General features: G+C 45.4%; 2 protein-coding genes and 1 long non-coding RNA gene across 3 annotated transcripts; 2 read left to right on the forward strand and 1 right to left on the reverse strand.

Annotated features, from left to right (window-relative positions):
* Positions 1-33,877: 33,877 nt before the first annotated feature.
* LOC136504045 (uncharacterized) lies at positions 33,878-45,328 on the reverse strand. Its single transcript, XM_066498930.1, has 5 exons — positions 45,055-45,328; positions 35,157-35,624; positions 34,605-34,669; positions 34,397-34,502; positions 33,878-34,026 (listed from the first exon to the last, which is right to left on the reverse strand). The coding sequence occupies exons 1-5, from the start codon at positions 45,326-45,328 to the stop codon at positions 33,878-33,880; spliced, it is 1,062 nt and encodes a 353-aa protein (XP_066355027.1).
* On the forward strand, positions 45,259-47,597 carry LOC136505172 (9-cis-epoxycarotenoid dioxygenase NCED5, chloroplastic-like). The gene has a single exon (XM_066500284.1). The coding sequence runs from the start codon at positions 45,356-45,358 to the stop codon at positions 47,174-47,176; it is 1,821 nt and encodes a 606-aa protein (XP_066356381.1). The 5' UTR covers positions 45,259-45,355; the 3' UTR covers positions 47,177-47,597.
* An 11,802-nt stretch (positions 47,598-59,399) lies between these two features.
* Positions 59,400-61,213, forward strand: LOC136506129 (uncharacterized). Its single transcript, XR_010771406.1, has 3 exons — positions 59,400-60,814; positions 60,954-61,026; positions 61,141-61,213. It is a non-coding gene; the product is annotated as an uncharacterized lncRNA (long non-coding RNA).
* The last annotated feature ends 10,876 nt before the right edge of the window (positions 61,214-72,089 follow it).

Consider the following 72,089-nt stretch of genomic DNA (forward strand, 5'->3'; position numbering starts at 1 on the left):
ATGCTCCTATAATACCACGCTTGAAACATCTGTTCAGAAACAAAGAACATGCAAAATTGTTACGATGGTACAAAGAAGACCGTAAGGTAGACAATATGTTGAGACACCCTGCTGATGGGTCCCAGTGGAGAGCAATCGATAGAGAATTCCCGGAGTTTGCAAATGACGTAAGAAACTTAAGGTTTGCTTTAAGTACAGATGGTATCAATCCTTTTGGAGAGCAGAACAGTAGTCATAGCACTTGGCCTGTTACTCTAAGTATCTACAACATTCCTCCTTGGTTATGCATGAAGCGGAAGTTCATTATGATGCCTGTGCTCATCCAAGGCCCGAAGCAACCTGGCAATGACATCGATGTGTACCTGAGACCACTTATTGACGAACTTCTCATTTTGTGGAATAAAGAAGGTGTACGTGTGTAGGATGAGTACAAACAGGAACACTTTGATCTGCGAGCATTGTTGTTCGTAACAATCAATGATTGGCCTGCTCTAAGTAATCTTTCAGAACAGTCAAACAAGGGATATAATGCATGCACACACTGCTTCAGTGATATTAGAGGTGCATTCTTGAAAAAATGTCAAAAGGTCGTGTACCTTGGCCATCGTCGATTTCTTCCTGCAAATCACCCCGTAAGAAAGAAAGGCAAGCATTTTAAAGGGAAGGCAGACCACCTGACCAAGCCTCGCAACCGAACCGGTGAGGATGTACTCGATATGGTCAATGATGTGAAAGTCATCTTTGGAAAAGGACATGGAAGCCAACCTATTCCGAAAGACGCTAACGGTCACGCACCCATGTGGAAGAAGAAGTCCATATTTTGGGACCTACCCTATTGGCAAGTCTTGGAGGTCCGTAGCTCGATCGACATGATGCACCTGACGAAGAATCTTTGTGTGAACCTGCTAGGATTTATGGGTATGTATGAAAAGCCTAAGGACACATTTGAAGCACAACAGGACCTGCGTTGTTTGAGAGAAAGAGACAACTTGCATCCAGAGAAGATAGATGATGGATGCCATTACTTACGTCCTGCTAGCTACACTCTAAGCAAAGAGGAGAAGGAAATCATGTTTGAATGCTTAAACAACATCAAGGTACCATCTGGATTCTCCTCAAATATAAAGGGTATTATAAATGTGCCAGAGAAGAAATTCTATAACTTAAAGTCCCATGACTGTCACGTTCTCATGATGCAATTACTTCCAGTTGCATTAAGAGGAATTCTACCTCCAAATGTATGTCTAGCCACCGTGAAGCTATGTGCATTCCTCAATGCAATTTCTCAGAAGGCAATTGATCCAACTGATCTAGCTAAACTACAGAATGATGTGGTTCAATGTCTCGTCAGCTTTGAGTTGGTGTTCCCTCCTTCCTTCTTTGATATTATGACACACCTCCTAGTTCACCTAGTCAAGGAGATTTTCACTCTCGGTCCTGTGTTCCTACACAACATGTTCCCCTTAGAGAGATTCATGGGAGTCCTGAAGAAATATGTTCACAACCGTGCTCGCCCAGAAGGAAGCATCGCCAAGGGCTACGGAACAGAAGAGGTCATTAAGTTCTGTGTTGACTTTATTCCCGACCTTGACTCGATTGGTGTTCTTGAATCGAGACATGAGGGGAGACTAAGCGGAAAGGGGACACTAGGGAGGAAAACATATATTGGTACGGATGATGATTATTTCAATAAAGCGCACTACACAGTTCTACAGAACTCCTCTTTGGTAGATCCGTATATTAAGACACATAAGGATCTCTTATGATCCGAGTTTCCAGGGAAGACTGAAGCTTGGATTACGCATAAGCACATGGAAACTTTCGGCGGTTGGTTGCGAAAAAAATGTCAAGGTGATGAGAGCATCCATGAGCAACTGTATTTATTGGCTATGCAACCATCATGGCATATCGTCACATACAAAGGGTACGAGATAAATGAGAACATATTCTACACAGTAGCCCAAGATAAAAGGAGTACCAACCAAAACAGTGGTGTCCGCATAGATGCCACAGACCCGAATGGGAATAAGCAGACATATTATGGACGCATAGATGAAATATGGGAACTAGAATATGCACCTACTTTGAAGATCCCATTGTTCAAGTGCCAATGGGTCAAGGTGACCGGAGGTGGGGTAACAGTAGACAACGAGTATGGAATGACAACAGTAGACCTTAGTAATATTGGGTACAAAGACGAACCATTCGTCCTTGCCAAGGATGTGAATCAGGTGTTCTATGTCAATGATATGTCTACCAAACCAAAAAGAGGGAAAAACGATAATGACTCAACCAAAGAGCCAAAGCGCCACATAGTTCTTTCAGGGAAAAGAGTCATCGTGGGAATTGAGGACAAGTCAGACATGTCAGAAGAATATGAAAAGGATGACCGAATTCCACCCTTCAAAGTGAACAAAGACCCTAGCATCTTGGTAAATGATGAGGACACTCCATGGTTACGAAGCGATCATAACCAAGGGACATACGTAAAAAAGAAGTTCACTGCTGTGCCCACTTGATGATATAGTGATTTAATATAGTGTGTGTTTGAGATATTATATAATAATTGTGAATTCAGATGCTTATTATGTCATGTTTCAAATTAAATCAATGTTTGATTTGGTGGGATTTCTCTCTCAAAAAGGTAAATTAGGATACTGAGTGATGAAAAATTAAAATATTAATGTTAAAATGATGTGAAAACAAATTTCCTGTCCAAAACCAATAGCTTTAATAATTTTAATTAAACACTACATTTTTGCATTAACGAAATAATAAATATTAGTTACATTATGTTTTATAATTCTAACAAAAAATAAAAAAGTTAGGTTATAGATTTTTCCTATGTGCAATAAACAAAAAGAAAATTCATATTTTTAACAAAATAATTTTATGCCTTTTATTTAATTTATTATGTATTTAACAAAAACTATTGTATTTCTATTGTATTTAACAAGACTATTGCTTAAAACAGGCGGGAAACGAAACTGTAGGCCACCTTTACTCCCGGGTGGGAAGCCCACCCGGGAGTAAAGGTGGGCTACAGTTTCGTGGCCCACCAAATAAATCCTTTACTCCCGGTGCGTGTTACCAACCGGGAGTAAAGGTATACCTTTACTCCCGGTTGGTAACACGCACCGGGAGTAAAGGTACCTTTACTCCCGGTTGGTAATACGCACCGGGAGTAAAGGGTTTTTACTTCCTGTTGGTGGCTGGCACCGGGAGTAATTCTCTCTGATATATAACCTCCAGCGCCTGGCGCAGATCAATCCGCTCGTCTTCTTCCTCGTCGAACACCGCCGCCCTCTTCTTCCTCGCGCCGCTTCCGTTCGCCTTCCGTGACACCAGCGCCGCCCTCTTCTTCCTCGTGCGGCCTCCACCGCGCGCGCCCGTGCCCCTCCTCCGCGTGCGCCCGTGGCCCTCCACCGCATCCTCCTCTGCGCCCAAGGCCCTCCACCGCGCGTAGTTGCCCCACCGCGCCCGAGGCCCTCCACTGCCGAGCTCGAGGTGATATGTTCGTCGATCTCTTTGTACATTCGCCCGAGCCCTCCACTGCCGAGTTATAGATCACGTCGAAAACTACAACTTTGGTGTAAGCCATGTCAACGCTCGAGGTCGATTGAAAATTCCAAATTTTGAATCACAAAATCTAGGAACTGAAAATGAATATTTAGAACTCTAAATGATTTTAAATAAAAAACATATCTTAATGCAAGTTTTGAATATTTGGATATTATATGGATAAATTAGCAAGTTTAATTAGAGTGTCAAAAACTGCATTTTATGGTACTAAAATACATTTTAAGATCACTGGGACCTGAACTCATGACAAGTTTAATTAAGGACCACCAATGAAATTACTTTAGAAATTAATTAGATCGATATAAATCCATGGCTTGTATAATAAACACGCTATATATTATTTGGAAACAACGCTACGAACCATCCGCTAATGAACTTTCGTACAAACTCCTCAGGATGGCAACCATTGTCGTTGTCACTAAAGCTGAAAATGATCCAGCCCATCAACCGCCATATATTCATCACTATATGATATGCCATTATTCCAAGATGCAGTTTCAATAGAAGAATTTTTTCTATCTTCATAGATCAATGTTTGTTAACAAAATTTTATCCAAATATATTCATGTAGGGTCTTTTTTTTGAAGGATTTGTTGTAGGATATATAATGGTCAAATAGGAACTCAATTTTGATACCCAGTTTGTAAACTAAGCGTTTTTAGTTTATAAAAAATATCACATGTGATGATGTAAGCAGTTTTGGTTGGACTTGCATGCATGGCTACAGACAAATGAAGGAAAACTTCAACGTTTCTTTATTTGTGAACTTTGAATATACAGATATAATATATTAATGTTGCTAAAGTAATATGAGCATTACATATTTTTTCCGGGAAGACTATCTTCAAACTTTATATCATAGCATCAGAGATCGCCTGAAGAAGAAGAAAATAAATTCTTATCATTTCGGAAATAGTAATGGTTATATTAGCAATAAGACACATATACTTACATTTCATAATGACTTATACTTACATTATTAACATAGAATTTTCTCATATGATGAATGACTACATGGTTCACATGGTACATAGGATCACAACATCACGCACCGACACCGCCCCGGCCCGCCTCACATCGTCGTCGTCGTCGTCAGCACACCGGCCCGCCTCACGTCGTCGTCGTCAGCACACCGGCCACCGTGCCAACACGTATATATACGTCATTTGTATTCATATGCATGTATATATACGTCGCGGAGCACCGCCGCCCTCGTTCGTCCATGCGTTTCTATGTATACGGCGGAGCACCGCCGCCCTCGTTCACCCATGTGTACAGACATATATACGGCGGAGTGGAGCACCACCACTCTTGTCACACCGCCCTTTCTCGTGGCCTAGTTGATCAACATTCATATTATCGTTATCGTTAATGCTAAACAATCACACCAGGGCGAACCACGCTGTTGATGTCACCGACGTGGTTCGCCCTAGTCACCGACGCAATTTGCCCTCGGCCGTTTATGTATAGCCCTAATTCGCCCTAGTACCGATGTAGTTTGTCCTAGTGTGGTGAATTGCGTCCGTGACCGAGGGGCAAGATTTAATAATGCATATTGTTCGTAGATTTTACGCATGTAAGCAAAGATTTGACGTACTATATATTGGTTTTGTTTTTTGAAGCTAGATGGCCGACCCGAGAAACATGGATGAGGAGGAGTTGATGATGAATTTGATCAACACTAGCACTCAAGTTGCCGACGATGATGGTGCTAAAAATAACGTGCAAGAGGATGCAGATGACGGGAGTCAGTACTTAGCTCTTGAACAAAATGAGCAACAACATATTGGCCAAGTATATATTTTTTATTATTAGCTATATATATTATCATATGTCTTATGTGTGCTCATGACATTAAAAATAATGTTTATGTTTTGTAGCCCTCTGGATCGACATCAACAACTACAACGAAGAGTAAAAATGTTCGAGGTCCCAAAAAGCCATTGGAGGGCCGCTTCATCATCTCAGAGTTAAATGTGGATACAGGAGAACCAGGGGGGCCGAATAAAATGAAATTTGTGCACCACTGTGGTTACCTTGTACGAGACCGGCTCCCGATTAGTACCCGTGAATGGAAGAAGAAGACCAATGCTCCTCATATCAGTTTTGTCTCCGATCGTGACAAGGCGTTAATTTGGAATGATGTCTTGGTACATTTCACGCTCCAAACAGATGGTTATGATGATATAATAGATGGTGATGAATTGAAGGAGCGAGTTAGGGATTGGGCAATGAAGAAGATGGCCACCCAGTTTCAGACTTGGAAGAAACACCTATACACGACGTATGTCAAGAAGAACATAGCACCAAATTTTACTGTCCCAGGCCCGATCTCAAAGCAGAGGCCCTATTGGGATGAGTTTGTACAGTCCAAGACTTCGAAAGAGGGTGTGAGTCGGGTGATAAAGAACCAACGTAATGCCCAACAGAAGACATACCACCATACCTTGGGATCAGGTGGCTACCCGACTGCCATTAAGAAGTGGAACAAAATGGAAGCAGACCTTCTTGCCAAGGGTATCAGACCAGAATCACTCGAGTGGGGAGAACGTGCAAAGAATTGGTTTTTCGATCATGGGGGAACACTAGACCAGGAGACAGGGAAGTGCGTTTATGGCGCAAGACTGCAAGAAGCAGCAGAAAGATTGTTTTATGCTCAGAGAGCTACTGCTAGTGGTGCGTTCAGGCCCAATAGAGAGAAGGATGAGCTGACATACGCCATCGGGACTATTGAACATGGTGGCCGAACTAGAGGCAAAGGAAGTGTCTCGTGGGAGCATGGATTCCCTCAGGACAGACCTTCCTACAGAAGTTGCCAGAGAAAGAAGGAAGAAGAGGCACAGTGGCTCCAGAGGTTGGAGGAAGCGGTGCGTGAAGCACAGGAGCGGGAAAAAAACCTTGAAGCGAGAATGTAGGAGAAAATCAGAAGGCAAGTGCAAATAGCAGTGAGTGCAAGCAAGCAGGCATCAGAGCCAGGAATCAATATTAGCCAATCTGTTCAGTTGAAAAGCAGCTGCGCTTCCACGGAGATACCAAATCAAGGGGACACAGGACTGCGCTTCCCTATGGATGATGTCACTGAACCTTGTACAACGTGTGAGCTACACATTCCGAAGGAGAATTCCACAATCAAGGTGGCTATCGGTCTTGTTAATCCTATCGACCGAACCAAGACACCAAGGATTCATGGGAATATAATCCAAGAAGGATATGCTACCATCTCGGTAGATAAAGCTGAAAAAGGTTTTAGTGATTTGCCTCTTGACAATCCTGGAGGTGATGGCAAGAAGACTCTAGGAGAAGCGGAGAAGACATTCATTCTATGGTGCAAGCGCTACATCATCATTCCAGGGATGTCGGCTCCACCTCCTCCTGAACTACCTCACCATAGGTACGTGCGTATGAAAACACTACATCATTAATTTGTATTGGCTTAAATAATTAACAATCTGCTCATAATAATATGTCATTCCTTTTTTTGTAGCAGATCCTCCCCCAACCTAAATCCAATTGTTCAATCGCCAGATCATCATAGTGCTCTGTACGATGACATTGTGTTGGAAGACGAGGCTGCATCCACACCATCTCCAAGGAGGTCTCCAACGCCGCAGCCGCCACCTCCAAGGAGGTCTCCAACGCCGCTGCCAACACCTCCAAGGAGGTCTCCAACGCCTCCCCCGCCCCCGCCTACCAAGAAGCCTAGCAAGAGGCCAGCCCCTCAAACGAAGAACCAGTCCCCGCCTGCAAAGAAAGCCACCGTGAAACCAAGGGCTATTCCCAAAATAATATCTGAAGAGAAGGAAGAAGGAACTGATGCATATAAAAAAGACATGTCTAGATTCTATGACAAACTTAAAATGAATCAAGAAGCAAGGAGAAACCTGGAGAAACCATACTTCTTCATAGCTCCAGATATTCTAAGAAAAAAGGTGACTTCTTACCAGCAACAACAGCGGGAATCTCGTAAGCCGTCCAAATCAATGTTATCAGACTATGACCGCACTCTCACCAAGTCAATTTAGGCGGCACAGAAAAAGAAGCGGGCAGGGAAAGGAGTTGCCCAACTCGGACAACAAGCGCACCAATCAATCCCCCTGCTAGTTGTTGGTAATGAATATGGTTTGAATTTAGGATTAATGCATCAGGCAAACATACCTCCGGATGTCGATTTGGATCACCTTGGTGAATTTCTTGATGAGACTGGTCTCGACCTTTACCAGATGTTTGGTGATGGAAACATTGAGAGTGCGGCGGAGGTTGATATTTGGAAGAAAAAATTTGTACTAGGCCAGAGTCTATACAACCCTCAAGCCTTATCTGATCTGGGGACGCAAATGTACCTGCTAAACAAGTGGTACATGTAGGCGTCTACCAGTGGAGACTTCTGCGTTGGTGTCAGAATTAGAGACGAACATTGGTTCCGTGGCGATGATGTTATGTATGTTGACTTTGCAGAATTTCATCAATTATGCCACCTGACCTCTCTGGACAAAGTTATCATTAGCTGCTATTGCCTGTAAGTAATAATTCTTTCGATCTATTATTAAACTCATTATATGTGTGTATATGCATATAAATTATCCTAACAAGTACTATATATATGCAGATTTACAATGACAGAGCTCAGAAAGGAAGGCTGCAATGAAATTGGTTTTGTTGATCCCCATATAGTATTCAAAGACCCAATTACTCCAAAGACTAATTGGAAGTCTAAGTCAGAGAGTAACCTCATGAACTTCTTAGTGAACCAACGCCACAAGAAGGATATACTCTTTCCCTATAACTTCAAGTGAGTGTTAATCATGTCGATCATATCCTTAATGGCTTATATGTTGATTCTAGTTAATTAATGAGTGTTATGCGTTATATCCTATAAACACATGCAGCAATCACTGGATATTGATGGACATCGATCTGGTGAAAAGTCACTTGATAATCTATGACTCGATGAGAAAACTACAATAAGACTACCAAGATATGATAGATATTATCTAGAGGTAATTTTGGGATCTCTAGCAACTATATATACACACAAACATGATGATTAACTATATCTGATGACGTGGCAAATTTTTTATTGGGCAGTGTTTGGAAAACCTTTATTGAGAAGCAACACATGGAAAAATGCAAAGCGCCACTGAATATAATCCCTTTGAAAGTAAGTCCCCTGAATCGCATCATCTTTATTAATTAAACATATAGCTTTCACCGGATCACCAGATTGGATGACAAATCTTTTTCTCGTAAAGTGGTGTCTGAGGCAGGAACAAGGGAACAACTACTGTGGTTACTATGTTTGCAAGTTTATCAAGGTGCTCTCCCAAAGAACTCCTACAGAGAGACTCAAAGTACGTTAAAAATACACTATATATTCATTTAATTATTATTATTGATTGTGTTACTATGTCTTTATATATATATATGCACATATATTAATTTATTTTCCTTTAATTCAAACCTGTAGAGTCGATGGTTGGAGGAAAAGGTCATACGGCAAGACCAAATCAAAGCAATTCAAGAGTCTATAGCCGGATTTTTTAATGAGCAGGTCATCGATTCCAAGGGCGAGTTCTACTTCGACCCAACACTGCCATTGAAGCCAAGCTAGAGGATGAGAGGAAACTTGTTATGTCACAACAACTATAATGCAATCTTTTGTAATATATGCACATGAAATAATATAATATAAAATACACATATGCATGCATGCATGTAAATATATATATGATGCATGCATATATATATATATATATATTTCTATGCTTGAATTGTGTGATTTAATACGTTCATTGTGCTTGAACCGAAACATACTATATGCGCGTATAAATGTATAATTAGCAACGTACAATACGACTTCGAAAACCTATTTTGAAAAGAAAATAAAAAAAGAAAAAGAAAAGAAAAAAGAAAGAAACCTTTAGTCCCGGTTCGTATTACCAACCGGGACTAAAGGTGCCGGCCATCGTGGCATGTCAGGAGGCACCTTTAGCCCCGGTTGGTGTTACCCACCGGGACTAAAGGTCCTCCTTTAGTCCCGGTTCCTGACCCGGGACTAAAGGACCCCCCCCTTTAGTCCCGGATGCTTGCTCCCGGGTGGGGAACCGGGACTAGAGGGGGTTCCCCACCGGGAGTAAAGCTCGGTTCTCTACCAGTGATGCCTATGTTTGCATTTACATTCTTAATCTTCTCTCATGCATTCAATAGGTATATCATATGGTAGGCTTGCTCGGTTTCATTATCAACCCTTGGAGCAAACCTACATGGTTTAAAATTGTTTAGGAGCACGGCACATAGCTTGTTTTACAATTATTTATCTAATATGTGCCAAAGTCCAAATTGTAGATAATCTCTCCCAAATATCATCTTTCAAGTGGTATTTTGATACTTAAATCAATGTGCACAAATTTTACAAGTATTCAACACTTGTGTACACAAATTTAGGGGGAGCTTAATCTACAAGTTGGATGCTTTGAGACTAACACTTTTTCAAGATTATCTTGTGTGTAGTAGTCTCATTGCAAGGAAAATAGAGTCCCCGGAGGAAAGCATTATACTTCAATTGGTAGAAATCAAATTGATTTTCACATGTGGTATTTCTAAACCGATATCACCATGTTGATCTCACTCTGATATTTATTTGCTTTCTCCATGCATTATATAGATTAACCTCTCTTGTGCAATAAATTACTAATTTTGCATATGCTTTGCTTTTTATCACATGTATGCATATATTTAGGGGGAGCTTAGTCTATATAATGTGAGAGTCAAATCTTGTGATCCATTTCACTCTATATACAAAGGATCATGAAATTTGACCCTCCCTTGTGCTACTAATGTCTTCCTTTTCGGTGTTTGATGCCAAAGGGGGAGAATTTGAAGGACCAAAGGCAAGCATCAAGTTGATGTCTACAAGTGGCAATGGTCCGAGAAAGGGAGGAAAGTGAATTATGGATTAGTCTAAGTAATGGGAGAATTTTTTTTAGAAACCTAGGCTTTAATCCATAATATCACATGGGGACATTTGCAAGGGCAAGACAAGCTTTTAAGTAAAGTTTCAATTGGTATCTATCAATTAGTATCATATAACCTTGCCCTTTGCATTGCATCCTAGCAAGTAGGTAGTTTTTATCTTCCAAATTCTTATTATTTGCTTGCTTTGGTCGTGTTGGCATCAATCACCAAAAAGGGGGAGATTGTAAGGAAAATGGACCCTTGGCCCATTTACTTTGGATTTTGGTGTTTGATGACCAACACAACCAAATTGGACTAATGAATTTGCAAGTGTTTGTTTTGTAGTTCAATAAGGTGCAAGACGTAACTTGGACGAAGGCGACATGATGATCCGATAATCAACACCTCAAGCAAGACCTTAGGAGCAGAAGAGAAGTCACATAAGATCAAGCAAAAGTCCAAGCATGAAGATTGGAACCAAGTCGTACGCAAGATAGCGAAGAAATGAGCTCACTGTGGTGACCGGATGCTGGATAAGCGACTGGACGCTGCAACCGGATGCTGGGCAAGTGGCTCGGTAGATAGACGATCGAACGCTGGCGGCAACCGACCGGACGCAGGACAGCACCGTCCGATCGAGTACAGTAAGGTTCCAGAACGGCAAATCTGTGACCGGACGCGTCCGGTGGCAGGCGACCGGACGCTGGCCAGCGTCCGATCAGTATATTGCCGGCTCAACGGTCGGGACGACCGGACACGTCCGGTTAGGACGATTCAGCGTCCGGTCAGTAGCAGTTTCGCGGGAATTCGACCCCAACGGCTACTTTCTCAGTGGGGCTTATATATACAACCCCCAACCGGCCATTTGAGAAGTGTGGAGCTGAGGAAACATACTAAGGGTGTTGATACACCATTTTAGTGATCTCCACATACATAGTGCTTAGTGTTTCATTAGGTGATTAGCATAAGTGCTTTGTGAAGTGCTTAGGTTGATTAGACCACCGCTTATGCGCCTGCTCTAGGTTTATGCCTAGTGTTTAGTGAGGTTTGCATACCTCTTGCCACCCTGTGCTTACGAGCACAAGTGTTGTACATCGGAGGGGCTTAAAGTCTTACGAGATCACACCAACCGCGTTAGTGGTGTGGCCGCCACCGTGTACCAGAGGGAACAAGGCCCGCGGCGTTTCGGTCGGAAGCTTGATAGTGAAGACGGCGGGGAGCATCCGGGAGAGGCTTGCCGAGAGGCACATCGGAGACCCACTTGCGCGTGGGGAAGGCCCGAGGCTATACACGGAGGTACCCGATCGGGAGCTTGGTCTTTGTGAGGGATTCCTTGCGAGGGGCTCCAACGAGGACTAGGGGGAAGCTTGCGCGCTTCTCGATACCTCGGTAAAAATACCGGAGTCGTCGACGGGAGTTTGCATATCTCTACCTTGCTCTTTAGCTTCCGCATTTACCTTAATTGTATTACTCCTTTTTGCGGTAGAGATAGAACCACACTAGCAAAACCGTAGTTGCACATCTAGATAGTTTATCTATTGCATAGGTTTTGCTAGGGTTAGAAAAAAGGCCATAGTTTAGAGTTAGAATTTTAAGTTGCCTAATTCACCCTCTCCCACTTAGGCGTCACGATCCCTTCACACATGCACATGAAACAATTCATAAAACTAACTAATTGTTCACTAAAATCAAGAAACATGGACCAAATAAGGGTATGATCTTGTTCACCTCCCTAATTTAGCCTAGTACATTTAAAACTTGGGTCTAATTTGCTTTATAAGTAGCTCAAGCACCATAGAAGAGAGAGAAAAACAAAACTCTAATTACTCACTAACCAACCATTAAAACTTTAAAAAAAATATGGAATAGCATTTTCTTACCTTCTACAACCTCTCCACCAAAGGATTTGAGACCAAAACCTTCCCCCCTTAGTAGAGCAATTTTTGGGAGGTGCCCAAGGTCTCCCCACCTTTCTTTCACGGGTTGGAGTGAGTGACCCGAGGAGGAAGAAGGTGCTGCATCTGTTTTATATGGGGGGCATTTGTAGGAGCGGCTGGTGATTGAGCCGCCCCTACAAATCGGAGCTATAAATATGGGGTCATTTATAGGGGCGGCTCAATCACCAGCCGAGCCGCCCCTACAAATAGAATTTCCAGGGGCGGCTGGTGATTGAGCCGCCCCTACAAATCAGACCCCATTTGTAGAAGCGGCTCGTAACACCAGCCGCCCCTGTTGTTCTATTTGTAGGGACGGCTGGTGTCTGGGCACCCGAGCACGCCACTGTAAGGGTGGCTCCATCACCTGCCGCCCCTAAAAAAATCGATCCGTTGCTAAAAATCGTTTTTTATGTAGTGGTAGACCGGTCTTGTAGGCTGCCTACGGCGCGCTGGGCTAGGCTGGCCACGGTCGCGTTTCGCAAGGCCGCGGGCTAGCCGCTGGGCAGCTATTGCGTGGCCGTCGTGAGCGCGTGGCCGGTCATGACGAGCGCGAGCCAGGTTGATGCCGTGGCGGCTGCCGTGTGGTCGACGTGGCACCCATCTTGCAGCTCAATCCAACTACCATGTCGCGACCTAGCATGCCCTTCTGTTCGTCGTATATGAGTCGATGACCCCGGTCGCTGTGGTGGGGGTGATGCCCCTCTGCCTCGCCTGTCCCCGCTAGCCAGCACCGACGAGACCGCTCCAGGTTGGCGGCTCTAACTCAATTGCGTCGCGCCAAGCACTCCACCGCCTCGTCACTTGGGTGCACAGGTTTGCACTGCCATGGACAACCGGAGCCACTGGCCTTTATCCGATCGTGTCCGCTCGCCATGTGATGTGGCACACACTGGCACGCAGTAACTAGCATCAGGGCCGGCCGGCAGCGCTAGCTTAGCCTGCGCCCTGCAGGTGTGCCAATCATCAGCTCAATTTAGGACGACGACGACCTGGCGCGAGTGCATATGTGCTGTACGATGCACGCAGGACCATTATTCTATCTATCCAATATGCATGCATGCATGCCCCATGTTTTACAAACTGCCTGCTATTATTAGTAGCTAGGTGCACCTGCTGAATGCTGCAGGACGGGTCAAGATTAGAGCAGTAGTGCTCTAATCATGCATGGCCATCACGCGTACGATGCATGCAGTAGTGCTCAGCATGTCACGCTAACACAGCGAGGTGTGAGATCCAATATAATAACCGATAAATCTAGCCTATGACGTGTTGAGGACGTATACACCTTGCTAGATAGGATGACTAGGACGTACGATACGACAAACCTAATTGGCAACAGTGGCAGCCTTGCATGCCAGTCAATGATCGGTGTAGTACACACAAGTAGCATGCTGCATGCATGTACGTCAAGCTAGGCTGAGCAGCATGCATCCACATAGTACTCTATATTTCGTAAAACTATCTACTCCTAGAACCTAGATAGATATAGAGATACATGGCCATCACGCGTAACCAGAACTTCGCAATTTGTAATAGGTAATCAGAACTTATATTCTCTTCTTAATTGAAGGGCAGCGCTCCTGCCAATAAGTTCAAAAAATATATATATAGAGATACATAGATCTCTCCAAAATGAAACAACTAACTCTTCTCCTTGATTGCCCAGGCCGGCCGGCACCTTTGCAATCCCATGGCTAGCTTAGCCTGCGCCGGGCCCATTCTTTAGCAAAACTATCTAGTCGTCGTCGTCTAAGGTGACAGCTCACGCGTAATTAGTGTCAGTAAAAGTCACGCGCGTGCATGGTGATTTATCAGCTAACCATCTTATTTGTAGTTACGGAGTATACTACCCAATTGCTTTCAGTCACAAAATGACTATCACACTGGAGTGAGTACGTGCTCATGTGACGCTAGCTTTAATGTGACTATGTATGAGGCCCCAGCCAATAGATCGACCGATCACTTTCAGACAGCCTTCGTGTATCCTTTCTTTTGTTCATGCCATATTGAAAATTTTTGCCCGTACGTTTTTCAACCGGACAAAACGTACATACGCCTCTTTTGAAACAAGGTGGTACGGCCATTTGATGGCTACTTTGCACTTACTTGTTGCATGGTTGGTTAATTCTTCATTAACTTTTGCCCATTTGATACCTGCTACGTCCAAAGTCGTTTTTACCAAACCCTAGCTAGTTACATTATACTCCTAGTACGATACACGGTTTGTTCAGTGCATGACTTGCTCATGATAAACACACATTGTTCTTGCCAGTGGCGGAGCTTGAAGATAATTCAAGAGGGAGCCAATAGTATTAAAGCTTTTATTGGTGTGCAAATCTCTATTAATGTCATTAAGAAATTCAATTGCCACAAGTACATGTAGCTCTGCTACTGGTTCTTGCATTGTGTCCGATGCGTCAGACCAATGATAAATGAAAGTTGCTATATTTCAGGTGCTTATTGAATTTTCAAACATTTTTAGCCAATAATGTTACACAATTAACTAGTATAATTAAAATGACAACTTAGAAGAGACATTTCACGATTCTTTTTCAATAGCAAAACAACAAGATAAAATTGTATGCTGCCTAAACAACAACAAAAAAAACCAAACATCTGAAATACAGGAGAGTTGTATTTCATACGTACACTCCCACATGAAACAAGTGCGTGCATGCTGTCTTATTAAATAGCGCAGGGCTAGCGCCCGGACGTCCGGCCCCAGGCCTACGTCCGGACGCAGCTCCGACGCCTACAACCGCTTCACATGGGATGCCCCCCGCGCTCGCATCAGATCATGCGCCAGCAAATCACGTCCGGCCGCCCTTGACCGATCCTGCGCCAGAGACCATGTCAGACCATCCACGACTCGATCCCCATCCCGGTTGCGCCCCCGGCGTCAAGCTAGCCCGCCACGCTCCTTATTCCCCCGCCACGCCACGCTCCTCCCCCGTCGTGCTGCGCTCCTCCTCTCGTCGCGGCGACATCCCCGCCGCGCCCCCGTCCTCCGCCACGCCACGCTCCTCCGCCGCCGTGCCGCGCTCCTCCTCTCATCGCGGCGCCATCCCCACCGCGCCCCCATCCTCTACCATGTCTCATCTCCTGTGCAACATCCGTCTAACCGTTGCAACATATGCAATATACTATTGAAACATACTTATATAGTCATTGAAACATCTCTAGATGAAACACATGAAACATGCCTCTAAAACAGCTGAAACATTTGGAACATATATTTGCAACATACGTCTAAAACAGATGAAACATGTGGAACATACACTTGAAACATACGTTTGTAGCCATTGCAACATATGCAACATTAGATCTTTTTGCAATATCAAGATGAAACACATGAAACATACAGATGAAAAATATGAAACATACAGATGAAACACGTGAAACATACGTCTGAAAAAGCTGAAACACTTGAAACATATACTTGCAACATATGTATATAGTCATTGCAATATACGCAACATACAGATAAAACACTTGAAAACAACTTCTGAAACACACCTGAGAGAAAACATGGCGCCGCCGGTAGGCATAGCCTACCTGGTGGGGAACTAGGGTAGCCAGCGATACTTTATATAAGGTCGTACATACTTTATATAATGCACGGCTCCAAGTCTAAACGACGACCTGGTCTCGGTCATCATCACTAGTAGATGTCTCAAAAGGCCGGCGCGCGTCAACGTCGACGACAACGATCATGGGTGGAGGCCAGTGGCGGAGGGGGGCCTGGCACCCCCCAATGCTGTACTAGTCGGCTGTCCTGCCTGCTCTATCCACTCGGTCAGACTTGGATACTGCCACTGCCGACCTGCCTCGTTAGTTCCATTGTTGCTTTGCGTTTGCGATCCATCGACGATGGCTGACGCATAGGCTTACGATCGATCTGGAGTAGTATATGTGTCAAGCTCAGCAAGTTCATTACTGCACTAGTAGCTTAGCTAGCACGTGCATGCACGAGTGAGTACGATGAATGGCGCGGCGTCGATCGCTGCCAAACGAAGAAAGACACACCAGGGCGGCTGTGCTCTTTTTCTTCGTGTCCTGCATCGAGCAGTGTGTGTCGTCAACACCGCCGTACCATGGATTATTGGTGGCTCTGTCACTGACTATAGCTGCTAGCAATAATCGTTAGTACTCCTCCATTCGTCTAAAAAAAAGCCACCTAAGTTTTTTTTAATCAAACTTTCTTAAATTAGAATGTGTGTTTATAGAAAATAGTACTAATATTTGTGCCTCCGAATAAGCTTATTATAAAAAATAAAATATATTCAGCCATTAATCTAACAATACTTATTATATACTCTAAATACTAATAACCTCTTGTATATATATTATTTAGTCAAAGTTAAAAAAAATGATTGACTTATATGGAAGTGAGAAACACTCTTTACATAATAAATATTAATTAGCGAGAGTGCTGAAAGTAATTGTTGATCATTGGTATCAATCATATCCAGCATCGATCATATATGAGCATATAGCTTCATCCGTGCATGCATGTGTACGTAACGGAAAGCCCGTCCCAGTCAGTCAATCGCGCAGTCATATGCACAAAACCATGGCCACAACACACACATGCAGGTGGCATTGGCATGTGTGTGCCCGTCGTGTTCATCATCATATAGCTAGAGTTGTAGTAGATGCCTCGATCATTTGTGGCCGATCGAGAGATGGCTGTGGCCCGTCGTGTCAGCCTCACCTGGAAGGGAGCTCGATCCCTGTGTTAGCCGTTGCATATATCTATATCCATCCATGTACCTTGTACAAATGTACACACGTACATTGACTGCGTCTGGGACACGTACGGTGGACTACTATACTGTCATGCAGCATGTTGTTATAGATTAATTACCACTAAACCACACGCCACAACGTTTTGTTTTGTTATCTGACTTTTGCAGCAGAAGCAAATTACTACTAGAGAAGAGATGAATGCATGACTCTGGTCAGAGAACGAAGTACAAGTTGCATTGCACCGCTCTGCCCTGCAACTTCGTTCCATGGTGATCAAACCTTACCATTGTCCACGCATGCATGGATCGCTCGGATGTCCAAGTTCTTATCTGATTTCTTCCCGCTGACCAATTATCAGTGGTCAACCACGTACTCCTGCTGCTGCTCATTGGTCATCGACCGATCAGCAATCGAATCAGCTTTTGTCACTGTAGTTAGTCTTGCTGACCATAAGACCATTATCAGTGGCGGATGTAGTATAGGTGCATGGGGGTACAGCTGTACCCCCAAAAATTCTGTAGAAACACTAAGTATATGTACCTATAATATTTAATTATGTAAAACATTATCAAATAACAAATTCTTGAGCTCAAGTACTCATCTAAGATGATGGACTATAGCTCTTTCTTCTAAAGCCTGGGAATCCAAAGTTAACCTGTGCACAAACACAAGTATGAGATAAATACGAACGAGTTTTGCTAAAAAAAAAGATAAGTATGAAAACGAATTAATTGGACAGTTTTTTTTTTTTTGGAAAAGTTGACTCTTTTTCCTTCCAAACCATCATTATAGATGGATGCAGCTTCTTGTTACCTGCCATGCATCCCTGTCTGTAACAACTACTACTACTTGGATCAATCCACTGGGATATATAGTGGACTACTCCTAGATGGGATGGCCGTCTCTGACGACTATTCATTCTCTGATGATCTGGACCCATCCATGGATGGATGGACTGATATGCATGATGTCGATCGCCACATGCATGTAAACATCACCAGATATTCAGATGCATGCAACAGTTCCATGTAAACATGGTGCCGTCAGTGATCGATCCATGGATCCAAGTGGCACGAGTATTTTAAGAAGCAAAGCGGGTGAGGAAATATCTAACTGGTAGGTACCGGCCGGCAGTTGGCAGTTTTTTCTGGTGGCGATCTCATGCGTGCGTGCGTGGGGCCGGCGGGGTCGAGCAGAGCGATCAGATCAGGATGATATGTGGAAGAAAGGAACACAAGAGGTCAGTATGCTAATGCAATAATTAATAATGTACACATATATAATCAAAGGAGCTGGTGATCTATATCGACTAGAAATCTAGAATAATACTACTAGCTATAGTTCATGTGAGATGAAGTGCCAGAAGACTGGAGATCGAGAATCGATCAGTCGTTCGATCGAGCCAGGAATAATCTTTCTCGATCGGCCATCGCATGCACCTAGACGAGAGCACAAAGAAAGTACCTACACTACGGATCGGACTGCATGCCGCAGAGTGGTCATGCATGCATGTCAGGAGCGTGTGGCGACATGTGCGTGCCGGCGCCCGGCGTCATGCATGCATGTCAGGAGCGTGTGGCGACATGTGCGTGCCGGCGCCCGGCCGGCCGGGCGCCGCGGCGGCCCACGGTCCCCGGTCCTGGCCGAGCACATACAAAACGCGTAGCTAGCTGCACGGATGCATGCATGCATCATGTCTGGTTCACATATATACAGAGAGGACCAGCCGGCGCGCGGTCGGCCTGAATAATGCACGCATGGAAGAAAGCATGCACGATTCTTCCGTATGTATGTCTGCATGTACATAGTTTACAGGTGATCGAGTGCACGTACGCCGTGGCCATGCATCTGCTTTAACCTTTTGTTCCTTGTCGTCTGTATATATAATATATTGTCGACGACGTACGGCCGCCTCTTGACTAGCTTGTTTTTGCAGTAATTCCAAGTAGAACAAAAAGCAGTTCATTGTATTATTTTGCGCTACCAAGATTAACAAGTATATAAACAAATTCCTACGTTTTCTTTTTGTTTTGAAAACAAGCCCGCCTACCATTAATTGCCTTCGTTTCACCAAGGACGACGAGCCGATGTCCACACACAGTAAAAAGCTTTTGGACTTCTCGAGGCTCGTTAAGATCCAACCCAGCATTGTCGTTGCCATGTTCCAATGGGGGGTCGTCGTTGAGATCGATCTCATCAGCATATGAATCGGCCATGCGTAGATGTACAACAGAAGAACAAGCAAGTAGGAGTACGTACTCCAGTGCTTCTACGGAGCCTCTTAAATCTATATACACCCAAAAAAATAAGCAAGCGTATCGTCTGACCGTCCCGTCACCCCGCCCTCTTCGTAAAAAAAAAGCCTCCTTCTCCATAGCAAAAAAAAAAAAAAAAAAAAAAACACCCGCCCTCTCCGTAATAAATAAAAGAAAAAAGAAAAAAAAAGCCCGAGTCCTTCTCGGTAGAAAAAAAAGCCCGAGCCCTGTTTCCGTTTTCCCCGTTCCGCTCACCCTTTCAGAGTTCACATTGGCAAAGACCGGTGCTTCTTTAGTTCTCAAAAAGTTTCTAAAAAGTGTTACAGTAGTCATCACATCGAATCTTGTGATACGTACATAGAGCATTCAATGTAGATGAAAAAAAAACTAATTGCATAGTTTGGTTGGAAATTGCGAGACGAACGTTTTGAGCCTAATTAGTCCATAACTGAACACTAATTACCAAATAAAACGAAAATACTACGGTAGCTAAATTTCCAAAATTTACGAACTAAACACGCACTTGTTGTCACTTGCAAATTAATCTCCGCCCACGTCTAGGAAGTCTTGTCGCCAACTACTATCCTGTGCCTGCGACGGGTTCGACCTCGCCGTGTACATCACGCGGGCTACATGGTTCTCAAAAAGGCAATTGCGTCGGGTGGCGGCGTCACGTCGGGAGGTGGCGGCGCGTCGGTCTGCAGCGCCGTGCCGAGAGGCAGCAGCACGTCTGGCGGCAGCGTCGCATCGGCCGCCATCACTTCGTATGGAAGAGGAACCATCGCCCGTTGGGCAGAGACGAAGAGACGCTACCTTTCGAGCTCCAGTCACGTAAGTAAAAAGAAAGGAAAATAGAAAAAAGGAAATAAGGAAAAAGAAAATAAGAAAAATAGAAAAGAAGGAAATAAGGAAAAAGAAAATAAGAAAAAAGGATGCAATGGTAGGAATACGAGAGACACACACTGAGCGGCTATTTTGTGAAAACATTAATAGCGACAACAGTTTTGCAAAGCGATGACAGTTTTGCGAAGCCACTATTAGCGGTGGCAAATATCCAATTTTCTCGGAAGGTTCGCGTATTAGCGATTGAAGACAAAGAAAAGCAGACACTACAACCTTGTAGAGACGATCCTGGTGTTGGACACGACCACAGTAGAATGGTCTATCATCAATGCTCCATTCCCCGCAGGCTAATCCTACTATGTGGCATATATGCGGGAGACATGGCGAACTGTGCCTTGTTTTCAGTAATGATTGCAGCTCTGGTTCTACAACAACATAGGTTAATGGATGCTCATAAAAAATATCTCTTTGACGCCATAGACATAGACAAAAAAAAAATAGTCTTCATGCAACGCACGGGCATATATCTAGTAGAAGAAGAAAGTACTCCAAACGTTGCCCAAACACGACCGCGAACATCAAAAAAAAACGCCCAAACGCGCCTGTGAATGGATTTCGCACGGTGCAAAAAAAAGTGCCCAAATGGCAAAAACGCGAGCGCGAACTGGCCTCACAGTGCCACGCAAAATTGACGAGCTCTGCAAAAATACCGTACCTGAGAGGGATCAAACCGAAACGTACCCCTCCTGCCTAGGACCGTGGTGCCTTTGAATGTTTGTTGTATGGAAGATACCCGTAAGCCTATTTAATAAGGACAAACAGAAAAATATACCGTAGTTAATCACTTCTTGCTATGCTAAATGCTGTCCTAAACGATCTTAATTCCTAGGATGGAGGGAGTACTTAGCGGTGGTTGTTATAAATAAGTAAATAGATAAATATATAAATATATAAATAAATACACTAGTAATTGGACTTTTGGAGAGCCCAAATTATAGAAGTACTCCCTCCATATTGGTAATTCAAGTCGTTTCGGACAGCGACATAGTCTCCAAATTATAACTTTGACTTTTTATTTTTATAAAAATATTTATTGGAAAGTGATATATGTATATTTTTATGAAAGTACTTTTCAAGACAAATCTATTCATATGATTTTCACGTTCCCAAACTCAACAACTTAAAAATTATTCATGATTTATATTTTCAATGTTTGACCCAAGCCTTATCCAAAATGACTTGAATTACTACTATGGAGGGAGTACTAGTTTTGTGAACAATGGTTATAACGATTCTAATGCCCAATAATAATGAATTTCAAGTCCCATAGCAGCCCTAAAAAAGCAGCTAGCTAGAATTTAAACGAGTCGATAGTTCCATTTTATGAAAGGTGGCCTCTAATTAAACAACCACATTTACTACAGCATCAACCAAACTATAAATTAAATACTTGCTAGCTAATAGCCACAAATTAAGTACCAGTGCCACATCAAAAATTGGTAGCTATCATGAGCAATTCTATTCTAAGATACACTTATTAAAATGGAGAAACTAAATGGCCCAACTAAGCCATCACAAAAATCAAAAGCAATCTAACGAAGCAAGTTAGCTAGAAAATAAATGGGTCTATAGGTGCTAACCTTAAATGAACGGCACCAAATGGATTCACCAAAATCCAAATGCCTTCATAAAGAATTCCATGAAGGATGCTTGTTGCAGAAACAACAAGCATGAGAATCGAAGACAATATAACCAGCAAAAAAGCTACGAGTTTCAAAGGATTGCTTGTTAGCCGCCTTAAAGCACGGAGATCCTATCCAATCTCCAAAAACCACCCCATCCATGAGCAATTTGGTGAATAATGGTTGTAACAATGGAGAGAGAGGTGGAAAGACGTCTTCATAGAGGGTGTGCTCGGGCTAAGCAAGAGGAGAAAGAAGGCGGCTAGGGCTTCGTAATGTAGCTAGGGCATTAATTGCCAGGTCAACCAACAAACTGGCAGTGATGTCTATACTACTATCAAGTCTTGCTACGATATGACATTAAAATATCATTGTTGGGTGGTGTTATCAACCGATAGTCACAATTTGACTATCACTACTACTTCTTAGATCTAACTGGTAGTATTATATCGCTGTCGGGGCATAGGCGAGCCAGTAGTGAAAGCAGTCTTCACTACTGGGTGAATAGAATCCCCCAATCATTATCTGGATCCTAGACTTTAAACTCGACAATGAAGCATAATATTATTGCTGGCTCCAGCTTACCCAAAGTGTTTGCCTATTCTGTAGTAGCGATCGAAATAGTTTTTGATCGAACCATTGTTGAAACAAATGATGTTTTTTTTTCTAAAAATTGTTTCTTCTTTATGTACTAGGGTAATAGCACCGTGCCATAAGATTTTGGTTTAAAAACCGTCCCTTGACTTGTTTTTGCAGGAAGTCGAAAGGAAAAGTAGCTCATTGCTTTATTTTGCGCTACTAGGGATTTGTATATAAACAAGTTCCTGCGTTTTTGTTTGAAAATTGAAACAAAGCCCTACCACTGCCTTCGTCTCACCAAGGGACGACAACGTATTATCATATATCACAAACGAATATAAGAGGACAAGGTGTCGGTTCCACACCATAATAAAGCTTTGGACTTTATGAGAACCCAAATTATGGAACGACTAGTGTACTTAGATGAGGTTGTTATTATAAATAAACAAATATAGAAATATATACTGGTCTGAATCCAGTGATGTCCTGTAGCGCGATGCAGCCAAACTGATCGATCTGCTCCAGGCGGCTGACAGTTCGTGGTTTATTCCGACCAAATGGAATCAGACCAACTGAACTACCATGCAAAATTTGGATGTATGCTATAGCTTTCTGTGTTTGATACGATAATGGTACTGATCCACATGCTCATCACTAACTAATCAGTCACTGACCAAACCCTAGCTAATTACAATTGATTACTGGCTAACGGCCGGTCTGCGCAAGCTAGAGAGAGACCGTTAGCAGTTTATTAAGCAACTACTAACCCATGATTGATTTCAGGTCTGGGATTACTCAATTGATTCTACTATGAAACCACCACTACGTACCATGGCAACAAAAGCAATGCACATCATGATCAGCACATGACATGATATTCCGTAATTGGAAGCTGACACACAATTTAATCATCTTTACTAATAACAGGAGACACGTCCCCCAGCTGTGACCTGCACTAAGTATTTTTAGTGCCACTAATTGTTAAGTATTCTCTCCATTCAAAATTATAGACCATCCTAGCTTTTCTAAGCACATATATTTTACTATGAACCTAGATATATGCTATATCTAGATACATAGCAAAAACTATTCTAAATTGTAAGTCATTTTGTTTTTTTTAAGTATATAGTTTTTGCTATGAACAAGAAACATATATACTCCTTAGATTCTACTCCTCTTCAGTCACCAGCATGCAGCCAATAGTTGATGAGAGGGAGGCGCCCCTGCTCGCTGCTCGCATGTGCTAACGTGTTGTAGGGCTCCGTGTGCGGCTGTGTGCATAGGCCTTATACTCCCTCCGGTTCTCTAAAGCAAGTCGTTTTAGACATTGACACGGTCTTTAAGAAGCGACTTTGACTGCAACTTTTTATTATAAAATATAGTCAATATATACTTTTATAAAACTACATTTCGAGATGAATCTACTTACATCACTTTTATATTTTTAAACTCAACCCAAAAGAAGTTATTTATAGTCAAAGTTTAAAATATTTGACTTAAGACAACCTCAAAACGACTTGCTTTAGAGAACCGGAGCGAGTATTCATTAATTCTTCACGGTGTTCACTGTAGACGCGACTTAACCTTTATCATAGACAGTTCTAAAAAAAACCTTTATCATAGACACATAAAAAATACATCCAATTCACGTACGTGACGAGGACTCACACACGGAAATACGAGCCTGTCATGATTCTTATTACAGACGCATATAGAAAAAAACGCATTTGTGATGACGTACTCCTTGTCACACACAGGCGTAGTGAAAACACGTCCACGGTACAGTGGACCTCACAGTATTTTTTTTTCTCTGGCCGGAGACAAAAGCAACCAAAGACGAGGATGGCTTCCGACTCGTCTATGATGTAAATTGTATAATACCACTGTGTTTCACCCACATCTTTAACGCACACATTTTCTTGAGCCATGTCTCTAATGATATTGCTTCCAGGAGACCTGTTTCTTAGGAATTGAACGAACGTATCATATATATAGACGCGTTCCGACTAGGCCGGCCCTTGTCTAGTCTTGCATTAGAGACACATTTTGTTTCCGCGTCACTAATAAATTAGATGTCTTAACTTATTTGTGATATTTTGGCATAGTGTTCCACTGTGGTCGACTGCGTGCACCACACTTTCCACTTAATTCGGTAAGTTACGTTCTCATCGACGCTTTGCGCTTTTGCCGACAGCAGTCCTCTACATCATCGTTAGTGCTAACTGTTAGAATCGATGTGTGTACCTCTGTAACCGTAGGATTGGGTAAGCTCCTTTACGTTTCTCCTTGCGGCATAGCAACGTAGACGCCGGTGCCGCGGTGTAGTAGGAGTCGTCCAGCGCGGTGGAGAGAAGTCCAGTGGCGTCGGCGGTGACCCTGCAGGCGACGGCAGTGGTGGTGGCGGGCACATCCCGTCGCTGGCAGCACGGTCTTTAGATCGGTTTAGGGTTACTGTAGGTGGGTGTGGCGGCTCACGGCAAAACCTCGTAGTCCGAGCCCTCACCCCCACCTTCCTTTTATGTGTGCTGTGCGACAGGGGCCCACCAACCGAATTAGGGTTGGGCTCCCCCGATCAGGGAGCAGAGATAGGGCCCAATAGGCCGTTGGGCCTATTGATGGAGATCAACTAACATTCTCCCCCTTGATCTCATTCCATCTTTCACTTTCATATCATTTGCTTTTGTTCATTCCATTACAGATTAGCTCATAGAGCATGTCTCATCGTCACGGTCCATTGCCGATAGACTTAACAGCTACAACTCACTACTCTGTTCTGAAATAGATACTTATCTTTGGGCCTTCTTTTGTCCAGGAATATTTTAGGCTTTCTCTTAAACCCAAGCTAGCTACATGTTCTCTGAACACCATGTCCTTTGAACATGTTGGGTGGTAAGCCTTTTGTAAGCGGATCCGCGAGCATCCTTTCTGTTCTTATATGCTCAAGACTTATGACTTGATCCCGGACTTTATCTTTCACAACATAATACTCTATGTCAATGTGTTTGGCAGCACCACTTGACTTATGTTGTGAGCATACTGTACTGCCAGATTATTATCGCAGTATTACTTTAAGTGGTCTATAGATGTCGTCAACCACCTTTAAACCGGGTATGAACTTCGTTAGTTAGTTCACCTGCCCGTTGCCTCATAACACGCTACAAACTGTCATACATTGTGGACGATGTAGTGACAGTTTGCTTTGAGCTTTTCCATGAAATAGCTCCCCTTTGCGAGATGATAGAAAATCCACGTCTGGATATGTATTTACTCTTGCATAATCAGAATCTGAATATCCCACCATGTGGAGTGAATCAGATCTTCCATATGTCATCATGAGGCCTTTCGTTCCTTGCAAATAATGCAAGACTTTCTTTATCAATTTCAGTGTTCTATTCCAGAATTCCTCTGGAATCTGCCAAGTAAAACCCGGTAACAAATGCCAAGTCAGGGTGTGTTCATACTTGAGCATGTTGCAAGCTTCCGACAACTGAAGCATATGGAACCACTTTCACTTTATCGATTGAGCTCATATTGGTTCCTGGGGCATTTAAAATCCCCATATCTGTCGCCCTTGACTATAGGAGCAGGTGATTGACTATATTTGTGCATACTGAATTTCTTTAAGATCTTTTCCATGTATGCCTTTTGTGACAGTCCTTATACCCTTTTTCTTCTATCTTGGTGAATCTCGAGCCCTAGAACGAACGAGGCTTCGCCAAGATCTCTCATATCAAATTTCTTTGTTTCCAGTAGTAGACTGACATCACTACTAGCAAGTAAGATATCATCTACATACAGGACAAGAAAGATAAACTTCCTATTCTTAAACTTTGCATAGACACAATTGTCCTCTACCTTCTCTTTAAAACCCAAAATTCTTTATTGACTGATCAAACTTCAAGTACCACCGTCTTGAAGCTTGCTTTAATCTATAAATGGATTTCTTTAGGCGGCATCCCATTTGTTCTTTTTCTTCCATAACAAAACCTTTCGGTTGTGCCATGTAAATATTTTCCTCCAAGTCTCCGTTGAGAAATGCCATCTTTACATCCATCTGATGTAATTTTCAATCGTAATGTGCCACTAATGCCATTATGATTCTGAAGGAAACTTTACATGAGACTGGAGAAAATGTCTCATTGTAATCAATTCCTTCTCTTTGCATATAGCCTTTTGTCATAAGTCGCGCTTTATATTTCTCTATATTCCTTTGAGAGCCAAGTTTTGTTCTGTAGACCCATTTATAGCCTACTGTTTTGACTCCTTTAGGAATTATTTCCAAAACCCAAACTTTATTGACATTCATCGATTTCATTTCATCTTCCATGGCCTCAAGCCACTTTGATGAATGATCACTTCTTATGGCTTCTTCAAATGAGGTGGGATCATCCTCCATTTGAAATTACTTAGTGTTATACACATCATAATCAACAGAAATAGCTGATTTTCTAACTCTTTGAGACCTTCTAGGGGCCTCCACATTTGGCACAACTTTTATTTGAGGCTGTTGTTGCTCCCCCTCATGTGTGGCAATAGATTCTATAGGATCCTGAGGAACAGGTTCCTTATCGTCATTCATTGTTGCAACAAGTGGGATAACAACAGGTGCTGGCATCACAGTATCTAGCATTGTCGGTGCAGCTATAGCAGGTAGTGAGAAAAATGGCTCATGAATCATTAAAGTGGACGCATACACCCGCTCCACTTCAAGGACAATTTCTCGAGCTACCATGCTCCCCCTCATCTTTTCATCCTCTAGGAAAACAGCGTGTCTCATTTCTACAAACTTTGTATGTCTCTTTGGACAGTGGAAAACGAAAACCTTTTGACTTTTCTGTGTTGCCAATGAAATGGCACCTTACTGTTTTGGGATCTAACTTCTCAATGTTTGGGTTAAATACTTTAGCCTCAGCAGGGCTCTCCCACACACACGCAAGTGGTTTAGTGAGGGTACATTTTCTGTCCACAACTCATACGGTGTTTTGGGCACCGATTTACTTGATACTCTTTTGAGAATATGAATGAGGTTTTTAATGCCTCCATTCACAGGCTCAACTGTAAGGTGGAGTAACTTATCATACTGCCCACCATATCCATCAGGGTACGATTGATTCTTTTAGCTACTTTATTCTGCTGAGGTTCACCCGGTATAGAATACTGGGCTACTATGCTATTCTTTTAGGGTATGCCGACCGTAGTACTCCTCCATGGTCAGATCTGACTATCTTAATCTTTAATATCTTAAATTTATCCAATATATCTTTTCTTTCTTTGATTGGATAAATATAGCCATAATGGGAGTAATCATCTGTGAATGTTATGAACGAATCATAACCATCCACACTCTTTACAGGAAAGCTGATCACAGATGTCTGTGTGAATTATTTATAAGATTCCTGCGCTTCTTTTTTCATCTTTCTTAATCTTCTTTACATACTTTTTCTTTTATGCATTCTCTGCATTGTTCTAAATCTGAGAGCTCTAATGGAGGAAGAATATCATTCTTAACTTGTCTTTCTATTCTCCCCCTCGAAATATGGCCTAAACGACATTGCCATAATTTCGACAACGCATCGTGAGCTCTCTTATGCCACCACTTCAGCTGAGTAGCATATGTCTTTGAAGAGCCAGTGAACTGACTCTTTATTCTATCAAGTTACTCGGTGACCGTGTCACACTCTAGGATTTAGCCTACAATTGCAGGTTCAATCATGTTTTTTATCACAGCCAAACTTTTCTTATTGGTAGTGATTCATTTCCTATGCCCAAGGAGTCATAGGATATCTTTTGGGATTCAAAATCCCTCTCTTTAGTTGCCCAAATGGCATCATTCACTTTTGTCTCCCTCACCGGTGCCACAAACTCAGTGGAACACGGTGAGGTGACTACCCAGTTCACCTCAAACAAGATGAAAAACTAGGTTAAAACTTTTCTTAACATAGAAATAACATCATTTGCATGCCTTAATTCCAACGTTGGTCAAAATCAAAACATACAATTATTCTTATACACTAATTCTACATTACCGTTGGGCAGAAATAGAATTAATGCATAAATCTTTAACTTTCACAACTGTTCTTACACACTAATTCTACATCACCGTTGGGCAGAAGTAGAATTAATGCATAAATCTTTAAAATTAACATCTGTTCTTATACACTAATTCTACATCACCGTTGGGCAGAAGTAGAATTAATGCATAAATCATTAAAATTACGATATTGTTATTAACAACGTTGGTCAGAAAATAACAACATCATAATCATATCAAAACTCTTTTTCTCCAATTAAATACCACATTGGATCAAAATAACTAGAGAATCAACAATTTCTTTAACAGCGGAAAACTTTTCTTTTTCTCCAATTAAATACCACGTTAGTACAAATTAACTGGAGAATAAACAATTTCTCTAGCTGTGGAAAAACTTCTCCTTTCTTGAATTTTACCCACAGGGAAAATTGTTTTTTTTATATTTTCTTTAATCTATTAATCATTTTTTAGGAAATAAACATTTACTGGAAAAACTTTCTTTTTCTCCAGTTAAATACCATGTCGATTCAAAAACACTGGAGAACTTAGTTTTCTTTAGCAGCGGAAAAAACTTTCATTAATTTCTTGAATTTTACCCATAGGGAAAAAATTCTTTTTCTATTTTCTTTTGAGCCATTCCTTCATTTTCCAGGAAATAAAACCTTATTCAATGGAAAATGAAAAAAACAATTTCTCACTTTTTCTTTGATTTGGACTGGAACTGCCACAGTGGCCCAGCCCATCATTCTTTCTCACTCGGGCTCAAACCTTCTCTGTTGGCCCAAAAAACGGCAAATGCCGGCTCGGCCCAGCTCACCACGCGCGCTCAGGCCGCACCCAGGCCACAACCTGGGCCTGGGCCGGCAAAGCATCGCGTCCCGCGTGCCCGCCTGGGCCGCTCGGTCGGCTCGATCATTTGCAGCCGTTCGATCTGATCGACGGCTCGCCCGCGCATTTCGGGAGGTCAAAACCCCGCCGCAGCCAGTGCACAGCCAAACCCTAGAGTCATTTCGACGCTCTCTCCTCTCTCTTCTTCGCTCTCTCTTCTCAGCCGAGCACAACCGAGTCAGCGACGAGAGCGAGTCGGCGAGCGAGCGGACGGTGGAGCGAGGCAAGGCGCCGTCGCCGGCCCCCTCGCCGGCGCGCGTGCTCCCCAACGGGTGAGCACGCCGCCGTCGAGCGGCCTGGCCACGGTGCCCCCTTTGCTGAGCCCGGCGAGCAGCAGCCCCGGTTCGGTCTTCTTCTCCCTCGCCGGCGAAAGGCCGGTTCGGCTCCCTTTTCCCTTGTTCCCCGTCCCCTTCTCACCTTTGGGATTAACCCGTGGTGGGGTTGGGGTCAAGATCTAGGGTTAGGGTTGCGCTTTTCTATTCGATTCGATTCGGCCGATTCGTTTTTCTGTTCTTTTGATTTCTTTCTTTCGTTTGTTCACCCGAAAAGGGGATCTATGGTTAGGGTTTCGGCTCTGTTCATCTTAATGCCGAAACATATCCTTTTTCCTTTAATTTCTTTTCTTTTCGGATTTGATTCCGATTGAGATGAGGGGGGTAGGGTTCCGAAAGTCTTTCCCTTCCTTTTCTCTTCTTCTTCTTCTTCTTCCCCAATCGGATCTAGATGCTTTTCTTTGTTTGACCGATTGGGGTTAGCCCTTTCTCCATGTGAGTTAGGGTTAGGTCTTCTTTCTTTTCTTTGACATCCGAATGGATCTATTCTTTTCTTTACTTTTGCCGTGCGCTGTCGAACGGTGCGGCTCCTTTCCCCCACGCGCGGTGGCGGTGATGACCGGTAGACCGTGAGCCGGTCTCTCTTTCTTTTTGCTTTTACCCGGTTAGGGTTAGGGTTACACACTTGTAACCTGGCTCTGATACCAATGTTAGAATCGATGTGTGTACCTCTGTAACCGTAGGATTGGGTAAGCTCCTTTACGTTTCTCCTTGCGGCACAACAACGTAGACGCCGGTGCCACGGTGTAGTAGGAGTCGTCCAGCGCGGTGGAGAGAAGTCCAGTGGCGTCGGCGGTGACCCTGCAGGCGACGGCAGTGGTGGTGGCGGGCACATCCCGTCGCTGGCAGCACGGTCTTTAGATCGGTTTAGGGTTACTGTAGGTGGGTGTGGCGGCTCACGGCAAAACCTCATAGTCCGAGCCCTCACCCCCACCTTCCTTTTATGTGTGCTGTGCGACAGGGGCCCACCAACCGAATTAGGGTTGGGTTCCCCCGATCAGGGAGCAGAGATAGGGCCCAATAGGCCGTTGGTGGATATCAACTAACACTAACACATGCAATTCTGGTGGTTTGCACGTGTCGAGGCCTCCAAACGCACGAGACTATATATATATTCTTAGGGAGAAATTTTATTTATGTTTTCAGTGGTGCACGAGTTGGAGATGATATGTTGCATGGTAATGTACATACGAAAGTGAGACACGCATGCATATATGCTAGCTAAGCTTGTTGGTGAGACACCATATATGTATCTATATATAGCTACTAGCTAGCTAATAAGCTAGTAGTTGCTGTGTTTGAGAGCACAGTACGTGCGTGGCAAACTGGCATTGCAAGATGGCAGCTGGTGCATCTCAGGCCGATCGAGCTATATAGCAGCTAGCTAGCTAGCTTGTGAGTGAGATATAGTGTCCAGTAATTATCCATTATACTCGATTGTTACGTAAAGTGCTCTCTTATTGCAACTACATGCAGCTTTTATGCATGCACAATGTATACCTTGGAACGGCGATCAGCAAGCTCCAAAGGTCGAGTGACTTTTTCATTATGTCAAAGCTTCTCTTTTCACACTTTAATTTATCTGCGCTAGAAAACATACATGCATGTCAACGGAGAAAAAGAAAATAAAGCGTCCTTTATTGCGGAACAAATGTTGGGTGCAGGTTCGTCGTCGGATGTGGTGCGCGCCATTTGGACCCAATCGGTTCGCGCCAGGATTAATAGAACCATCCGGCACTACAATAATAGACTAGTACAGTATTCCTTTGCATACACACATTGTCAAATGTCAACTGCTGCTTCCACTTTCTCCTCTTCATACTATCATGCAAGTTTTTTTTTTAAAACCATCATTTATTTAGAGAGCCACTTGAATAAAAATCGTTTTTACATCTTTCCACTCTCTTCTGTGCGTACTCTAGAGAGTCAACCTCGCTCTTCATTTGGCTAGCGACAAATTCAGAATAGAAGATGGGTAGGATACCCAATTAAAGCTGTTGGAGGATATTTTTTTTACCAAAACCTCTACTCGTAAGAATTAGAAATTATATAGAGAGTCTCCTGGAGTTACTCTTCTTGCGGGCACGTGTGTTCCCTTGGTAGTGTTGGATGCCTATATATACACCAGTACAAAAAAGATTTTTTAGAACGCCTCCTATTTCTTGCAAGGACGGTTTACTTAGCAAATCATTTGTAACTAGTTCCAGGAACACGGTAGCTTATAAACAGCCTCTAGAAATATATTTTTAGGGACGGATATGTTAAGTAACATGTCACTAAAAGTAGATCTATTTTCAAAGACATAGAACCGCTCTTGAAAATATGATTTCTAAGGACGGCTACTTATGTCATCCGCCTTTGAAAATAGGTGATTTCTAGTGATGGTTCACTTAAGTAAACCACCCTTAAAAGTTGATTTAAAGGCAGTTGACTAAGTCAACCACCCTTAAAAATAGTTGCATCACAAATAAAATTTATAACTTTTTCAAATAAAGTCGGATGAAGACAAAGTTTATGTCAGAATTATAGAGCTCGACGAGATCTAAAACTCTGTAATTGATGAAATTTTTTATTCGTGATCATTTAGGGTCCCAAATATATATATATATTAAGTTCTCAGATTTAGAATTTTAATCTTTTGATTTTTCAAATCATCTTGGATAGAAACATGTTCTATATCAAAGTTTTTTTTTTGCTCTCCTGAGAACCCAGCGTGCCCAATGGCACTCAAAGTTTAGTGGTGTTACTGAACTCTCATCAAGTGGATTCAGGGCATATGTAGATACACATGGCTAGTTGCTAGTTGGAGCTAAAAACTAGCTCAAATTAACTACAATTTGCTAGTTAGTTTTTGGCTAACAATTAGTTGAAGCCTTTGCTAAAAATTAGCCCACTTAGTAGCCCTCCTATTTAGATGTACTAGAACTAATTTTGGCTGGTTTTTAGTTAGCTAGCAATTAGCCCTGCTATCCAAACAGACCTTGAATTTAGTTCCTTGCTCATTGACATATATAGTGTAGCCACCAATGCCTGCAAAAGAGGTACTCGTTGCAACTCATGGCTCGCTCCTAAAAACCATGGGGAACTCCAAGAGCCGTCCTAAATTTAATTAGTTGCCCTATATTCGGTCAGATAGAAGCATCTTAACAATTTTCCTATCTCGGACAACATATATATAGGATGTTGGATAAGAGGTTATGTTGCATATATAATTCTTATATAATTCGGATGTTGGGTATGAGAACTCACGGAGATGGTTGCAGTTGTCCTGTGACCCAACTAGACCCCTATCGTGGCAGCATCCCACGAGCCAGACAATCAGTAGTTGCACAAGCTATTAACCAGAAAACATAAAGCATCAGCCTACTAGTAGCTACACTAATGCGTCATTTTCCACGAATCCAGCGTCCGGGGACGACAGCAACAAATAAATCGGCTTAGTTAAACAAGCGTATCTTCCATGGCAACACGACTGCATGCGAAATTAAAATAGACTATATATCACTACCGGAGGCGGGCCCTTTGCTGAGTGCTTGTTGCACTCGGTAAAGGCAGCTTTGCACTCGGCAAAGCCTTTGCCGAGTGCAACACTCGGCAAAGAGTCTCCGTCGAATCCCCTTCCGGTAAAGGCTGCTTTGCCGAGTGCCAAATTTCAGGCACTCGGCAAAGATTTGACGCCGTCTATTTTTTTTTTAAAAAAACTCTTTGCCGAGTGCCACAGCACCGACACTCGGCAAAGGGTGTTTTTTATTTATTTTTTAAAATTTTTTTTTTGCCGAGTGCAATGACCATTGCACTCGGAAAGCGTGTTTTTTATTATTTTTTTATTTTCTTTGCCGAGTGCAATGGTCATTGCACTCGGCAGAGCCACCTCTAAATTTCTTTTTTTTTGTTTTTTGCTTTTCTATTTAAACAACAATGCATATATATATAATAGAAACCACAATTCAACAACAATAAATTACAAACCACATTTATATATTACAAACGACCAAATTTGTTCGAAATCCACAATTTATTACAAACCACAAGTTCATAGTCCACAAGTTCACAAGTTCGATACATAGAAACTACTCCACAAGCGGCTCACGGCGACTGTGCCCCAACGTGCGATCCCGGCGACGGTCCGAATGCGGATGGCCCGACTTGCGATGCCGGTGACCCTCCGACCTGGTTCGACGCCGGCCTCGATGTCCGCTGCACAAAAAAGAAGATATTGCACGTGAGTGACAAGATAAAAATGTAAGGAGTTTAAAGAAAAGTTAAAAATTTCGGCAGCACCTCCCCTGCACGGAGACGTTTCCAAAACCTGCAAGAAAAACGTCGGCACGAAGGTCGACAACCACATTTCCGGCACGAAGGCCGACACATCAACTAACCCGGCACGAAGGCCCACACATCAACAAATCCGGCACGAAGGTCATCTCTAGATTTGACACTAAGCATGAGCACAGAAAGTAAAACATACTCACCGGAGTAGACTGTGGAGGTGGCTGTGGTGCAAGCAGGTATAGTCGGATCTGCCAACCTTGTTGCTCCCCAAGTTGTTGCACGAATCTGAGCAAACCTTCTTGCTGGGCCTCAACAGCTTGTAGCCTCTGACGCTCGGCCTCCCGCTCGGCCCACTCAGCATCCTGGGCCTCCTGCTGGGCCCGAAGTTGCTGCAGCTCGGCCTGCAACATTTGACCCCAATGTTTCAATATTGCAGAGCTAAGGAACGTAAAAGTCAAAGAATGAGTCGGTGCAGTGGCGAGTCAGCGCTGTGCAGGCAGGACCGCAACGCCGACGAAGACGATTAGGGTTGCTGAGGTGCTCCGGGTCCCCTCCGACAAGTCCTGCTCTGCAAAAGAAGAAAAACATCACTAAAAGTTAAAAATTTCGGCAGAACCTCCCCTACACGGGGAGGTTTCCAAAACCTGCAAGAAAAACCGTCGGTACGATGGCCGACATCCACATTTGGGGCACGATGGCCAACACAACCACAAACCCGGCACGAAGGCCGTCAACGACATAAACGGTGCGATGGCCGACAACCCTGCGGCTTTACCTTCTCCTCCGGCAAGGGCGGGGATGATGGCGTGGACGACGTGGACGAACATTCGTCCCCTCCACCTCGGCTTCCTCCCCCTCTCCCCTTCTCCTCCTCCTTCTTCCTCCTCCTTCTTTTCCTTTTTATTCTCCTTCTTCCGCCTCCTTTTCTTCCTTCTTCTCTCTTCCTTCTTCTTTCCCCTTCTTCCTCCTCCTTTTTTCTCTTCCTTCTTCTTCCTTCTTCTTCCTTCTTCTTCCTTTTCTTCCTCCTTCTTCTTCCTCCTTCCTCTTCCTGCTACCTTCTCCTCTTCCTCCAGGCCGGCGGCGGGCTCGCCGGGGCCGCTGCCTTGGGCCAGCGCCAGGCAGGCGGGGCACGGCCGGCGCGCCGCTGTGGGGCACCGAGCAGCTGGCGGCCCGGAACCGGTGGCCGGAGGCTGACCGGGGTGGGGCGGGTGGCGCCAGAGCGGGCGAGGGCGGGCAGGGGGTGCCGGCGCCGGGCGCGGCCGGGGCGCCCCGGATCCGGTGGCCGGTGGCCGACCAGGGTGGGGAGGGGCGGCCGCGGCGGGGCGCAGCCAGGCCGACGGCGCGCCGACGCGGGTTCGCGGGCGGGTGTCGGGGACGGGGGCGGCGCGGGGGCGGGTCGGGTGCCAGGGTGGAGTAGGGCGGGCGTGGGGCTAGCACGGCGGTGGCGGCCGGCGGCAGGCGTGGGGCGAGCGCGGTGGCGGCGGCCGGCGGCGGGCGCAGGGCGACGTCGCATGTGGAGATGTCTGGGTTTTAGGCATCCGACGTCGCAACTTGCTCGAAACCTTCTCAATTTTTTACCATAGACTCTACATGCGATAACACGACGTCCCGACAAGTTTCATCATTTTCGGACTTTGTTCGGATTTTATATAATTTAAATATACTTTTGCCGCAGGTACCTCGTCATGTTACGTCAACAAGATGCTCGAAATTTCATGTGAGTTCCTGGATACGGCCTCAACATACACCAAATATCATGAATATCATTTTTTGAACGACCAAATTCGATTATTCCATGCACCTATAGTTCAAATTTGAAATATTCCATAAAATTCAACGAAACAAAAAAACTAACAAAATATAGCAAAAAAGTCAAAATTGTCCCAAATTTAAACATGGAGTTTTAAATAATGTGGGAAGGCCTCACAAAAAAATAGGTAAAAAAACAAAAAAAATATTTTGCCGAGTGCCGACCCTGGCACTCGGCAAAGAGGTCCTTTGCCAAGTGCGGGGAAGTGGCACTCGGCAAAGAAGGGATCTTTACCGAGTGCAGAGCCTTGGCACTCGGCAAAGAATTTTTTTAAAAAAATTTGACGGCGTAGGCGGGCTCGGCCGTCAAGTGCCATTTTTTTTGCCGAGTGTTGCACTCGGCAAAGAGGGCTTTTGCCGAGTGCCGCCCTTTGCCGAGTGCCGGGCACTCTGTGGCACTCGGCAAAGCCACTCTTTGCCGAGTGCCACCCGGTCCGGCACTCGGCAAAGAGTGGCTTCGCCGAGTGCCCGATTTTTGGCACTCGGCAAAGCTGGCGGCACTTGGCAAATCTGCGTTCTCCCGTAGTGTATGCAACCATGAGCTAGGTGTGTGTCGATGCGTCCTGCTTCGAGGATCGGATCGGATCGGAGTGCCTTTAATTTGCAAAATTCTACAAATTAAGAGCATATATATACTATATATTCGTACATACAAAATTATTAGTACTACATATATTTCGATCGAAAACCATCGGCACCAGTGTCACTAACACGCGTGTCATTCTAGTTTTTCTAGGTATATAATACATATCTAGGCGCGTAATAAAAGTCATGTAGCTAACAAACTAGACTACCTTATAATTTAGAATGAAGAGAGCAGAAATACAATGCAAGTTGGATCGGAGGAATTTAGTAGGAGGGGTAGTATAACCGAACTCAATTGGAGAAAACATATAAAGCATCAGCCTACTAGTTAAATATAATCCAAGTGGACGTAGGCAGGAGGGGGTAAAGTACCTTCCAATTGAGTTGGGTTATACTACCCCTCCTACTTGTATTTGTAAATTCCTCCTATCCAATTTGCATTGTATTTCTGCTCTCTTCATTATAAATTGTAAGTTAGTCTAGTTTTTTAGTTACATGACTTTTATTACGCACCTAGATATGTATTATATATATACCTAGAAAAACTAGAATGACACGCGTGTCAGTGACACTGGTGCCGACGGTTTTCAATCGAAATATATGAATTACTAATAATTTTGTATGTACGAATATATAGTATATATATGCTCTTAATTTGCAGAATTCTGCAAATTAAAGGCACTCCGATCCGATCCGATCCTCGAAGCAGGACGCATCGACACACACCTAGCTCATGGTTGCATATATAGTCTATTTTAATTTCGCTTGCAGTCGTGTTGCCATGGAAGATACGCTTGTTTAACTAAGCCGATTTATTTGTTGCTGTCGTCCCCGGACGCTGGATTCGTGGAAAATGACGCATTAGTGTAGCTACTATAGCTAGAGACGTCCTGTCAAAAAAAGATGGAATGAAAAATGAAAGCGAGACGCCGACCAAAAGGCTCCTCCTTATTGCATTGTTATTTCAAAGGTAGCGTGCTTGAGGCATATGCATGCTAGCACCAGTCTCTTAATATAATCCGCTGTTAGGACTAATGGTGCAATGTAATGCCATCTCATCAAACTGTCTTCTCCGCTAACCTTCTAGTTACAGACACCTGGGCCGAGCTAATTAGGTGAGTTTCACTTGACCCTAATCAGCTTCAACGTGTCCAAATTGTTCAAACATATACATATGGTTTTATTTCCATATATGCCAGTGTGGTAATTCTCTAGAAGATTTGAGCAGTTTGCACGCATGGTTCACACAAGCTTTTTATTTTATTTTATTTTTGCATTGGCTAGCTAATGATCACCAACATCACTCTCTGATTAGCAGTAATGACCTCTCACTATGTAAAGAATGCTTCGTTAGATTCACCAGTGTGTCACTGACCAACTTTAAGTTCTGATGATCTTCCAGATCTATCTGCAGGTGGGGAAGGACACTGATCGGACGCGTGTCCCAAGCAGAAATAAACGAGCCACTTGGAACACGTAAAAGAAACCCGGCGTCGAATCGGCACCGGACACGTGCCCTTTTGCTCCCCCAGGTGAGGTAACTTAGGTCTTAGGTGGGGGTCCACGTCATCCTCCACGCTTTATACTTTAATCGCCTTGTTGTGCATGCCTTGTACTATAGGAGTATATATATTTCCTCATAATCAAGGGAAGGATCTATCTAAACTCGTGTATTAAATTTGGACACTGATAACTACCCCTTACCAAAATTAGGCACTGTTTCAGAGAAGTAAACAAATCTCGGCTAGCTGCATGCAGTTCTATTTATAAACGGATGTGGATGATACTCCGCCTAGTGCATTTGATTAATCGTTTAAGAGAGATGGTTTGATATGCTCAAAAAAAAAAAAGAGAGAGAGAGATGGTTTGACAAAGATTGTGCTTTTTTTGACTGATCCCTTGAGTCCTTATTATTACTTGTACGTCTGTCTCATCGACTAGACTTATTGCACGTGCAGACGCTCTGATGATGCATTTCACAGTGGAATTTGCATTGGACGGTCCAATGACAAGCATTACATATATGTAGCCAAAGAAGTTAGCAACAACCTTCACACTCAGCAATACTAATACATTTTCCAGGAACTGCTTGAGAGACATGGCATGGAAGTCCGATTGCAAGATGGATCAAATCAAGGCGTCCGTCCGTGAGTCTCGGCCACAAACGAACCCCATCGCCGCTAGCACTACACATGGTCAGGAATGTCTCGGCGTTTATTTTCCCTTTTCAGAGAGGGAACATGCATGCTCATCTATCACAGCCATCAGGTAAGCAATAATGTTGCACTGCATTGAGAGTGCCTAATTAGCACCATTAGGGATCGGAAAAGCTTTATTTCACCAATGCATGCAACGCGACCTTGCGGACGTAAGGTCGCCGTCGTCTCAACGACGACGATCGCCAGGCCGGCGCGGCCGGTTAGCTAGCTAGCTAGCTCTCACGCACTGTCATTGTTGGGGGGTGCATGCCCGCACGCAGATGCAGCCAAGCAGTGGTGGTGAAGCGTACGTTGTTTGCTGAATCGGGCAGGCATCTGGATCGTCGACCTCATGCAGTCTGGCACCTACCAAACCAATGGTTGCCTGCAGCATCTCTCCTCTCAGCTCCGATATGATATGCTCCGATCCGTCAGCTGCATGCATGATAAGCTAGCGTTTGTACACGAGCGAAGCAGGACCACTGGTGTGCGCTTGCTGGCGTCACTTTCTCTCTTCTCTTTCCCCGAGTGCTGATGGTTGGCATCACTGACTAAAAACGGTAGAATTGGGGGATATGGGGGCCGGGTTCCCTCTTCTTTGAGGGGCGGTGGACTAAAATTCTGGAGAAGGAAAGAAAAAACTCCTCAAAGGCAAGCTTGGGGACTGTTGGATACTAAGCCAGATTTGTACATCACTGTCGGCCTCTGTCGGATTTGTGAGAACCGATAGTGGCGTACCTTCACTATCGGTTATGAGCTTGAAAATGAGAAAATGATTGGGGCTGAGCTAAAACCGGTAGTATTTTGGCGGCCACTTATCACTACCGGTTCAAACCACAAACCGACAGTGATTTGGCTCTATCGCTGTCGGTTTTAGCCAAGAACCGATGGTGATAAGCCTACATCACAAAAAGTCTACATCCGTCCTCTTCTTCCTCCTCTCTTCCATCCCGAGAACAGAGGCGCGCGTTTGGGCCCTTCCCTCCATTGTTGCGGCTGCTCTTCACCATGAAGCTAGCGCTTGGATTTTGAAGAATGGCTTCATCTTTTTGCTTTAAGGTTAGTAACAAATATCCACTCCTTTGATTTTCTTGCATAATTAGCTTTGTTTTGATGGCTACATTGCTTGATTCTCATTCTCGTTCTTTCTCTATTCTAGAGAGCACTTTTCCAATTGGACATTTGTGCAAGGCTCAAATTATGGTGAATCCATCATACAAACGATTGGTGTCTATGAACACATTTAAATTCCTAGCTAATTATTCCACGGTGGTCAAGATCATCATTGTTAGTATGTGATGCTATAATTAGTTCTTAGAAGTAGAGTAGAATAGATGTTCTTTATTATTGTGCAATAATTGTTTTTTTACTACGATTTTCAATTTACAGGGCCAGGACTACCAATTTCAAATTTTCAATAATTAGTGTACAATAATGTTTTCCAAAAATGGTACTTTCAAGTTACAATTGTTGTTCATGAAGCTCGATTTCTTATTAATTCTTTGTAATTACCGCCTCAGTATTTTTTTTGTGCAGAGATGGATCGAGAGTGGATGCATCTATCCCAAATGAACAAGCGATACATGCATGGCGTCAGCCAATTTATCACCGATGCCAATGCCCATGCTGGGAATGGGAACCTTGTCTTCTGCCCATGCAAAGATTGCAAGAATCAAAGGAACTTTCGTCAAATTGAGTCTATACGATCGCACTTGATTACCATGAGGTTCATGCCAAACTATACGATATGGACTATGCATGGTGAGGTTGGTGTGAATGTTCTGCAGGAAAACGATGATGATGTGGACATGCCTGACGTAGCCATCCATGATGCTGACGACGAACCCGGTGTCGATACAGAACCTATGGCCACAATTAATAATATGTTTAAGAACACGCTAGCTGACGACACCGAGGATAACGATGGCATTTCTCAGCTACTACATAATGTAGAGATCGGATGTCTTAGTGAAAGACAACTGAGAAAGCTAGAGAAAATGAGACAAGATGGTAAAACACCATTGTATAGGAATTGTCCAATGAGCAAACTAGAAGCCGACATCATGCTGTTAGAGTTCAAATCGATAAATGGATTGAGTGATAAAGGCTTCGATCAGTTGTTATGTATAATAAGGAAAATGCTCCTAGAAAAAAAATGAGTTGCCAGAAAAGACATGCTTGGCCAAGCAAATGATCTGCCCCATCGGCCTCGAGGTTGAAAAAATCCACGCGTGTTCCAATGATTGCATATTGTACCGTGGAGAAAAATACAAAGACTTGGACAAGTGCCCCAAGTATGAACCTCCACGGTACAAGGAAGGGCCGTCTGATGAGGGTACCAAGACCAAAGGAGGTCCCTTAAAGGTCCTTTGGTATTTCCCTATAGCTCCCCGGGTGTATAGGTTGTTTGCATGTGCAAAGTCAGCCAAGCTGTTGCGCTGGCATGGCAAAGAGTGTAACAAGGATGCAATGATGAGGCACCCCGCCGATGGGTATGACTGGAGGACTATCAATACTATGTTCTATAAGGACATCAGTGGAGAGGTAAGACATCTTTGGTTTGCTTTGAGCACAGATGGGATGAATCCTTTCGACTAGGTTAGAAGCAATCATAGCACTTGGCCAATGACGCTCTGTATATACAACCTTCCACCTTGGGTCTGTATGAAGCGGTCGTACATCCAGATGCCACTACTGATCCAAGAGCCAAGACAACCTGGGAATGACATCGATGTGTTTCTGGAACCAGTGATCGATGAACTAGTGGAGATGTTTGAAAAGGGTGTGTCGGATGTTTGGGACGAGTACAAAAAGGAACATGTCACGATCAAGGGAGTACTTATCGCTACAATCATCGACTTACCAGGTCGAGGTTCATTGTCCAGAGAGAAGACAAAAGGCTATACTAGATGTGTCGAGTGCTTGGACGACACCGAAGCGGTAAATCTGCCAAATAACTCAAAGATAGTTTATATGGGAGTGCTTGTTCTAGCTATACCAGAAACGCTCTCTCGATACACAAATGTTGACGTTGTGGACTATGTAAGTACCCTACACGCACGATATTACAATTAACTACTCTCTCGGGACACAAATTGTTAACTTTTGAGCACTTCCCATGATTTTATGTAGGTGTATAGCAAAATTTTGCATTCTAAAAAGCAAATAAGATAAGATTGGGTTCTTGGACCCCTTGCGAGTCAATGAGAAGACATGTCTAGGCCTCCATGAATGTGATGTGGAAGACCTAAAACAGAGATTGATTGCTGTTTTCGACGAATTCAAGATGAAGAATAAAACCCACATACTTCTAGCCTACAATTGCGAGTATGTGTTCTCGGCTTTTAATTTTATGCTTCTTTTTTCGTTAAGATTATTCAATAATTAGGATTCTGTGATTGCAGCAACCATTTCGTCTTCATTTGTGTTAATCTTGCCAAAAATCTGATCGAGGCGTGGGACTCAAAGAAAAAACAATTTCATCATCTGGATGCACCGGTGGCAGTGCTGAATTAGTAAGCGATCATACTAACATATTATTTTCTAATCACACATACCGCTTTCTAATGTTTCTCCTTTTAATGTTGCTCAGTGTCCGAAGAAGACATATTGGTGGGACTCAGGTCTCATTCAAGGTTGTCGAAATGGAGGGGAAGTACCTAAAACAGCCGGCGGTAAACAATAAATGCGGGTTTTATGTAATGTGGGCAATGCTTCGCTATATCGGCGGGAAATCGGAAGAAGCCAATAAGTTGGTGTGTATAATCCCTATTTTATTTATGTCTGTTAATCATTCAACAAAATGATTTATTGATTCCTCTTTGGATATCATCTTTTTTGAACGACAACGTAAGAAATATAACCACAAAAGGCTGTTAGACATGGAGATCGTCGCGCTGCAATCGGAGCTAGCAAAATTCATCTTAGCCGAGGTATTGAAAAAATGGAGTATTTTTCATTGCACAATCCGTGAAGTTCAAGGATCAGTATGGCCCAGAGTGGCTCGCCAGATTATTGTAAGAAGTCCGAGAAGCATTGCACAATTTATGAAGTCCGAGAACATTTCTTTTTTATTTTGAGGGATCAAGATCTTGATAAGAACATTTGGATTGTAACCGTAACATTTGTAATGTTTAATATTGAAGGATCTGTCGTCTACGTAGCGTATATAAAGCAAAATCCGATTCCACGAAAAGTATAAGTTAAAATAAATTATAAAATAATAAAATGCGAACGTGACATCACTGCCGGTTAGCAGAAAACCGGCAGTGTTGTCGTAAACATCGCTGCCGGTTAGCAACAAACCGGTAGTGATGGCACTGTCGGCTGGAGCCACAAACCGGCAGCGTTGGCTTAGCCATCACTGCCAGTTCTTGTCACAAACCAGTAGTGATTCTTACGACAACACTGTCGGTTACTGCTGGTTGAAACACAAACCGACAGTGTTGGTGGAAATGAACTCTACCGGGTGGTCTTATGAACCGGTAGTGTTGGTAGAATTGAACTCTGCCGGTTGTGTAAAGAACCGGCAGTGAAGTTGAAGAACACTGCCGGTTTGTAGGAACCGACAATGATAACTTACACTCATCACTATCGGTATGGTTGTGCCGGTTCAAAATCCGGTAGTGATGGGGTATTTTGAACCGGTAGTGAAGTGCTATTCTGACGTAGTGGGAGCACCGAAGACCCTCGAAAAGATAGGTTTTTATAATTGGGTGATCGGAATGTGGAACTAGTACTGATGATATGAGGCATGAACCATTATGTAGCTCGTTCATTCTCGCTAACGCTGATGATGATGGCGCCATGTTCTATTCTACTACAATACGAGTATACACATCGAGTGACTTGCCTCATCAGCTCTAGCACGTCGACCACGTTATCATGCCTCCTGAGCTCTAGCACCAACGCCACGAAGAATGAAGAGCCAGGATGAACCTAAACGAAAAGTTTGAGGACTAAAACAACCACTTTAAACTCCTAAAATACAACCACTTTGATAGTTCATAGATGGAATAACCTAAAAGTAAAATTTGAGGACTGAAATTCACTTTGATGATTTAGGCACGAAACTGAAACTGAGCCCAAAAGTGAACTTTTAGGACTAAAAATGACCACTTTGGTTCTTTAGGGACGAAATTAAGCATCTAGGGACAGTCAAGGGACAAGAATAGCTATTCCACCATTTGCAATCAGGAGATGCTAAGAGGTAGAGAGGTATGAACACCAACCTATGGCAACAAAATAAGTTAGCCTAGCTCAGCTTCTTCATTTTAGTACAAATGGGTGCTATGAGGAGGAGAAGCGTGGTCAGGAAAAACTAAAAAAGTATGTTGTTTGGCTTCTAGTTTCAGTCTATTTGGTCATAAACAGCTTATAACTTATATCAAACATGCCCTATATATACTCCGAAAATTAGTTTCTAACTACTGAAATTTGGTCCTACATAGCTCCTAAGGTATATGTAAAAAAAAACTTACTAATTCAACTAATAATCGGTGGTTGAGATGAATGAACTAGTTGACTGAGCTTCTTTCTTTGAAAACACGATAGGCTTGTTTGGATGACGCCCTGGCCTAGGAGTGCTTGGCCATGCATGTCAATAATCCAGCCGGCCACATGAAGTTGAAATTGTTGGAATGGAATGCCTATCTCTAGTTCAGAAAATTGCATTCAGGTTTCAATCCAAACATGTCCTATCTTATGGTACTCGACATGCGACATGCTAAAAAGAGATGAATCTAAAATATATATATTTTTTGAAAAAAAGGTGAATTCGTGCCATCAATTAGACTACTCTAAGTATCATGACATAGTAGCCATTCAATCTAATCCATTTTCTGAAAAGCTACTCAAAAGTTGCAACTATATTTTGAATTAACCACCTCTAACCTATATAATCTAAATTGCCTTAGATTTACATATAAATCACCACATAATCTAAGTAACCTCCTAACATTTTAGCCTATAGTACTGGAGAACATTAATAGATGTAATTAGTGGTGACTTAATTAGAAGGGCCATTTTTTTTCTCGTATATGGACTTGTGTCGATGGGTAGTACCTTGGCTTCTACGCTAACCAAAGAGGGAGCGAATTTTGGACACGTTCAAAAAGAAAAAAAGAGAAAGGAGAGAGGAGGGAAATTGATCGGTAAGCGAAGCTGCCTAACATCCCAGGTGCCCGACCCAAGCAGTGGGAGAAGGAGTGGCGGAGTCCGTTTGTCTCTGTGGGTGCGAGGGTTTATAATATGTGGGTATATATATATGATGAAAATTTGGCTCTTATCACTGTTTTTAAATTTAGCTCCGCCCATGGGAGAAGGAAGAGGAAGAAAAAGCGGCGGTCACGGTCACACTCACAGTCGAAGCTGCAGCAGTGTTGTTGTGCTGTCGTCTGCTGCGCGCGCGCGCGCTCACCTGGCCTCCCTCCTCCCTTCTCCCTTCTCCCGGAATCCACCACGTGGTCTTCCGTCTCCTCCACCCCTGTCTCCCGCTCCCCCTCCCAAACTCTATATATACCCTCCTCCGCCTCCTGCTCATCCATCCACCCCCCTCCCTCCGCCTCCTCCACGCTCTCCCCACGCTCCCCCGCAGTGTCGGAATCCTCGGACCGGCCGCAGCGTCGTCGCTCCATCTCACACTGTGCTCTCTAGCAGCAGCGATGCAGGCCCTCACAGCGAGCTCCCCTGCTTCTTCATCCTCCACCACCGTACACCGGCGAGGCGGCGGCGCCCCGTGCACGCGCACGCGCAGCGCGGTCCGCTTCGCCCCGCCCCGCGCCGCGGCGGCCGCCGTGCGCTATGCCGCGCCCCCGAAGCCGGCGGCGCCCATTGCACCCGCTCCCGCTCCCTCTCCGTCACCCGCCCCGGCGGCGGCCGGCGAGCAGGGCGATGGCGAGAAAGGCCTGAGCTTCCTGCAGCGCGCGGCGGCGGCGGCGCTGGACGCGTTCGAGTCCGGCGTGATCGCGAACCTCCTGGAGCGTCCGCGCGCGCTGCCGCGGTCGGCGGACCCGGCCGTGCAGATCGCCGGCAACTTCGCGCCCGTCGGCGAGCAGCCGCCCGTGCGGTCGCTGCCGGTCTCCAACCGCATCCCGCCCTTCATCTCCGGCGTGTACGTCCGCAACGGCGCCAACCCCTGCTTCGAGCCGGCGGCGGGGCACCACCTGTTCGACGGCGACGGCATGGTGCACGCGGTCCGCATCCGGAACGGCGCCGCGGAGTCCTACGCGTGCCGGTTCACCGAGACGGCGCGCCTCCGGCAGGAGCGCGCCCTGGGGCGGGCCGTCTTCCCCAAGGCCATCGGCGAGCTGCACGGACACTCTGGCATCGCGCGCCTGGCCCTCTTCTACGCGCGCGGGCTCTGCGGCCTCGTCGACCCGTCCCGTGGCACCGGCGTGGCCAACGCGGGGCTCGTCTACTTCAACGGCCGACTCCTCGCCATGTCCGAGGACGACCTCCCGTACCAGGTGCGCGTCACCGCCGACGGCGACCTCCGCACCGTGGGGCGGTACGACTTCGATGGACAGCTCGCCGGGTGCGCGTCCATGATCGCGCACCCGAAGCTGGACCCGGACTCCGGCGAGCTGTTCGCGCTCAGCTACGACGTCATCAAGCGGCCCTACCTGAGGTACTTCTACTTCCGGCCCGACGGCACCAAGTCGGACGACGTGGAGATCCCGCTGGCGCAGCCGACGATGATCCACGACTTCGCCATCACGGAGCGGTTCGTGGTGGTGCCCGACCACCAGGTGGTGTTCAAGCTGGGCGAGATGTTCCGCGGGGGTTCCCCCGTGGTGCTGGACGAGAGCAAGACCTCCCGCTTCGGCGTGCTGCCCAAGTACGCGCGCGACGCGTCGGAGATGGTGTGGGTGGACGTGCCGGACTGCTTCTGCTTCCACCTGTGGAACGCGTGGGAGGACGAGGCGACGGGGGAGGTGGTGGTGGTCGGGTCCTGCATGACCCCCGCCGACTCCATCTTCAACGACGATTCTGACTCCGACAACGACCGGCGACTCCAGAGCGTGCTGACCGAGATCAGGCTGGACACGCGGACGGGCGCGTCCACGCGGCGCGCCGTGCTGCCGGCGTCGGCGCAGGTGAACCTTGAGGTGGGGATGGTGAACCGCGGCATGCTGGGGCGGAGGACGCGGTACGCGTACCTGGCCGTGGCGGAGCCGTGGCCCAAGGTGTCCGGGTTCGCCAAGGTGGACCTGGCGACGGGCGACCTCGTCCGTTTCGACTACGGCGAGGGGCGGTTCGGCGGGGAGCCCTGCCTCGTGCCGAACGAGGGCGCCCCCGCGCGTGGCGAGGACGACGGGTACATCCTGTCCCTGGTCCGCGACGAGCACGCGGGGACGTCGGAGCTCCTGGTGGTGAACGCCGCCGACATGCGGCTGGAAGCCACGGTGCAGCTCCCGTCCCGTGTCCCCTACGGCTTCCACGGCACCTTCATCGGCGAACGGGAGCTGGAGGCCCAGGCCTGATGATGGTTTCTTGATTCCTTGGTTCTTTCTTGACACTGATGATGACGACTGATGATCGATCGATCCATCCCCCCACCGCCGCCGCTCCTCCTCCTCTGTTTCCGGTTCCTGGAGCAGCTGGAAACAGGGGAGGGCGAAGAAGCAGGGGATGGAGGGACAAGGCTGTTACCAGAGGGCGCCTGAGCCAGTACATAGGAGGTCCCCGGAGCCTTGTTCCCCACACCATTACCAGATGCAATGCAATGCATTATTTGCACTGCGCAGTCACCACTACTCGTACTCGGTTGTTTTCTTGTTTTTTTTAACCATGTTTTAAACATGGATTATGGCTAGTCAGTGAGTAGTAGGGTCAGCGACAGTACACTTGAGAGAAGGGGCTGCTGCAGCTAGTGTGCACTCCTCACTGTCACTGTTGTGCTTGTGTTTGTACAGGCAGTAGGGGGGGGGGGGGGGGGGGGGGGGGGGGGGGGTGCCAAGAGCCCAGCTCAGCTGGTCTTCTGTGTTTCCACCTCCACACTGTGAGTGTGTTTGGAGGCGGTGGTAATACGGTAGCAGTAGTAGCCTAGTAGCTAGTAGTAGTAGAAGATGATGATGATGATGAATTGAACCACCCAGTTGCTGCAACTGAGGTGAGGTTGTTCGCCCATGTCATGAACCATCTCCATCTCTCATTCTGTAGAATATACCAGTAGTATACATACATACGTACGTACGTACTGTTTCTCCTCCATCATATATGGTTCTGATTCTCATATACATATACAGATAGATAGACGACTACTCCTATAGTGGCAACAATGATGGAGCTCCTTGAGTTCTTTTTTGTTCGCACATGCTGCTCACCGAATCTGTTGGACTGCTGTTCCTGCTCCTTCCGCATTGTTCTGATTGCGCAACAGATGCCGGCGCCACGCATCATCACTAGTTTATTTAAGGTGGAGAAAAGGCCATGGCTTTCCCCAATCTGATTGCCGCTGTTCCCCTCTCCTTCTGCCGGCCGGCTAGCTATCTAAGTTCAGGCAGAGCATGCATGAATTCAGGTGTCTTTGCCTGTTTTCTGCTCTGAATTTCAGGTGAAGTAAGCTTACTAGTAGTACGGTAGATTCTTTGGGGGTGGATTCTCAGGTGAAATGTAAAGATCAGTCGGGAATGACCGGAACTCAATGGAGTCGGTGAAAAATGTGGTGTCGGTTAAAAAAGACAAGAGTCAAGTGTTCGTGTTTCCTCCCTTCCGGGCAAGAAATGTAAGATGACCTCCAGAAAAAAAAAAGAAAAGGAAAGAAAAAGAAGAACCACTAGTAAGTAATAATTCACCAATCAGCGTGCGCCACCACGAACGAACTGGTGGTGTCTGCCGTAGATAAGCAAACAAGAGAAAAAACAAAGGACGCCTGCCTGTGCCTGCCTCCGACACCGGCCTTCTTGGTCAGTTGGTTCTCCTATTCCCATTCGCATGGTGGGCAGAGCATTTGCAGCGGCGGCGGCGGCGGCAGCAGCCGTCCTTCGTCACCTTCGTTCGTTTTCTATTGTCCCTGCCTAATTCTGGATGCCTAAAGCGACCATAGTACTATGAACTAGCAGCAAATCTTGGCCGCCGCCGTCACCGGCCATCGTCGCTGGCTCGCTGCCTCCAAGAATCCCAATCCAACTCGCGTTCGTTCGAGTCCATCGCCTTCATTCGTAGTACAGCCAGCCTGCTTGTTTGTTTCCAAAGTTGCTCGATCGGTGTACCCTCGTGGGAACTGGACTCGAAACATCTGGGAAGAAGCATGGCGGCATGACTGACTGATGAGCAGCAGAGCAGATGCAGAGACCAAGCTTTCCTTGTTCCGTTGTTCGGCTCCTCTGCTTGGTGCCCAAGCATGCAAGAACAGCAGGATAGCAACTTGAGTTAGTCCTCATGCGTTGTGCATGTCTTTACTTGAGATAACCATACTAAACTTTAGCCGTATAAACTTTAGCTTCTACTAGTACCAAGCAGGTGGACTAAAAAGTGAACTACTCTGTCTGTTTCAATTTACAGATCATTTTGTCATTTCAAGATACCCAATGTATCAAACATATCGGATGTCTAGAAGCATAGAAAAAGCTATGTACATAGGAAAAACCACCCCCAAAGACAACGTGCACGAAATCTTCTAGTTTGTAAGCATTGTAGGTGACAACATGCACAAAATCTTTTGAAATTTTTTTCATAGCCTCCACATATGATATCATGGCATCTCAACAAGTTTCATGATTTTCGGACTTCGTTTGCTTTTTATAGAATTTAAAAACACTTCGTACGCAAGTTCGCGGTCATGTTTCATGAACCAGATGTCCGAAATTTTGGGTCCATTCTTGGATACGGCCTCACACTATACTCAGTAACATGACTATCATTTTTTGAATCATTAAATTCCATTATTCGTACCACATGCAGTTCAAAATTATATTTTTCGAAAAAATTCAAGTAAATGAAATAAAGTAACTAAATATAGCAAAAAGCCATAAAAAATCCCCAAATTCTAACTAGGAGTTCCTGGTGCTTTGAAAGGGCTGCACAAAAAATTTGGAGGCCAAAAACAAAAAAAAAATTGCCGAGTGCCGGGTTATGGCACTCGACAAAGAGGGCTCTATTTTTTTTTTAAATTTCCTCTTTGCCGAGTGCTTTCACAGGGCACTCGGCAAAGACATTTAAAAAAAAAATTAAATCTTTGCCGAGTGCCGTGCCAGGAGCACTCGGCAAAGTTTTTTTTAAAAAAAATTTAAAAAATCTTTGCCGAGTGCCGTGCCAGGGGCACTCGGCAAAGTATTTTTCAAAAAAAAATCTTTGCCGAGTGCTGTGCCAGGGGCACTCGGTAAAGTATTTTACAAAAAAAAATTTGCCGAGTGCCATATCTGGGACACTCGGCAAAGAAATTAAAAAAAAATTAAATCTTTGCCTTCTCTCTTTTTGTTGTCGTGGTAGTGATAGTTGTAGTAGTATTAGTTGTACTAGTAGAGCTAATGGTAGTAGTAGTATTAGAAGTAGTGGTAGTAGTAGTACAACTAGTGGTAGTAGTAGTAGTAGAATTAATGGTTGTAGTAGTAGAAGTAGTGGTAGTAGTAGTAATAGTGGAAGTAGTAGTAGAAGTAGTGGTACTACTTGAATATATTCTTCTGCATGGATTGATATCCAAATTACATGGCTTCTCTTGAGACATATGTGCTTGTCGGCCATTGTGCCGCTGTTTTTTTTAGGTTTTGGAAACCTTACCGTACAGGGGAGGTTCTGCCGAATTTTTTTAAATGACAGTATTTTGTTCCATTTTTGTAGAGAAGAGCCCGTTGGAGCCGAGTTGGAGTTCCCGTCGCCGTGCCGGTCTGCCTGCACTGCGCCGCCTCGCCACTACACCGACCCGCTATGGCCCCCGCTAGCTTGACTCCGCCGCCACCCTAGGTATAACCCCTCTTTCCGTATCATGGTCGTAGATCGCGTAACCTAGTTAGGCGTCTCCCATTCGAAAGAGATACGGTTGGATGTATACAGATCTTTGCATATCTTTGACCGTATCTGTTTTGGATTGTTCACGTTTTTTGGACAGCACGCGGATGCGTAGATGGGTTAGTTTCCATGGTCTGTTCCGGTCTGAGATAGAGTTTCGGCATCACCTCCCTGTGGTTCTCCGGATACGCACTCTTCTTTGGCAGGACGTGTATCTAGAGAACAGCAGGGAGGTGCTGCCGAAATTCTGTCTCAGATAGGAGTAGAGCATGGAAACTAACCTCATCTACGTATCCGCGGGTTAGATTAGGACCTATCCTCACCTATTAGATAGTAGGAACACCATGTAGATGCAATTGATGATTACATTACTCGCTGATACATATGTTAGAGGATGGATGACCATCAGTGAATGTACACGGGCTGGAGAAGTCAGAGTGATTACACCACGAAATGGATGAACAAGACCAATGCTTTCTTAAACAGTGCATTTGGCAAGGCTGCTAAAGGACATTGCCTAGTTTTGTGTCCCTGCAGCAAATGTGAAAATAGGAGGAGGGTAAACAAGGTGGAAATGGGTAAACATCTTGTGAAGAATGGATTTACGTCGGACTACACCCGGTGGGTCCACCATGGTGAAGCCCATCGTATGAGAGAGGAGGTGGTGAGACCACAGGTGGAGGCTTTTTATGCTGATGCCGGGGTACCAGACATGTTAGATGACTTTCACCAAGGACAGTTCGATGAGGGACATGAGAAGGAGGAGATGGAGGCAGCTGCATAGGCGTTCTACGACATGATGGACTCGGCATAGAAACCCCTTCACGATCGGTCAACAGTGTCTCAACTGGATGCCATTGGACGCTTAATGGGGTTGAAGTCCGAGTTAAACTTGAGTCGATCTGGCTTCGATAAGATGTTGGCCTTGATTGGCACCCTGCTTCCGGAGGACCACATTCTGCCAAAGAGCATGTACGAGTCATAGAAACTCCTTCGAGCACTTAAGATGTCATATGAGCAGATACATGCTTGTTCGAAGGGGTGCGTCCTATTTAGGAAAGAACACGAGCATGCAAAGTTCTGTCCAAAGTGTAAATCCTCCAGGTACCTAGAGGTAGACTTTGATGATGGCCAGAAGAGGCAACTTACGATCCTCGTGAAAATCCTACGGTACCTTCCGTTCCCACCGAGGATCCAATGGCTATACATGACCGAGGAATCCGTGAAACAGATGACATGGCACAAAAATGGCAAATGGTACAATCCTAACAAGATGGTACATCCATCCGATGGTGAAGCTTGGATCCGCTTTAATGACAAACATCGTGACAAAGTAGATGAGGCTCGTAATGTACGTGTCGCGCTAGCAACAGATGGCTTCAATCCTTATGGAATGATGGCTGCCCCATACACATGTTGGTTTGTCTTTGTTATCCCCTTTAATCTCTCCCCTAGTGTCTCCTTTCAACGACATAACGTATTCTTGTCGTTGATAATTCTTGGACACCCAGGGAGTAATATGGGTGTGTTCATAGAGCCCATGTTTGATGAATTGGTCCGTGCTTGGGACGAAGGGGTATGGACATACGATCAAGCTACAAAGACAACCTTCAAAATGCACGTTTGGTACCACTACTCCCTGCATGACTTCCTGGCGTATGGGATATTCTGCGCGTGGTGTGTTCACGGGAAGTTCCCATTCCCAATATGCAAGGAAGGTGTGAAGTTCATTTGGTTGCAGAAGGGTGGCAAGTATTCATCGTTCCACAGACATCGTCAATTCCTACCTTTTGACCATCCATTCAGACAAGACATCAAGAACTTAACGAAAGGTGTCAAAGTGACAAACCCTGCACTGTGGATGATGACCGGTGCCGAGGTTCATGCTCAGATAGATGCTCTCGTGCCTAATGAAGGTGGTTTTGTGGGATATGGTGAGCAACATATGTGGACTCATATCTCGGGCTTGACGAGACTCCCCTATTTCGATGACCTTCTTCATAGGTCCATGAACTCGATATACCAAAGACAACGCCGGCTGTAGGAGGAGGCGGAGAGGGCGGCGGAGGGATCAGACAGGAGGAGGAGGAGGACTGCCAGATGCAAGAGGGGGCCGTCTCCTCCCACGCCACGTGAGGAGGAGCTGGAGGAGGTGGCGCCTGTGGACGAGTCGGACGATGAGCTGGTTCGGTAGACGGACGAGGAGGAGGGGCCGCACGAGGACGACGAGTTGGAGGCGGTAGGCATGGGTTCCGCTTCCTCCAACTCCTCTTCGAGTGTCTACTTGCGAGGTCCCGCAAGCCTTCCACATGTTCCGCTTCCTCACCAACGCCCAGTGATTCGTCTCAAAGGGCAAAAGTAAGTAACTTTATATGTTATCACCACTACCTCATATGATATGATGAAAAAAACTAATAATTTTTTTAATCACTTGTGCAGGAACTGGGTGGTTGTGTAGGGTGGTAATGCACGGCTAGTCAACGGCATCCTGGGTCTTCTGTGCAGGCAATACTTCCCCAGCATTATCATGTATGCATCAAAGACAGAGCCGGCCTACTCGTTTGACCACTACACCATCGCCACCGATGCGGAGTACCCTAACAAGGCGGCGTGGGTGAAGGCAGAGCTTTGGGTAAGTCTCCCTCGCACAACATTGAAGACTTTTCTTGAAATAATGAATGGATACATCGCTTTTGTATGCAGACTTATTACAGATGCGAGGAGGGATTTGAGGCCAGGGCGGAGCAGGTGACTACCAAAGCCTATAAAAAACTCGTCTCCAACATGCATCATGAGGTGCGCATCTAGGCCATCGTAACCTACTACGGGTCGAAGCTTGGAGAGAGGAAAACCAAGAAAGATGCAAGAGAGATGCAGCTGACCCAGGAGTAGTACCTTGAGGTAAATGAAGAACATCAATATTGATTCGTTTTGAGATTAAGTTGGTTTAATTTGATCTTCTTATATGTCCAATACTTGATGACGTGTAGATGATTCCCTGGTGGTGCCAAGCGTATCCTGAGTGCTGGGCGATGATGGTGGACAGGTGGTTCACGGAGGAGTACCTCAAGATGCACAGGGATGCCCGGGACCGTCGTTTGTAGATGCAAGGTCCAACACACCATCAAGGGAGCCGCAACCTCGTTGGATATAAACAAGCATGGGTACGCGAATTCATTTATCTATTGTGACGCTCAGTTCTACCTATTTCTAATCATCGTGCTGTCTTTCTCCCAGTCGGCATCACATAGTGGTCAGGCTTGCTCGGACTTCTAGGCATGGTGTATGGCCCACAAGGGCAAGGCGACGTCCAACGTCTCCTTCAACCTGGAGGACCCGCCCGAGGAATACACGAACCCGAGCGTCCACTCCCACATCAGTGAGTACACTGAGGTGGCAAGGTCGCTCCATGGGTCAGACCACGATCCGAGCACGCAGGACTTCGATGGAGAGGCCGTCATGAGGGCAGGGCAAGGCAAGAAGCATGGGCGGTTCTGGCTTGGCGATGGCATCATCGACACGGCCTCTACTCCCTCTCTCTCCCAGATCCGAGCACGGAGCACGAGCGAGAGTCTGGCCATTCGCACACGGCCGACCGCTGCACAGCACCGGGTCGACACACTCGAGGTTATTCCTATTTTACTCGTCATACATTGATCTTTACACACCTTAATTAGCTTTGCATTACTGAAACATTAGAGTGAAATATTGCAGGCCTGACTAGAACAAGAAATGAGGCAACGTCAGGAGCTGGAGGCCGGGCAGCAGAGGATGGCGGCCTAGCTAGAGGCTGAGTGGGCCGAGCGGCAGGCCTAGGCGTAGAGGCTGATGGACATTACAGAGTTCCTACAAGGACTTGGGCAACGTGTGGGCTTCTCTCTGCCACCTGGGCTATTGGTTCCACCTCCGCCTCCGCGTCCTGCAGCTACAGTTGCTCCTATGAGTATGAAAGTTTTTTACTTTCGCTTGTGCTTTGCTTGTATGGCCTCTACCTTCCTAGATTAGCTATCCAAATAATCTTGTCTCAAATGCAATCTTTTCTCTTTTGTGCAGTCTCCATCTGATGGTGGTTCGAATAATCCACCTCATGCACCTCCGAATGATGGAGCTGGGCCTTCACCACAGTCGCCTTGACCGAGATGAGTGCACGTTGTATTTTTTTTATTTGTTGTTCACTTTGTGATATACTTGTGATGCACTTGTGGACTTTGATGGATTTGTGTATTTATTTGGATGGACTTGAGCACTTATTATTATATATGTGATATATATTGTGATGGATGTGATATGTGCGGATGGATGTGTGGATGGATGAGATATATATGTGATGGATGAGATATATATATATGATGGATGAGATATATATGTGATATATGATTGTATGAATTTATTTGTCATGATGAAATGTAAAAAAAATTGCAGTTTTGGGTCACTTTGCCGAGTGTTGCACTCGGCAAAGGACCTCTTTGCCGAGTGCAATGGTCACAACACTCGGCAAAGCTGGAAAAATTGGTGTCCAGAAAACTATTTTTCTAGCTTTGCCGAGTGCTGTGACCATGGCACTCGACAAAGAAATTTAAAAAAAAATTCAAACTTTGCCGAGTGCCGGACTTAGGGCACTCGGCAAAGAATTTTTTTTAAAAAAAAATTTCAAACTTTGCCGAGTGCCGGACAAAGGGCACTCGGGAAAGAAATTTTTTTAAAAAATTCAAACTTTGCCAAGTGCCGGACTGAGGGCACTCGGCAAAGGAATTTAAAAAAAAATAAACTTTCCAAGTGTCGGGCAGTGGGCACTCGGCAAAGAAATTAAAAAAAATCAAACTTTGCCGAGTGCCGAACAGGGGGCACTAGGCAAAAAATTTTTTTAAAAAAAATAAAAAAAACTTTGCCGAGTGCCTAAAGGTTGGCACTCGGCAAAGAAATTTTGTAAAAAAAATAAAAACTCTTTGCCGAGTGCCTGAAGGGTTGGCACTCGGCAAAGAAATTTTGTAGAAAAAATTAAAAAATCTTTGTCGGGTTGGCACTCGACAAAGTGACCGTCAACGGGACCGGCGCCGTGACGGTTGCTTTTCTTTGCCGAGTGTCCCCGGTGCACTCGGCAAAGCCTTTGCCGAGTGCCCGATAAAAGACACTCGGCAAAGAGGGCTTTGCCGATCAATTTTTTTGCCGTGTGTTCTTTGCCGAATGTCGCACTCGACAAAAGCTTTGCCGAGTGCAATCTGGCCTTTGCCCTGAATCCAGTAGTGTATGCCGCCAAATAGTACTACTCTGTGCATGCTTGATGCATGCGCATTTCTCATGTGCACAAAGGAAACGTATAGAAATAAATAAAAAAGAAAACTTGCATTGGCCTAAAGGTGTCTGCACTAATATCCAAAAGGTGTCTGCACTAATTTCCAGATAGAAACTGGCGTCGATGAACCAAAAAAAAAAAACTGATCAGTATAGCACACAACACCCAGCGTCACTATCACTAGCACTGGAGCTGATCTTTCAAAAAGCCGTCGCGTTCACGTCTCACCAGAAGCCTGAAGTATATAGTCAGTGATTTCTCGCTCATGGAGTCCTCCGTGATTTCCGGAGTCCCCCAAGGCGACTTCGTGGGCAATCTCGATCCCGATCCACAAATTTCCAGAACCCTAATTTCCCCACTAGAGTTTGGACGCTTAGGTCATAGTGTTGGATCGTGTTTGTGCCCCTTTATACCAGATCGCATCTATGGCAACGGTTCGAGGTGGATGGAGGGGGACAAGAACGCCTTTGGTGGCGGCGATGGCAGCTCCAGTCTGAACGTGACTGATCTCCTGATGAGGCTAAACCTAACTGAGGAAGAAGAAGCCGTAGGGGACTTTAGTGACGACGAAGGGGACGCTGAGCTTCCACTGGTGGAGCGGGCGGTGGTAGGGAAGGTCCTATCACCTATGATTGTGCATGTGAATACAGTCCGAGTGGCCATGAAACCTGCTTGGGGGAATCCGTGTGGCCTGAAGTTCTAGGCCATTGGGGAGAGAAGGGAGACAACATGTTTGTTGACGAGAGCTTGAGAGTAAGGTGGACATCAAGGTGAAATTTTTGCATTTTGGTCCCTTTTAAAAACATTTTTTTATAAATAGCTTTCTGTTGAAACGTTTTCTGACAATAGATCATTTTTCGGCGTATTAGGACACGGCGCCAAGGTATGAGGCTCGGCGCTGTGTCAGACAACGCCAAACTTTTGCCACGTCAGCGCGGACTCCGGTCGTAGTTGCCACGAAGGCGTTGGGCCCCGCGTACCTCGGCACTGTGTTACTTCACACCAAGCCGCAGACCTCAGCGTGGCACTGCTCGACGCTGGAGGTCTAGGTAGTCAACGCCGAGAGTCGTGGCCGGTGTCTTCTCTTTATTTGGAGCAGACAAAACCAGTGGGGCCGGTGGCAGCGTGTGGACAGCATTGGTACCTGGGGTTTGGTCGTTTGGACAGAGCAGAGGGTGAAATTTTTGCAATTTGGTCCCTTTTGAAAACATTTTTTTACAAAAAGACCTATGCCAAAACGTTTGCTGAAAATAGACCATTTTTAGGCGTCTTAGAACATGACGCCAAGGTATGAGGGCCGACGTCGACTGACACGACGCCGAGGTCTTGCCACGTCACGGACGACCCGGGTCGACGGCGACACGGTGGCGCATGGGGTCCGACACATCAGCGTTGTGTCAGCCAACGCCACAGGCCCAACCTCAGCGCGGTGGGACTACACGCCGAGCTTTTGGCACCATCCGGCGCGCGGCACAGGCGGCCCAACAACGCTTCGTGGCCCAATAGCTCGACGCGGGGTCACTTAACGCCAAGCCACCAGACTCAGCGTGGCCCGACTCAACGCCGAGGTCTGGACTCTTGAATCCACGCCGCGGCCCCCCTTCTTCCTCCCTCCATTCTGAAAGCCGGCGCTCTGCTCTCTCTTCGTCTCCCCCACGCCCCCACGAAACCCTAACCCCCAAATGCGACCCTAGGTGCCCGGATCTCGTCTCCCGAAGCTTCCTCGAGGTAATGGTCCCTCCCCTCCTCCAATCTATCCGCGTAGATGTGCTTGCATTGTCTCTAATCATGTGGAATCATGGGTGTATGGTGTTTTGGTATATGTGTATTTGCATTTGCAAAATGTATGGCTTAGGTTGATTGAGTGCATTGTTGTTTAACTGTTTTATGTGCTGAACATGTTAGGTTAGTTTGGTTTCTAGTTATTTTGGTCATTAGGGTTCTTTGTTTATTGTAGGTGTCATTAGGGTTAGTTATTTGTTGGTCATTAGGGTTAGTATGTATTTTAGTTATTTGTTGGTCATTAGATTTCAATTTTTTATGACTAGAAATGATTATGTTGTTGGGGTTGAAAAAGATGAAATGATATATTTTAGTTTCTACTTATTGGATTGAAACTCGCATGATATATTGATATGTGACACTACTTGTTGTGTGATGGCTGTAGATGGATAAATTAGTGAGGTTGCATCATGGAGGCCGTATTGTTAGGACAAGAGATGATAGTTTGGAATTTCTGGACATGTGTGAGGAGTTGTTGATTTTTTCTGAAACACCATCTTTGACCCAGTTAGTGGAGCGAGTGAAGGTTAAGTTAGGCTGGAATGAAGGAGACGTGCATGTTCAGTTTGAAGGTGTCATAGATGTTGGGTCATCGAAGGGTCCTCGGATCAAGCGGTTGCTCAAAATTACAAGCGAGTCTGAATGGAATGATTACAAGGCAGTTGTATTGGCCTCAGAAGTGCGATCTTTGGATTTAGTAGTAAGTAAGGAGTCCGGCTTAGGAAATGATAACTTCGAAGCATGCCCATCTTCCCCCGCTCACATAGGTTATGGTCCTTTGTCTGAAGAAGAAATACTTGTCACACAACTAGGCTACGGTGGAGATGAGGAGGAGAATGCGGTTGCCGATGGTGAGGGCAATCATGATAGTGATGAAGAGGATGATGATTATGTAATTGGTGATGCAGAAGAAGGTTTGGACGACGCTAGCGGAGACTTTTCTATTGAGGATGAGCTTAGCGACGAAGATGATCTTAGTGGTGAAGAAGACTTTGGTGATGCTAGGGCTACGAACCGTTTTGACATGGAGATAGCTGGAGATGATGAATCCTTCGTAGAGGAGATAGCCGAAGACTCTGATGACGATCGCCCTATTGGTCGTCTCAATTTTAAGGAAATAGAGATATTGTCTAGGGTCTTGCCTTGGAGAGATCCACTAGTTGGTGATTTCGAGGACCTTAGCCATGGTCACAGGGCAGTAGCTGATGGTGGGCCAAGTGATACAACAGTGCCTGATGTTAGCGGTTGCCTCATCATACGGAAGGGCATATTGTTTGCTACCATGGATGAGTTGAAAACATGGTTGCAAGAGTACTCCATTGTACACAACCTGACCTTTTAGGGTCATCAATTCATTCAAGGAGAAGAGGTACACTGTTGCTTGTGAAGAACAACAGTGTGGTTGGAGAGTATGTGCTAGGAAGACGAAGGCAGGCAAATGGAAGATTACCTCAATGAAGCAACCACATGTTTGTGCCACTGCTGAGGCAGAAGAGAACCATCTGCAGCTCAATTCTAGGTTCATTGCAAGGCTAGTTATGCCCCGTGGTGAAGCATATGCCAACCATTACGGTGTCCGCGTTGGTTGAGATCATCTTCCAACTGGTACAATTACTATGTCAAGTATGGAAAAGCATGGAGGGCAAAGCAGCGTGCACTGGAAATAATATTTGGAAATTGGGAAGAAGCTTATGAGCGCCTCCCTGTAATGTTGAACGCAATGAGGGCTGTAAATCCTAGGATGCACTTCGAGTATTTACCTAAGGAGGGTGAAACAAGGAATGGTAGCCAGGTATTTGGAAGGGCCTTTTGGGCGTTCGGGCAGAGCATCGAAGCATTCAAGCATTGTAGGCCCGTCGTCTCAATTGACGGGACCTTTCTTACAGGGAAATTTGAAGGCACAATGCTTGTTTGTATTGGGACAGATGCAGAAGACCAGCTTGTGCCATTGGCCTTTGCGATTGTTCGGAAGGAGGACACGGATAGTTGGTGTTGGTTTCTCAGGCTAGTAAGACAAGTGGTAATTGGTCTGGGACGTGATGTTTGTGTGATATCCGATAGGCATGCTGGCATTCTGAATGCCGTAGAATAAGAGATTCCTGGTTACGGCCAAATACATCACCGGTGGTGCACCAGACACCTTGCTCAGAATCTTATAAGGCGTGATCACACAAAGGACAACTTCAAATTATTTGAGGAGGTTTGCAGGCAGCAAGAGGTTCAATTATTCAAAGACAAGCTAGATGCCCTGAAGTTAGCCACAAATGTTGATGGCAGGCAATTCTTGAGCGAGTTGATGGCGTCGAAGGATAAGTGGTCACTTGCATATGACACCGGAGGTTGGAGATGGGGCTTCATGACTAGTAACATGGCAGAGATGTTCAATAGCCTTCTAAGAGGTTGTCGTGGTCTGCCTGTGACTGCTATTGCCTCATTCACCTTCTACAAGTTGAATGCTTGGTTCGTTTCGAGGAAGAAGCATGCGAGGTCTCTATGGACAGCAGGCAAAGCTTGGCCACTTTTAGCATCTCAGGAACTAGCTTTCTCAAAGAAAAAGTCTAAACGACAGAAGGGTTCATGTTTCGATCCGATCAACCATGGATATGAGATTCTAGAGGGTGGTGGAACTAACATTGGTGGTGAAGACCGGGGTGCTCGAAAACATAAAGTAGTGATCAATGAGAACAAGTGTACATGTGGAAAACCGACCATATACCATAGGCCTTGCTCCCACATGATTACAGCCTGTCGCCTTAGACGTGTTGACGCTGAGGTCCCTCCCCATATGGCCGCGGAGTTCTCTTTGAGGAACCTAATGAGCACCTGGAATCCTCAGTTCGAGCCATTTCTTGACGAGAGTCAATGGCCTACTTATGATGGCCCCAAGTATGTGGCTGATCTTGGTTTACTCTGGAAGAGTAGAGGACCTAGGCGGCGGAAGCGGTTCAGGATGGACATGGACCGAGCCACAAAAGGTAGATCAACCACGAGTAAGGTTGGGACACATTTTGTAGAGGACACCCAAAAGAGCCGTTGCTCTGGTTGCCATAAGACGGGCCACAATAAGAGAAAATGTCCTGAACTACTTAGACAACAGGTATCCACCAAGCTAGCTACTTGAATTGCTTTGTGTAATAGTGCATTGGTTTACTTTTGTTTTTTTATTGTTATGTTACTTCGTACCACATATACATGCTTTAACTTATACTAATGCTTTGGCATTCCTTATGTTGCAGGATGGATCGGTTCCCCCTTCTTGATCCAAGGTTCGATGAGCACCACCGGGCTCGGAGGATCGAGAACGGAGAGGTATATTCAATAATTCGTATGAAACAGTGCATTGTTCATCTTTTGCTCTATAGTCCATGCTCTTTATAAAGTGACATGAACTAATACTTTTTCATGCTTGTCTTTTTTTTGCAGGTTTTGAATGTGCTGAGGCCAATGACACATGAGGCCTCTACGACCATGGTCTACGACGAGAGGTACACGCCCCTCCTAAAGCTAGCGAACCTTGCTACCGTTGCTCGTGTTTGTCGTCGAGGCACGCCACCTTTCAACCCAGCAGCGCTGACGGCATTGATAGATCGGTGGCATCCGGAGACACACAGCTTTCACCTATCGTGCGGGGAGATGACGGTCACTCTCGAGGACGTTGCCATGATCCTTGGAGTGAACATCTGAGGATTCCCAGTGACAGGAGACACGGAGTCTGAAGGATGGCAGCAGCGGGTTGAGCACTTCTTGGGACATCCCCTAGCGGCAGTTGAGGCTGGCAAGAAACGGCACAGCAGTGGGGTGTCCCTGAGGTGGCTTCATCAGCAGTTTTGAGAGTGCCCACCCAACGTAGATGCCTAGACCATGACATACTACTATCGAGCCTACATGTCTGCACATGTTTGGTATGGTTCTCTTCCCTGACGGCACTGGAGACACAGTCGTCCTGGATGTACATCCCAGTGCCTTTGGAACTGGGAGGATGTCGGCAATAGGAGTTGGGGCTCGGCTATACTTGCCTTCCTATACCGTCAGCTTTGTGAGGCTTGCCGCCGTCCTAGAGGCGTGCACGCTACAATGTCAAGGGTGCATCACACTGTTGCAGGTAATAAAGCAAAGTTGTACAAGTTTCCACTATAATTCAATGTTTTTTCTTAACAAAAGTGATTAACATGCAAGTTTCCACTCTTTTTTGCAGATTTGGATGTGGGAGAGGCTTCTAGTTGGGAGACCGCATCAGCTTGATCCCCCACAACCTTGGTTTCCTCAAGGAGACGTAGTTGTCGCCCCTACCATGGCACACCTCTACGAGCGAGCCCATAGAACTTACCACGTGTCACGCCACGTGTACATCAGCTTCACCAATGAGCTGGACACCCTTTTGCCACTAGCATGTAAGTTTCCCACCCTTTTGGCCTAATCGAGGATATGTGCACAAATTGAGCGTCGACTAGTTGATGACGACGTTGTGTACAGGTTCAATGGCGCCCATATCGGCGGAGGCAAGTCACGGATCTCAACTTGAGCTCCTTGTGCACGGCAGACGAGGACGTCTGGACGATGAGGACCCCCCTTATTTGTTTCTATGCAGTGGAGTACCATCTCCCTCACCGTGTAGCACGACAGTTTGGTAGGCTGCAGCCTTCTCCGCCCGAGGATTTCTCCACCAGTTGGCAGCTCCACAAGTACGTAACATGCAATATTTTGTTCGTTTCACATGAATGAATCATTGAGTAGGCCTTCATATTGCCGCTATGGTGTAAAATTTGCAGGTTCAGCAGACAAAAAAATAAGAAGATCACCAACTGGCAGCTGGAGCACCAGCGCTACATTGATGAGTGGATGTTGATGGAGCAGAACAACATGGGCATCCACGCCGTCCATCGTGACAAGGCATTCGATGATTACCTTGTTTGGCTTGGTCAACGAACAAGGCTTCAATTGAGGCCCGCTTGGACGGAGCAAGACATTGCTGACATTGCGAGCGAGGATGAGGGCAACAACCCATATGACCAAGCTACCCGAGAAGGCAGGCAAGTTGAGATCGCCCCTGCGTTAGCCAGAGCTGTAAGTGATACAACTATTTCCATCTCTGAGGTCTTTACTGTGATGGAGACTTAAATTCTTGTTTTTGTTGCATAGAGCACGGAGATAATGAGGACAGTGGCCGAGCAAGGAAGGGCATTGATGATTCCTGTGGGCGATCCTGATGAGGCCTCCATGTTACGACAGCACATTCAGGTAGTCTCCTGTCATTCAGTTGATGTTACATCTTTATATAGTTTTGCGACCAACCCCACTTACTAATAGTGCTTTCAAAATGCAGCGTGCCATGCATCGCCTCCGAAAGGTAGCTGCACGCCTTGGATGTAGACGTGCCCCGGATGTGGCAGTCCCACAACAGCTTGGTGCTGGACCTTCTACTGCACATGTTGGAGGGACTTCATCTTCACATGGTGCACATGTTGGCAGGGACTTCTTCTTCACATGGTGCAGCAACTAGTGCAGAGGGTGGTCAAGGACATGGTCCTTATGATGATGAAGATGATGAAGGACAGGGAGAGTACTATGAGCATGAGTATGATGAGATTGGCATGTCCCAGCTTGAAGATGCACCCCAAGGAACTCAAGGCCCCTCCGGTTCTGGACGTCCACAGAGGACGCTCAGACCAGTGGACAGGTACACTCCAGGTACCTATCCGTTTGGGAGGGGAAAGCGTTACGCTCGCTGTCCACGTTAAGGTACATCTTTTGATATGGTAATCATGATACTTGGCTCAGATTTTAGCAAACACCAAATAGCTATGTGAAGGTAGTCTCATTAATGGTTTCTAACTTAGCTCAATATCCGCTAAAAGTTGTGAAAATGGACTACTGTAGGAAAAAAGAGAGACAAGGAAGAAAATGATGGAGCATTAGACAAGGAGCGAGCTAAAAGATCCAAAGACTTATATGCTATATTTTGTGCATGGACTATGTATGCATTGGACCTTATGTAATGCACTATGTATGGACCTTGTACTATGTTTGGACTATGTTGGATGATTGATGAAGCATATGTATGGACTATGTATGGATGTTGAATGTGTTGGACTATGTTGGATGTTGAATGTGTTGGACCTTATGTATGTATGGATGTTGAATGAATGTGTATGTCGGTGTGGTCATTTGTTATGTGAAATTCTATATGCTCATGTATTCTGTGTATTATGTGCTATGTGTATGCTCAGTTCATTGTTTTTTGGTGAACCCAGGAGCTCGGCGTCAATTGAACACACGCCGAGGGTGGACACCTCGGCGTTTAGTCAATTGACGCCGACCCCTAGTGCATACTGGAATCCTTTGCCTCGAAGCGACGAGGTGCCCAAGCTCGGCGTTCCGTAAATTGACGCCGAGCCATTAATCTCGGCGTGAAAATATTAAACGCCGAGGTAGGCGTGTGGGCTGACCCGACGACGCCCGTGGCCCAAACGTCAGCGTGGCTCGACTCGGCGCCTAGCTGTCCGATCTCGGCGTGGGCCGACTCAGCGCCGAGGTTCGGCCCAAACCTAGCGTGGGCCGTGGTGATCCAAACCCTAGGGTTGGCGTGGGCCGACTCGACGCCGAGCCTCAGCCCAACACTTCACGTAAACGGCCGAGCCAAACCCTAGGGTTGGCGTGGGCCGAATCAACGCCATGGTCATCTACCTCGGCGTCGTCCGACTTGACGCCGAGCCTATAAATCATAAAAAGAAAGAATAAAGTATTAAAGACAGAGGTCTTCTAAACCTTTGGTATAGGTTGAAATCCTATTTGCATGATTCAAATGAAAAATCTTTCTCAACGATTCCTCTTCTACTAACACGAGTTATACTAATAAGAGTAGACATGCTATATTTATGTTTGTTCCTGCAGGAAAAACCGAAGGTTGGTTCGATTTCAATCCCCTATTTTTAGAGAGAGTCAAATCTTTTTTTCAGTTTGGGAATCAACCATAGTACATGAAACTTAGAGATAGGTAAACTGCAATTTATGAAATAGCGAATGCACAACGATTACACTCACATCAAAACTAACAATGGCATGTCGCAAACTAAACCTAGCATGCCTTAGGGGATTGAAAGAAACAAGTGATACAGATGTTGCAAAGGTACTACGATTACACACTCACATGAAAACTAACAATGGCATGTTGCAAACTAAACCTAGCATGCCTTAGGAGATTGAAAAGAACAACTCATACAAGCATTCCACATTCGGATTGACTAACAAAGGTTGGTCCTAATAATGCTCCCACATATTGAACTGAGTTGCGCCTTCCCCATAGTATCCTCCAGTTGACGGTGGCGGTGGCGGTGGAGAAGGAGGCCCGTGCTTCTTATGGTACGGGCACTGGCAGTACGGATTATTGCATAGTGCCTCCTCTGCATCATTGCTATTGTCGTCGTTCGACTTGTCCCTGTTACCACTTCCAGGGCCATACTCTAGGTCAAAGATGCGTCCCTGTAGATATGTGATGTACTGTTGATGGGGATAGATAGGAGGAGGGTCGACCCATCTAGTGAAGCCACAGTTATCTGGACAGCTTGAATCCTGAAAACCCATCTACCAATAAGTACTACTACAAACCAAATGCAAATCTAAAAAAGGAGAGAGTTCAAAGGAAATACAAATCCTCGCGGGCATCTGAAGAAACGACGGCCTCCACCGTCACAGTCGTTGTACATCTACACAACGCAATCCAAACCGTGGCGGCATTTTGGCCAATCTTCAATGCGCTTGTCGTATGATCTAAGAGGTCTCTCACGGGTGAAGTCACTCTTCCTCTCCAAAGGAAATTCCTCTATTGGTTCTTCAAAAGAATCAGGACCCAGAGAACCCTCCCACACAATCGGAGGTCCCTTCCTCACCCCCTTTCCTCTCCCTCCGCCGAAACCCTTTCCACTCGAGGAACCTCCGCTCGACATTTGCTAAAACTAAACCAGAAAACAAGTTGTGTGGATGTGGAGCAAGACATGGAGCACTATATATAGAGATGAAGGCAGGTTCACCATGAATGCTACTTGACAAAAAACTTGTGTGCGTACTCATTTATTGAATCTGCAAAGGCTAGATGCTTCATCTGAAAAGCCTACAACCATGACTGGTCATTTCATCTGAAAAGGCTACACCTGTGTTTTGTCACTTCATCTAAATGCAGTACATCACTCTGATATTAATTCATTGCATATACGGATACAACAGTAAACGAATCTAGGCTTTTCAGTGAGTTTTCAAATAGACTTTTTCATTGACTGCAACAGTACTTGTAGCCCTTTCAGTGACTGCAACAGCACAAGTAGCCTTTTCAGTGCTACAAACAGTAGCACTACAGTCCTAGGATAGTTAACGAAGTACAGGGCATAAGACCATCTGAAATAAAAGCATAGTGCATTACAACATAATAAAAAAGTCCAGGGAATAAGTTCATCTGAAATAAAAGCAGAGTGCATTACAACATAGTAAAAAAAGTCCAGGGCTACACGACATCGCTCATGAATAAACCAAATACCTACTGAGTGCAACGAGGCCACTTTCCCTTCCTCTAGGCATCGGGATTCTCCTCCATCGCTGCCTTCGCTCGGCGCACACGCTCAAGCTTCTTCTCCCTCTCTGCCCTTTACGCAGCAACACGCCTCCTTTCCTCCTCTTCCTTATGCTCCTTTTCTATAGCCTCCTGTCTGCGTCTCTGCTCAAACCTCTCCTTAACCTCCGCATCCCACTCCTTCAGGCCTTCTAGATGCTGCTTGTCCGACTCCTTGATCTCAGTGTCAATCCACTGCTCAAAGTCACACAGTGGTGGAACGGTCTGCAAGAAAAACAAATTGTTACAAAACAAATAAATAAGCAATACTTAATATCACAAGAAAATTAATTAACACACAATAAAAATTCCTCACAATCGATGCACGACGCTGTTGCTTTGTAGGTTCCCATGCATAATTGGGACACATCCAGTACCCTCTGTCTATATGTTTCCTCATCTTCAGAGATGTCTACCTTACAAGGATCACCACAAAAGCACATGGATCGAGGAACACCTTCAGGGAGAGGCTTTAGGTCGTAGGGATTTGCCCTCTGGCGACCATAGCTACAATTGAAAGAATTTAGTCATATTAACGGAGAACCAAACCTAAACCTAGAGTTTTCTATTTGTTGCACAAATAATGAATAAACATTGGGATTACCTTGGAATACGAGCTTTACCACGCCTTGGACATCCTAACATTACGTAGAAAAAAAATCAATCCAAAGTACCTTGCAACGAATGTAAAGCTACTAACACTAAATCACCATACCTCCCAAATAAGCTTTTCATTACAAACCCTAAGCAAATTTGAATCCCAACAAACACAAAATTTAACTCAATGATTATAAACCAGAACATATAACAACAACAACAACCATACATTTGGGTCATTCAATCATTTGAACCACCATACATTGCACGAATGACATGAACATGAACCAAACCTATAATGCCAAGTTAAAAAAAAAACACAAACAACCGAATCTAAATGGATGAAATGAAAGAGGGGAAAGAGGAGTACCTTGGCAAAATGTTCAAGTCATAAAAAATTGAAATCTAATGACCAACAAATAACTAACCCTAATGACACCTACAATAAACAAAGAACCCTAATGACCAAAATAACTAGAAACCAAACTAACCTAACATGTTCAGCACATAAAACAGTTAAACAACAATGCACTCAATCAACCTAAGCCATACATTTTGCAAATACAAATACACATATACCAAAACATAATACACCCATGATTCCACATGATTAGAGATAATGCAAGCACATCTACGTGGATAGAATGGAGGAGGGGAGGGACCATTACCTCGAGGAAGCTTCGGGAGACGAGATCCGGGCACCTAGGGTCGCATTTGGGGGTTAGGGTTTCGTGGGGGCATGGGGGAGACGAAGAGAGAGCAAAGCGCCGGCTTTCAGAATGGAGGGAGGAAGAAGAAGGGGGCCGCGGCGCGGCTTCAAGGGTCCAAACCTCGGCGTTGAGTCGGGCCACGCTGAGTCAGGTGGCTCGGCATTAAGTGACCCCGCGCCGAGCTATTGGGCCACGAAGCGTTGTTGGGCCGCCTGGGCCACGCGTCGGATGGTGCCAAAAGCTCGGCGTGTAGTCCCACCGCACCGAGGTTGGGCCTGTGGCGTTGGCTGACACAACGCCGACGTGTTGGACCCCATGCGCCACCGTGTCGCCGTCGACCCGGGTCGTCCGTGATGTGGCAAGACCTTGGCGTCGTGTCAGTCGACGCCGGCCCTCATACCTTGGCATCATGTTCTAAGACGCCTAAAAATGGTCTATTTTCAGCAAACGTTTTGGCATAGGTCTTTTTGTAAAAAATGTTTTCAAAAGGGACCAAATTGCAAAAATTTCACCCTCTGCCCTGTCCAAACGACCAAACCCTAGGTACCAATGCTGTCCACACGCTGCCACCGGCCCCACTGGTTTTGTCTGCTCCAAATAAAGAGAAGACACCGGCCACGACTCTCGGCGTTGACTACCCAGACCTCCAGCGTCGAGCAGTGCCACGCTGAGGTCTGCGGCTCGGCGTGAAGTAACACAGCGCCGAGGTACACGGGGCCCAACGCCTTCGTGGCAACTGCGACCGGAGTCCGCGCTGACGTGGCAAAAGTTCAGAGTTGTTTGACACAGCGTCGAGCCTCATACCTTGGCGTCGTGTCCTAATACGCCGAAAAACGGTCTATTGTCATAAAACATTTCGACAGGAAGCTATTTGTAAAAAATGTTTTTAAAAGGGACCAAAATGCAAAAATTTCACGACATGAAGAGGGTTTTGACAGGAGCTCCATGGATAGTGGATAGACATGCAGTCATCCTGAAACAATACGATAAAAGGCTTGGCGCTTCAAAGATTATGTTTGATTGAATGGAGATCTGGTGAGGATCCTAAACTTGTCCCTAGGCTGGATGAATCGGCAAAGGTGAAGTCATGCAACATGGGCGTGGATGCGGACGGTAAGCAGACCAGCGGGGCGTTCTATATCATGGAACCGTATGGCAGTTTTAGTATAGGGTTACATGATATAGCAGGCCCTTAGTGGGTCTACTCTTTAATCATGTCATGCTTAGGATCGGATAGCACTACGTGTCGAAGGACAAGCCTACGCATGACAGTAGCATACAGGTCGTGACGGCATGAGCACGATGGCTAGAGGGTCGTGTCATGTATATAGGTATTGCCACGATCAAACAAATAGGTCAAACTAAGATTTCAACTAAATACATTATATGTCAAACACACATGAAGGTGCAATGCAAAAGGAAAATTATAAATATGAACCGAAATTAATATTATATAGAGAGTAATTGGAAAGTAAAGTTTAAATTATAGAAAAATAAGAAATGAAAGTATCAATATAAGTACAATGTTAGAATATGAACATGATATATAAGAAAAAATATAAGCAATTTTGGTTAGCCACGGGGCCCTATAGGAGGAGTGCGGTTGAGATGGACCAACGGCCACATACGTACATGGGGACGCATCCGAAACTGTTGCTTCTTGAAGTCTACCGAGCTAAGCTAGCCCCACTCACACGTTGCATTGTAGCATTGCTCAAGTGGCGACGCCGGGAGAGGTTGACGCCCACCTTGCCGGCGAGGGAACCCGGCTGCAACGATCACCATCGTCCCGTCCCGACGACCGGACACGGCACGTCGTCGGCGTTCCAGCTCTGCATGCCTATCGAGGGCCTGGCCGCCGGATGCCTACGTTTCAAGCGCACGCCAAAGCTAAGGGGCGGCAGGTCCTCGATCGATCGGACGGTCGCTATCGGATGCCACCGCTAGACTCACGTCCATCGCATCATCTGCTTCTCCTCTAGTTCTCTAGCTTAGTCCGGCCAATTCGTTCTGCGACAGCTGGCCGGTCGTCCATCCGGCCAGTACGTCTGGATTGTCTATCACACACGTACTTCCATCCATGTCCCCATCTTTTGCAAGTTGCAACTAATAAGTAACCAAAAATGGATCGATATATATATGTTAATGCGTACTCGTGGTTCTAAAGTGTAAGTCATTCTGTGTTTTCTCTAGATACAGAACTGTTCTAAATTGTAATCGATCATTCTGTCTTTTCTACAAACATAGATTTTACTATGTATTTATTAGACATTATGTATATCAAGATAATTTGGAACGGAATGTGTTGACAGAAGATGCTCGACAGTCCACCGAGGGGTATCCCACGATGGTAGATTTATCGGTGGAGGTGCGCGTGATATGAACCAGACGGTAACAGAGACACAAGACACAAGATTTATACAGGTTCAGGCCGTCAGCATGACGTAAAATCCTACATCATGTGTTCTGTTATTTTGTATTGATTGTGTATCAGATTCGATATATATCGTTTAGGGGACCCCTGCCCCTCCTTATATACTCTGGTGGGGTAGGGTTACAAGGAAAATATCCTATTTGGTATTACAATATCTTCTTATAGTCTTGCGGTGCACGCCGACCAGAGCCGAGCACCGTAGGCCATGATCTTATTGGCTGGGCCACCTTTGATGGTGCGGCCCATGTCTTATCTTATGGATACTGTCAACAACAGGATGAAGATGTTCTTATTTCATATCCCTTCATTTCGCATGTACAGGGGTACACAAAGACCTATAGCCAGAGTCCAAGGACAATGGCCGCAACAAAGTTAACTTAGGGGAGGAAGAAAAGGAGGTTGGAGGACGGCAATGGCGCCATTTTAATTTAAATCTTAACTCTAGAACATCGCATACTGCACAGATGAGGGGCAGGGGATCTCACCGGCGCGCCGGGAGGACGCCGACTGTCGGTGAGTGTCGGGCAGGTGGCCGGCCGGTGTCGGGCAGCAGGCGGGCGGCGTTGACCAGGCAGCCCACGGTGGGCAGGCACCGGCGGCGGGCGGCAGGCTAAGCGTAGGGCTGCCGGCGTCGAGCAAGGGGCTCCCTGCGGGCGGGCACCGAGGTGGCGCAGGGTCTCACTGGGGGTGGGCGAGCGGGACCGTGCTCGCGCTCGCGCTCGGTTTCGCGGCGGGGACAAGGGCGTGGGCCAGCCGGTGGCTGTGGCAGACCGGCCGGGCGGGGGGGGGGGGGGGGGGGGGGGGGGAGGTCGACGGTGGAGGCGGGCGGGGTGGGGAGGGAGGGGGGCGGCGGAGGGGTTGCGGTGGAGGGTGTGCGGTCGGCGGCGCGTGGGGAGGGAGCTCGACTGCGGCGGGCGTGGGAAGCACGATGGAGTGGGGAGGGAGGAGGGCGCGTGGGGGGGGGGGGAGCTCGACGGCGGCGCGAGGGGAGGGAGGTCGACGGCGGCGCGCCACAGCCACCGATGGAGTGGGGAGGAATGGAGAAATGGTCAGAGCCGGCCAGCGGCTTATCTATTTTGCGGCCTGTTTGCCGAGTGTCGGCCCGATACGACACTCGGCAATGTTTTTAAAAAAAATTCCATCAGTTTGCCGAGTGTCGGCCGATGGCGCACTCGGTAAACTACTTAAAATCCCTGTTCTCCCTTAACAAGAAATTTTAAAAAAAGTTTATTACATTGTTGCCGAGTGCCACCTATGCAGCACTAGGCAAACTTATTTCTATATTTCATGCTACCCTTTTCTTTCCTCTACTTAATTACTTTCCTCTATTTCATGTTTCACTAATTTCATGAAATGAACTTACAATACACTTTGTTAGGTGCACTCACAAATGTATATTTCAAGCTTGTACAAAAATTGGACTATTATTTCCTGTGTTTGTATATCACGCATCAAAAATTCAATAATTGCGACGAAAGAATTAAAATTACGAAATGGCTCCGCAAAATTGCCAAAAATTCACAAGAAGCGATCTTTGTTCTCTATTGTATATACAAAAAATTTTGAAGTGAAACTCCAAATTGACATTCAAATTGTCTCCTCATCTTACCGGATCTTTCTCACATCTTAGAAACTTCTCCGGAGATGATCCGATTTGTAAGCAGCGTACGTGTCAACTTTGCCGAAACACTCTCAATTTTTTACCATAGCCTCCACGTATGATATCATGACAACTCGATGAATTTCGTGATTTTCAGACTTCGTTTGTTTTTTATAGAATTTTCAGACGTTTTCGCCACGCGTTTCTGCTCATGTTTCGCGAACACAATGTTCGAAATTTCTGGTCTGGCCCTAGATACGGTCTCAAAACAGACTCAGTGACAAGAATATCATTTTTTATTCACTTTTTTCGGATATTCGAAGCACTTGCAGTTCATATCCAAAAAATTACCGAAAATTCATTTGACTAAAATAAATTGACGAAATATAGTAAAATAACTCAGAAATGTACATTACTTCAACACAGAGCAAC

The sequence above is a fragment of the Miscanthus floridulus genome, chromosome 14 (genome assembly GCF_019320115.1).
Source record: "Miscanthus floridulus cultivar M001 chromosome 14, ASM1932011v1, whole genome shotgun sequence".
NCBI classification, from domain to species: domain Eukaryota; kingdom Viridiplantae; phylum Streptophyta; class Magnoliopsida; order Poales; family Poaceae; genus Miscanthus; species Miscanthus floridulus.

Excerpts from the sequence above, each read along its gene's own strand:
- LOC136504045 (XM_066498930.1), bottom strand. The coding sequence starts at position 45,328 with ATGGAGCGACGACGCTGCGGCCGGTCCGAGGATTCCGACACTGCGGGG. Across the intron at positions 35,625-45,054 it reads ACACTGCTGCAGCTTCGACT|ACATCTCCACATGCGACGTC; the intron begins GTGAGTGTGACC and ends CCTAAAACCCAG. Across the intron at positions 34,027-34,396 it reads TGTTGAGGCCCAGCAAGAAG|CGGACATCGAGGCCGGCGTC; the intron begins GTTTGCTCAGAT and ends TTTTTTGTGCAG.
- LOC136505172 (XM_066500284.1), top strand. The coding sequence starts at position 45,356 with ATGCAGGCCCTCACAGCGAGCTCCCCTGCTTCTTCATCCTCCACCACC.